General features: G+C 37.1%; 5 protein-coding genes and 1 non-coding gene across 14 annotated transcripts; 3 read left to right on the top strand and 3 right to left on the bottom strand.

The window, feature by feature from the left end:
* Positions 1 to 9,910: 9,910 nt before the first annotated feature.
* LOC131322535 (uncharacterized) lies at positions 9,911 to 13,180 on the top strand. Of its 4 annotated transcripts, XM_058353887.1 has the most exons (6): positions 9,911 to 10,039; positions 10,954 to 11,091; positions 11,180 to 11,225; positions 12,025 to 12,144; positions 12,230 to 12,379; positions 12,779 to 13,180. In XM_058353887.1, the coding sequence occupies exons 2-6, from the start codon at positions 10,958 to 10,960 to the stop codon at positions 12,842 to 12,844; spliced, it is 516 nt and encodes a 171-aa protein (XP_058209870.1). In that variant the 5' UTR covers positions 9,911 to 10,039; positions 10,954 to 10,957; the 3' UTR covers positions 12,845 to 13,180. The 4 variants fall into 4 exon arrangements, with proteins under 4 accessions (XP_058209870.1, XP_058209871.1, XP_058209872.1 ...); XM_058353888.1 differs by having other exon boundaries at positions 10,954 to 11,225; positions 11,317 to 12,144; XM_058353889.1 differs by lacking the exons at positions 9,911 to 10,039; positions 10,954 to 11,091 and adding an exon at positions 11,317 to 11,451 and having other exon boundaries at positions 11,175 to 11,225; positions 11,539 to 12,144.
* A 2,031-nt stretch (positions 13,181 to 15,211) lies between these two features.
* Positions 15,212 to 16,708, bottom strand: LOC131323710 (protein FAR1-RELATED SEQUENCE 5-like). The gene is made up of 2 exons (XM_058355556.1): positions 16,613 to 16,708; positions 15,212 to 16,349 (listed from the first exon to the last, which is right to left on the bottom strand). Exon 2 carries the CDS (start codon positions 16,337 to 16,339, stop codon positions 15,212 to 15,214), a length of 1,128 nt encoding a protein of 375 aa, XP_058211539.1. The 5' UTR covers positions 16,340 to 16,349; positions 16,613 to 16,708.
* A 2,238-nt stretch (positions 16,709 to 18,946) lies between these two features.
* Positions 18,947 to 25,596, top strand: LOC131322534 (uncharacterized). Of its 2 annotated transcripts, XR_009198872.1 has the most exons (6): positions 18,947 to 19,974; positions 22,190 to 22,274; positions 22,387 to 22,556; positions 23,844 to 24,118; positions 24,916 to 25,167; positions 25,329 to 25,596. XR_009198872.1 is itself a non-coding variant. In XM_058353885.1 (5 exons), the coding sequence occupies exons 1-5, from the start codon at positions 19,599 to 19,601 to the stop codon at positions 25,090 to 25,092; spliced, it is 1,083 nt and encodes a 360-aa protein (XP_058209868.1). In that variant the 5' UTR covers positions 18,947 to 19,598; the 3' UTR covers positions 25,093 to 25,596. The 2 variants fall into 2 exon arrangements, 1 of the variants encoding a protein (XP_058209868.1); XM_058353885.1 differs by having other exon boundaries at positions 24,916 to 25,596.
* A 1,830-nt stretch (positions 25,597 to 27,426) lies between these two features.
* LOC131324952 (small nucleolar RNA snoR100) lies at positions 27,427 to 27,530 on the bottom strand. Its single transcript, XR_009199533.1, has one exon. It is a non-coding gene; the product is annotated as a small nucleolar RNA snoR100 (small nucleolar RNA).
* Positions 27,531 to 28,330: 800 nt separating this feature from the next.
* On the top strand, positions 28,331 to 31,674 carry LOC131322533 (FT-interacting protein 1). 5 transcript variants are annotated; one of them, XM_058353884.1, is made up of 2 exons: positions 28,331 to 28,875; positions 29,109 to 31,674. In XM_058353884.1, exon 2 carries the CDS (start codon positions 29,166 to 29,168, stop codon positions 31,536 to 31,538), a length of 2,373 nt encoding a protein of 790 aa, XP_058209867.1. In that variant the 5' UTR covers positions 28,331 to 28,875; positions 29,109 to 29,165; the 3' UTR covers positions 31,539 to 31,674. The 5 variants fall into 5 exon arrangements, with proteins under 5 accessions (XP_058209867.1, XP_058209865.1, XP_058209864.1 ...); XM_058353882.1 differs by having other exon boundaries at positions 29,086 to 31,674; XM_058353881.1 differs by having other exon boundaries at positions 29,059 to 31,674.
* Positions 31,675 to 43,081: 11,407 nt separating this feature from the next.
* On the bottom strand, positions 43,082 to 46,669 carry LOC131322532 (FT-interacting protein 3). The gene is made up of 2 exons (XM_058353879.1): positions 46,325 to 46,669; positions 43,082 to 46,085 (listed from the first exon to the last, which is right to left on the bottom strand). The coding sequence occupies exon 2, from the start codon at positions 45,744 to 45,746 to the stop codon at positions 43,419 to 43,421; it is 2,328 nt and encodes a 775-aa protein (XP_058209862.1). The 5' UTR covers positions 45,747 to 46,085; positions 46,325 to 46,669; the 3' UTR covers positions 43,082 to 43,418.
* Between the last annotated feature and the right edge of the window lie 14,781 nt (positions 46,670 to 61,450).

Genomic DNA, 61,450 nt, shown 5'->3' with positions numbered 1-61,450 from the left:
ATGCATTTGAATTCTATTTGGTCATAGAAAATTAGATGTGGTATCATGCTTTATGATATCGACACAAGGTAGTATTCATAAAGCTTTCAAATTCATACATTGTCAGCAAGATGATGGTGAGGAATCCTTAGGATGGGCAGTGAAAGTCACGAGAACATTCAGAGAAACGGTGTTGTTATGCCTTCATCTGCATATATAAGTAGAAACCTCAGTTTAAACCAACCAAAGAGGCTAAGAAAAATATATCACACATCAAAAGTATCATATTATGACAGAAATTTGATAAGTACTGATGTCCATATTACTCTCAGGCCCAGCTATATATAAAATACCTTTTAAGATCACTTGCCTTTACTCCACTATATCTCCTATATATAGTACTTGGATAAATAAGCATATAGATACACATATAAATACCCAATACATATCTATAACCATATTCAAGTGCAAACCAATATTTTGACGACAAGATTAATGTGAAGCATTTTATTTTGTTCCAAATCTATATTCACACATCAAACTAATTGTGAGAAAAACAACTGCAAAAGATTAGAGAAGCATCTTCTGAAGCCGAAAGCATATAATTTGTGTTAGAAGATTTTCTTTCAAATATAAGCCAAGTTTGGAACATAAAGAAGAATATTTGTTTTGCGTCTGATAATGATTGCAACATATTATTTAGCGTATATCATATTTTTGTAGAGCTATTTTTATTTTCTATTTTCCCCTCAAGACATCTGAGACCTCAATTGAGAGGAGATTTTACTTACATAGGAAACAGATAATACATCAATTGAAGCACCAATATCGTTGTTCTAAAGAGGCACGTCCATATTGTAAGATTGCTCGAGAGACCTCGGCTGCATGATCCGATGTGCTAAACTATTGAACGGTCTCCTAAATTAAGTAATTAGCTCTTTATTCAAGGAGAAGAAGTGTAAAGAAGAAATCTCACCTTGATTAGGTCACAATCTTAACACACATTTTTCTATCTCTCGAAGCAATTTCACTATCTGCAAACCATAACATCATGACCGATTATCAATAACTAATACATTAGTAGTCCACAAAACTTGTAACATGCAAATGGATAAGTTAGTTATTATTCTACAAATGTATCTTAAAACCTTCTACAAATGCATACATAACTCCCAAGATTTGACAAATATGTTGTACATTCCTAGAACAAACAATCAAACATACATAGCAAGCAAGTATAAGCCCTCAAAATTACAAATCAAACTCTTCTTGCTAACCAAGCTGTAAAATCATCCAATCAAGATTATAATCTAGTGATAAAAAAAACTAGATTTCCCATGCAGAACTCCTATTTATAGAACTTTCTTTCCGTGATGTATAGCTGGCCCAATCAAGCATACAACTATGTTTCATAGAATTGGTTCCAACAACTTTTCCATTCTATTTCCTTAAAATCGCTACGTCGCTGGTATAGATATCCAGTTAGGAAAAATGACATGCATTCTCTCCGTTTGGAGTGATCAACCATGAAAATAATGGAAGGGAGGAGAATCTCCTTCGCGTTTGGTATTATGCTACAAACAATTTTTGTATCATGCATCTATGAATTTGTCAATTCAATGATTTTAGAATAAGTACCACTTACCTATGCTTAAGTATCTAGTTACTCTGCTTACAATAATGAACCAAGGCTATTGGTGAAAAATAAATGAGGACAAAGGAGATATATGAAAGAATAGAAGATTATGCACGGGATAAATGAGAAAGGGTTAAGTGTTAACAAATACAAAACCATAAAGAAAGATTCTTGCTACTTAATCCTTTGGAACGCCCTTTGTCAGATACAATATCTAACAACAATCATAAGAAGCTCATAATTGTTTTTACAAGGTTTTCTAGTCCGTTCATTTGACAAACATAATGTAGTGTATACAATTTTGAAGACTTAGTCACAAATTCATGTAGGTCTTGAGAATGACCAAAAACAAGAAACACCTTGCTGAAATTAGATGACTACCTTATAAGTTATATCAATAATCCAAAAAGCATCCTAGACAACAGAGAGCAAAAAATTGAGATTTTATAATATAAATGTGTAACCTAAAGCACCGCAAGGATTTGAATACAAGAACTGCAAGGATTATGTACTAATATAACATGTGGTGGTGACTCATGAGATCAGACCCAAGCATAAGTGTCTCAACTCTCTACTACCTAATCAGAGATTTTTTTTACTGCCTAGGGGCACTGTCATGGGCCCTTTGCTGTGTACACATTGGCTTGGGGTTTAGTACGTAGTCTTGGATCTCACATCAACATGTTGTGTTGACGTGGCATGGAGCAACACGTGGCGGTGCCCAAGGGCATTGAATAATTTTTCCATATCGGTTAGCGCTTGTTTTTTTCGATGAGCCTCTATTAGCCCTAATTAAACTTATAGAACAGCTATATCTTCACGTGAATTTTCTATTATTTTAATGAAAGGCACCAAACAAGTAACAAAATAGTTTCGCAGAATGCCACCCAAATACAACCAAAACCCATTTTGAAAAATCATAGAAAACCCTTTGATGTACCTTGTACATGTGACATTGGTTTGCCGCAAATCGCTCTATTCCACAAAGCACTAACAAAAATTCAAAAAACAAAGAACAAAATAGAAAAGTGCTTGATATATATATTCAAAAGGATCAAACTAAGACCTGTGTTCGAGAAAAGACGCCATAGTCTCCCGACTGTAATAACCATCTCTAAGTGTTAACCCTAAAAAATAACTAATCCTTTATCTTGGGATATTTATCATCCAACATGTTTCCTTGCTGGGGTAATAATTGTGTAAAAAGTATGCAATATGTAAATATATACTCTAACACTGTCAAATAACAAGTGCTCTATCTGAATGGTACGGAGTAAAATTGGCAGGGAAGTTCTCAACAAAACGAAACACCAAAGAGAGCCGACCAATGTCAGTGTAGGGTGCTAGTGATGCCAAGGGGCAATTCCGTTTAAAGTCTCCAAAGTTTGGCATCCTCAGTGAACATTGAGCGAGTGACAAACACCGACATAGTGGATCTGGTTTGCACCATTGAATCATGGTCAGTATGCAAACTATTTTGATGAACGGGCAGAGTCAATTTAAAAGTGTGATTAAGATATAACAATGGAAGACTTGTATAACCAAAACTGAATAATGCCAAATGATTTTCCCGAATAACTATTTTGAGAGCAAAACCTTAATTGTGCTCCAACTTCCAAAAACTACAAACATGAAATTGTATTTTTCCAACATTGATCATGAGTCAATGAGTTTCTAGTCATTAATCAATAAGCTTTGGAGCTGTTTGAAACTCACGTAAAGTGGGTGGAGTAATCTCATGTCTAACACGGATGGAGAGTTGAATCTTTAATTCCGAATTCCCATAGAAGCAATCCATCGAACAACTTAAGTGCAATAAATCTTTGTTGTGACAAAATCCATCATAATCTAACGAAGTATTGTATTGACATTTAGGGATTGCTTACCCTGTGAAAAGGTTGAAGCGAATTTCCGTTGCACCAAAAAAAGAGAAAAGGTTGAAGCATGAAGCGATTCTGAGCGATGGGCAATGGTGGACGAAGAAATTTTGATTGATCTCGCAAGGGGGGCATTAGAAGTGATTCTGAGGCGTTGGTGGGAGAGCCATATCCACTGCTTCGGTTTGGAGGAGAGGGAGAGGTGCGTTGCTTCGTTTTTGGAGATGGTGCACAAGCAGCCAAATGGAAAACGGGCGGAAGATGATGAGAAGGGAAGCGCTATTTTTAATTGGGGTGGCTCAGTTATTCCTAGTAGTTTGAAGGGGTATTTTTGGTTCGTTGTTTTGTATCGTTTCGTTGCAGCCGTTGTATTGCCAATTGTGTTGTATTGTGTCTGTTGGAAACAGGTGTAGGATAAGACATGTATTAATTATAAATGCTTGGGGCATTTGTGGAAAACAAAATGTAGGAAACGCCTTCGTACATTTAAAAGAAGTAGTATAGATAGATTATTACAAATTTCCCATTTTACTAAAACTGTAAGTCACTTTTCTTGCCATCCCTCAAAAAAAAAAGAAGTCACTTTTCTTGCGAAAAGGGTAAAAATCCTCAAAATAATCTGGGAAGAGAGACAGTAAATTGAAGGTCTCTCTTTAGATATAAATGGAGATTAAAAAAAAAGAGAGAAAAAAAGGTGAAGGTCTCTCCATGATACAGGAATCTCTCTTGTGAGAATCACTAACGATTGTTTTGATTGTGAGTCATATAATATTAAATTCCGTACCTAACGTTTCTTATAGACTTAACTTAAATCTGAAAATTATCCTTATTTGAATTTTTTTCGAATTTATTAGTTTTGTGTCTAAATTTTGACGGCTATTGATTTATCTCGACAAGAGGAATCGAAAAAATAAAATTTCTTTACTTTTACCTAAGTATTTTGAGAAATGACCACTTTTTAGAGCAAAAAGTGATTGAATTTTCTTCGCATTTGTTAGTTTTGCGCCAAACTTTTGTGGGTTATTGATTCGTCTTGACGACACGAATCAAAAAAGTAAAAAAAAAAATCACTTTTTACCCAAGTATTTTGAGTAATAATTACTTTTTAGCGTAAAAAGTCACTTTTTGCTCTAAAAAAGTGGTTATTTATCAAAATATTTGGGTAAAAGTAAAAAAAATTTACTTTTCGGATTCCTCTCATCGAGATGAATCAATAGCCATCAAAATTTTGGCGCAAAACTAACAAATGCGAAAAAAAATTCAAACAAAGACGATTTTCAGATTTAAGTTAAGTTTAAGTTAAGTCCATAAGAACGCAGACAATATATTTTAATTTAAGGAGACACTTGCATGATAATTTAAAGAATTTTTTTTTTCCCACCTTAGGTGGAAACCCCATGGTTCCCATCATGCATGATTTTTCCACCACGAATTACGAGCCCTGCTGTGTAATTTTTTTAGTAATCTGAACCGTTCATCTTATAAGGCCCGCATAGTAATACATTCACGCAAAAAATCATATTTATCAGATATCGATAGGTATATTAAAAATTAAATCTTAGTTTATAAAATAGACAGCTATGGATAGTTTAACTTTAAATTTATTTACCGTCAATTTTTTAAATCAAACTTCAATTTTTTATATACCTATCCATGTCCGATAAATCTGATTTTTCATGAAGATGTACTACTTTGCGAGCCCTACAAGATGAACGGTTCATATTACTATAATATAAGCACGGTGGGGCCCACAATTGGTGGTGGTGCGAAATCCAAGTTTTCCACCAAAGGTGGTTGGAATTTACATTCTAATTTAAAAACATATATTAGGGAAAATAAAATTAGGAGTGAGGTCACGTGCCCTTAATATGTCCGCCCTTGATGGTGGTGGAAGTTGGGAGAATAGACAACCGACAATGGTGGGTTTGGGGCTAATGGTGGTGGGGAGGGTAACAAAAGAAGTTAAAGAGAGGAAAAAAGAGGGATTGATAGCTGTTGTGGGTGATGGGTGCCAATGTGAATATGTTGTTGGTTTGATGTAGGTGGCGTAGGGAGAGGAGTGGGTTGGTAATAAGTAATAGTGGCCCTAATATGTTATATACTACTCTCTCTATTCCAAAATGAGTGACATTTTGGGGAAAATGTGTTATTTTCAATTGTTTATATCTTTTAATATGAATGTTAAAAAATATGTAATATAGATCTTGTTTAATAAATTTTAATTAGTTCTATTAATGAATATGTTGTTGGTTTGATGTAGGTGGCATAGGGAGAGGAGTGGGTTAATAATAAGTAATAGTGACCCTAATATTGTTATATACTACTCTCTTTATTCCAAAATAAGTGACATTTTTGAAATTTCGTGTCATTTTAAAATACTTATATTTTTCGATTTATGAAGTTTATGTGATTTTGAAAACTTTGTTTAATAGAACTAATTAAAATCTATCAAACAAGATCCATATTACATATTTTTATAACATTCATATTGAAAGATATAAGTAATTGAATGACACGTTTTCTCCAAAATGTCACTCATTTTGGAACGGAGAGAGTATCTATTAGTGTATTTGTAATATTTAAATTAGGGACCACATTGTATGACATACTTTAAGGATTGAAAGGTTAATTTAACAAGCCCCTATTTTTACGGCCAAAATAATCGACGTTTGGGCTAGAATTCTAGATCAAGGACTAAATTTGTGCAATTGAGAACGAAAATGACACTTATCAAATATGTGGGGACCTAAGGTGAATAAACTATTTCTGATAATTACACACTAGCGTATGAGAAAAGCACTTAAAGAAATGAACACTGTAGACACCCCAATCTGATTTTCCGATCGTTTTACTTTGTTTTTCGGTTTCTTGTTTCCCCGATGATGAATCAGGTCAAAAGCAGTTTTGAGAAAATGAAATGGCTTGAGTTTGGTATACGTGGAGCCCATCCTTAACCCTGAAACCCGTGAACCAAAAATTGGGCCTTGGGGTTGACCATCGCGCGACATACTGGGTCCCTCGGGCGATGATTCACTGGCCAGGTGGCGGTCAAAGTCAAAGTTTTGACTGTTGACCCTCGCGGGGTTTAGCTTGACACTCGCGCGATGGACTCACTGTCTCGCGCGATGGTCAACACCTGTCATTTTCACCCGGATTGTGTAGTGATCAGGGGGCTACAGGCCTATGTAACCCCGTTTCGTCGACTGAACAGCGTTCTGGGGGGCTCCCCTTGCACCACTTCTACCCCATTCTCCCATCACCTTTGGCACCCCACTTCTCCACCAAGTAATTGTGACCAGCCTTGCCTAGCCACCAACCATCATCTCCTTCTATAAGTACCACCCCCCCCCCCCCCCCCATGCTTCATCTTGAAGGGTCACCAAAAAATTCTCAAGGAAGAAGAGGCAAATACAAGCACAAGCATTCCATACTACACCCATTCCCACATAATCACAGTCCAAGCCACATCACCTCATTCAAGCCATTTTTGAGACACTTAAGCAAAGGTATGATACCTTTCTGCTTACTGTTCGAACCCCTGAGGGGGGCTGGCAGGGTCAAGGCTGGTAATCAATACCAGTTCTGGTCATAAAGCTAGCAAGGTTTCAAGAGCCGTTGCTAAGCACTCCCTCGCGCGATGGTCTCCCTAACTCGCGCGACAGTTCTGTCTGCACGAGATTGGACCATGTGGGGAAGGGACGCTGGTCTTTAAGTTTCTTGTCATGTTCATAGTCACTTTCAAGTCCTTTTAAGGTATTAGCTCACTGCTTTGCATGTTAAAAATCATAGTTTAGCTTAGTCTACAACTTCACTTGGTTCGGAATGCCCTTGGGAAGCTCTTGAACATGTCTCAGAGCCCTAAGCATGCAAAGCAATTCCTGGAAGTCCAGTCAGAACGATCGCGCGCGTGTCTCACTCCCTCGCGCGATGGTTCTCTGATTTTCAGGGACTGCCCTTGCATGGGCAGCTTGGCCTTGGCCTCGGTTTAGTCACCCCCACTGTTTCGGGGTCGTGTTTTCGTAATATTTTCATCTGTTGTAATATTATTTACTTTCAAAGCACATACATAAACTGCGTGGTTTGCACCTGGGTGAGCACTGGTCCTTCCAGAGCCCAGAAGGGGATAAAAGTCAAGCTGCTTGTGAAGTATCAACACTCGCGCGAGTGTATGAGACTATCGAGCGATGGTTCATTTGCATGCAGGTTAATCCACGCATGCAAGTTGGCCACCGCGTATGTTAATCTCATACAAAGCCCTGTTTTGGTATTTCGATCATAAGCGTTGGTTTTTATCCCGCTTTTTATTTGTTTATTTAAAACGTTCCATCCATCCATGATATATCCATCACATCCTGCAAACATGTTACAGTTTTAATCTCCGATTAACTATTCCCCCGTCCTAATTGGCTAAAAATTGATTAATGAAACAGAATCGCAAACAAATATTTTCGCAAATGCCTAAGTAGAGACCGATCTCCGAATTGGGCGAGAGGGGTGCCATAAAACCCTTCCCCTCTCGTAACCTGGCTCCCAAACCCAGATATGGTTATGACGGACTGGTTCCTTAACTTTTTCAAATCAAACAGCACGACAAGTGCTTCGAAATACGGTTCCTTGGGTGTTGGACCTTCAAACCCGAGTGGCGACTCTGTATTTTCGCGAGCGCTCGCTTCCCCGCTCGCGCTCCCTCGATCTGGGCCCTTGCATTTTGGAATCCGGAAATTTCAAGGGCACGCTGCCCACAAACACACACACACACACACACATACTATATATATATATATACTAGACGGTTCCGGGAACAACTAATTAGACACCTAAAAAAATACCTCATAGTTTTCGATCAAATTTTAATGATCTGAGTCGCTCAATATGATCAGAACGTGATTTTAAGGGTACTCGTGAAAAATCAGTAAAAAAAGACCAGAAAGGGCTTGATCTGAGCAGTTTTTAGTTTAGATTTGATGAACGGTTCAATTAAAAACTACTTAAAACAAGCACTTTCCGGTCATATTTTTTGCTAATTTCTCGCGAGCATCATTAAAATCACATTCTGCACATAATGAACGGTTCGGATCACAAAAATTTGATGTAGAACTATGAGATTGAAATTTATGATGTTATTTTAGGTGTTTAATTGATTGTCCACGGAACCGTCTCAATATATATGAAAGAAAAATGCGGATATCATTCCTCTTGAATCTAACTTCATAAAGAGTATTTATTTAGAGGGCATAGTGTTGGAAAATCGGTCAAATCAACGCATAAACTGTGAAGAACAATCAAGAAAGAAACAAAGAGCACGGGACACAAATTGTGTAGTTGATTATATCAACGGCTCACACCAATTTTTACTATGTATTGGAAGAATGGTGTCAAGTTACAACTGTTGCTTGAATCATGTATATTTAGAGCATCCACAGTGGAATAACTAAAAGTCAATAATCAAAAGTTGTCACATCATCTTTTGGTTATGTATTTAAGGGGTTGCTAAGGTTAGCAATGTAGAGGTCCACAATGATACAATCAAATTTGAATAACCAAAATTTGCCACATCATCTTTTCAATTTATAAAAATCAAAAAATTGTGAACATAGAAAATAATTTTTTTAAAATAGGTTTCAAACTAATAAAAACAGATTATTAGAAAAAGAGAAAATAGTTTTTTGAAAACTTTGATTTAAAAAAAAAACTTTTCGTGAAAAAGTTTTAAAAAAAAATAGTTTTCGAATAAAAGAATAGTTTTTGAATTTTTTTTTAAAAGAACAGTTTTTGAAAAAAAAATTCAATAAAAAAAGAACTGTTTTTGCCAAAAAAAAAAGTTTTGGGAAAAACAGTTTTAATAAAAAAACAGTTTTTGCAAAAAAATAGAAACTTCTTTTAAAAGTATTTTTTTTAGAAATATGTTGAAAATGGAAGAGAGATAAGGTTTTTGTGTTATGATGTTGTACTTGATTGAGGAAATGTAGGAACAACTAAATTTGATTATTGGCAAAAAGTTGTTAATTTTGATTATCCAATGGTCAAAATTTGATGAGTTGCTAAGAAGTTGCTAAATTTGATTATTCCACTGTGAGCTCTTTTTTGAGCAAATGTTGCTAAACTTAACAACATTTTAATTTTGATTATACCACTGTGGATGCTCTTATAACCTAAGGCTTACATCGTACAATTGCCCCAATATCCACATCTAGGCTTCTAGAGCTCTACCCCTGGTCCCCTGTAACTTGACTGGGCATATAAACACGCATCCGGCTCCCATGCCCCAATCCGGTTTTGGGGCATCATGCCCCCCTTTGTTTTTAAACCGTTGGATTTTCTTATCCAATCTCAGCCCTTGATCCATCCCCCCTCTCTTTCCTCTTAACCTTCTAAACCGGTTACTCCTCTCACACTCTTTCTATCTTCTGCGTCTTCTCTTCTTCTCACGCCCGAGCAGGACGCACGCCATGGCTATGTTCTCTTCCTCCTGTCCTCCGCCATAGCAGTCCCTCCACACCAACTCCTCCACAACATTTTCGGACGCTTCTCCACAGCATCACTTGAGGTACTTGCCCTCTCCCTCTTTCTCGCCAAAACACGCGCACACACAGTGTGGGTTGCGAAACCACCCCCCCCCCCCCCCCCCCCCCCCCCCCCCCCCCCCCCTCCTCTCTGTGGAGGGTTTCACATGGGTTGCTTGGAAAAATGGGGAAAGATTTAGGGTTTTGTGAAAATCAGGACAGATTTAAGGTTTTGTGAAAATAAAACTTTTGGGGCATTTAGCATCTTGGTTGGTCCCCATCTTTTCTTGCCTTGCTGTGTAAAAGAGTGAAGCAACTTCAGTGGACCATTTAAGAAGGTTCAACCGAGAATTGTATGCAACTATTCTTCCTTCCTGTATTCAAATGAGGAATTTCTCGAGCCACCAGGCCTCCTTTTGGAGCCCTTAGGCCTCTTCCTAATCCCCATCGGGGAACCGGGGAGAGGGCTCCTGCTTTCAAAAGACAAGTAGGACCCCATCCGCAGGGCCCGGATGATATTCAGTAAGCACTCCAAACCACCCAAACAGTCAGACCCTTCACTATGTTCTGTAGAAGGCTCTGTCACAATCACCTTCAACAAAAATCCCTTTTGATTTCCCTTTGCAACCCACTTGTCAGAATCCGTAACCATACAAATTTCGCAGCAATCTAATCCAATTACACAAACAAGACTACCGAAGTTTGACGCAGCAGACGATTTAATTTACCAAATCTATCTCCCCTCTGAGAATAATAGGGGCAATTGAGAGAACTTAAATTGACAGCAGAAATTTGGATATTCTACACCAAATGGAGATAACATCCAAAAGCAGCACAAAGTATATCAATTCCAACCACAAGAGACAAAAAAACAAAAAAACAGAGCACTAATTTATTATCCCATAACTCTCTTTTACAGTTTTATATTTTTTGTGCAATGTTTTGTATTGTTTTGTAGTGTTATGGCTCCACCAAAAAAGAAAACTAAGGGGAATGTGGTAGCAGTAGATAGCTGTAATGAAGAGTTGAAAGAAATTGATGAAGAATGCCGTAATGAAGTTCCGAAGCACCCTCGTAATCTATGGATATTTTTCTAGTATGTCTTTTTGCAACTTTGTGAATCTGTTAATGCAATGACATAGATTTGTGATATTGTAGTTTGATTTGTAATTTGTTGGTTGTAGCCAAGAACAATGCAAGTTGAAGGATGCTGATTCGTCAAAGCCAATGGTAACTATTTAATTTTTGCTATATGGGTGTTTACACTTACATGGATTTTGAACTTCTCAAGCTAGAATTTGTACTCTTTCAATAATTGTAGTCAATAGAGGAAATTTCTGAAAAGTGGAAAACTTTAGGAGACCATGCTAAGTGAAAGTACAAGAAAAAATCTATCAGGAGTTCTGAGAAATACAAAGAGCACAAAATTAAGCTTGATCTTCCAAAGGGTCCGAAGGTGGTAATAGTATCTATGTTCATTCATATGCTTTTCAGTTTTTATTGCTCTCGTGAAATTGATTAGAGTTGTTGATTTTGTGTTTAGAACACCTTTATTTCAAGGACTCAACTTAAGGAGGCTTATGATAGGATGCAAAAACTTGATCCGCTTCAAGTAGAGAGTGTAAAAGCGATGGGGTTTGGAGGTATCTTATAATTGAAATGTACGAAGTTAGATCGATCTCTTTGTGAGTGGTTGGTACGACATTTCGATCCTGTGTCTCTTTGCTTGCATGTGCATGGCAAGGACTGCATAAATACACCACTAGATGTGAACCACATTTTAGGATTGCCATGTGGTGGCCAGAGGGTGATCCTTGAAGGGGAATATACCAAAATTCATGAATTGTGTTTGAGGCATAAAGTAGGTGACCAAGGTTCTATATCTTTTGATCATTTACACAATTATTTGATGAACAACAAAAAGGACGACGATGACTTCAAGGTTTCATTTGTGTTGTACATAATGGGGACTATTCTATGTCCAACATCAGAATTTGGAGTCAATAAGCGTTTTCTCCATGCATTAAAGGACTTGTCCTCTGTAAGGGAGTTGGACTGGAGCCAATTTGTTCTTAAGTTTTTAGCCGAAGGCATTCAAAAGTATCAGAAAGGACGCAAAGTGATTCGGGGATGTCTATTGTTCCTAATGGTACATCTCTTAACTTTGTTTATTAAGTCAAAGTTTTTTTGAATATTGAATTGATTATGTATGTCAATCTTTGATTTTCCCACAGTTGTTTTACTTAGAACATTGCACGCCAGCTGAATATTTCACTTCCCAATGTGGTATGCGACCTTCACCCCGCCTCTCAGCTTGGGGAGATAAAGACATAAGGGAGAAAGCTTGCTGGTTCAATAAGACAAGAAAACGAAAAGGTGAAAAGGTAATGTGTAGCTGTTATTGACCAATGATGAATCCTTTTTGCAGCTACTATTGCTTCTTGGTGCTGCTATTTACTATTTGCTGCTGCTGACTGGTGTTGAAGTGGTAGCAGCTACCTACTGTTGGTGTTTTTTGGCTACTTATACTATTATATTGCTATTTTTCCATGAGGATCAGTTCTAGAAATGTGCATGTCATGTGGAATGGGACTGAATAATCTCATGTGGTTGCCATTTACCTGTCAAGATGTTATGTGCAGCACTTGAGCTTGAGTGCAGTCCAACAGTTCTGTTGTTACTGCTGAAGTTGTTTTGACTGTTGTGTTGCTACTGTTTGTTTTGATGCTGTTCGATTGTAGTTGATGCAATGAGAGATGGTTCTTTCCCATTTCTTATAATAGGTCAAAGTCATTATTGAAGATGGAGTTGGCAAGAGAGAGAATGATGAATCAAGGAAGGGAGGTTGACCATGATAAATCAATGGAGAATGACCAGGTTAAAAATCTAACTAGTATGGTAGAGAGAATGTCGAGCCTATTAGAAGAGACATTGGCCGCTATGCATGAGAAAGATCGTAAGCGTAAATATTCTATGACTAATGGAGGCATTAACAAGAAAGACACTCCATCTGCCTTGGAGGAACCCGATGTCAAAGGACATTTTAAAACTAAGAAGGCAAAATGCACTGAAAATGCATTATCGGATCAAATGACATCTCCTCTAAAGACAAACAAGGAAAAAGGTAAGGAGGAAGCTAAATTGAATGCTTCATCAAAGAAATTACGAAAGATGGCAGCTAATGTTCATGACTGGAGGTACTTACCATGAAAAAGAAAAAATATTACCACAGATTTACTTAACTAAAACTGGACATTCTTACCACAGATTTTGAAAGGAAAAAATATTATCACAGATTTTGGAAGGAAAAATAGTGACCGGAGGTACTTACCATGAAAAAGAACATACTTACCACGAATATAGGATGTACTTAACTAAAGCTGGACATTCTTACCACAGATTTTGAAAGGGAAAAATATTACCACAGATTTTGGAAGGAAAAAATAGTGTCTGGAGGTACTTACCATGAAAAAGAATATACTTACCACGAATACAGGATATACATAACTAAAATTGGATATTTTTACCACAGATTTTGGAAGGAAAAAAACTCTACTGAAGGTACTTATCATGACAAAGAACCTACTTACCACGAATGAAAGATGTTTATAACTAAAAACTGGACATTGTTTCCACGAATACTGGATGTTTTTACGATTACAAATGAAAGACGTTCCATGAAACAAAGGTTACGATTACATTTTCAAACTGCATACTACATTTTCAAACTGCATGCGATTACATTTACCCTTCAAAACCGTTGCCAGGAATTGTTGACCATCCTCCAGAGTTGCTGTCTAGGATTTGAGCCTGAACACTATTTGGATTTGTTGACCATCCAGCAGCCTGTATAGTTTAAAAGTTATAATAATTAGTGAATGGACAAATGGATATTAGTCTATTAAATGACTACATAATAAGAGACTTACCAAATTAGGTTCGACACTAGATTCACAACCATTGGCAGTGAATGATTGTGGGTAATATGCAGATGAGTCTCGCCCAGTAAATGATTGTGGATAATATGTAGATGAGTACCGCCCAGTAAATGATTGTTGGTGAACTATGCTCAAATCTGATTCATTCTCGTTGATGTTCTCCATATTGTTTGATACTAATTTCGGACATTTTGTTCGCGTATGACCAGGTAGTCTACAGTGGCCACATTTTCTTACCTTTAGGATAAAGTCCTTTGCCAAATTTTGGCTCCCTTTACGCTTGATAATGATGGGATCACCAATACCAAAATGCATAGATGTCCCCTCGACATTGTTCTCTTCTCCCGTCGCTTTTTGCTTGCTTTGAACATCTAATATATACAGCTCTCTCATTTTGAATGTCAACCTTGCGATTTCTTCTCTTGCCTCATCATTTGCATTGGTTGAGTGTGAAGCATAAAAAGCCATTTCGACACATGCAGTTGACAATGCACCATACCTTGTCGTTTGTGTTACCAATTCCGGCATCGGTGTGCGGCCATGAAGAGAGGAGGACTTGGCCATTTTTGTCCACCTTTGTGAGATCAGATAAGAGGAAATTTCTCTCAAGTGCTCCATTTTCATTACCGAAATCATATGACGACAAGGGAATCCAATTGACTCAAATTTCAAACAAAAGCATTTCATGATGCCTTCAGTTGGCTGATAGTATACTGACCACGTTGCATCCTCCTGTTGATATCGAGATAAGTAGTAAATCAGAAAATCTTCAATCTCAACTTTATCCACCCGAAACAATGATTGCTCTTTCTTAATTTCATCACGAAATTTCTTGAATATGGCTCGAGAAAATGTATCAGCTGCATGCTATTCAATGCGTTTCATGGCTGTAGAAAGAATGGGAGTACTATTCTCACTCTCTATTTGTGCCTTAGCCTCATTATGTCGAAGTTTAGCAAGAGCCCTATCATATGCTTGTACAAATTCAAAAAGCCGTAAACATAGTTTTAGGAATCAATTCATAAATGCGTTCATTCCCTCAACACGTTGTGTGCTTTTTGCTCCTGCAAAAAAAATACCTCGCAAGTACCCCTCAGCCCATAGGTGCCATTTTTTGTAAACCTCTATCGCCCAATTGTTTTCATGAAGATTATAGTTGTCCACAAGATTTGTCCATGCAATTTCAAACTCTTCTTCCGTTGGCATTGACATGCCTTTTTCAAAGTCACACAGGAATCCGGGAACATGGACATTACTCACAACATTCTTTTTCAAATGCTATTTGCATAAACGATGACGAGCATTAGGCAACACAGTTTTTATTGCTCTCCTCATGGCCTTATCTCCATCTGTCATTACTGACACTAGCATTTTTTCATTGCCCATGAAATCAAGAAACTTTTCCAATACCCATGTATAAGTCTCAGCAGTCTCAGCAGTCAACAATGCACACCCAAATATTGCAGTTTGGAAGTGACTATTGACTCCAGCTAGTATCACAAAAGGCTTCCCATAAGCATTCGTTCGATAAGTAGCATCAAATAGTAGCACGTCTCCAAAGCACAGGTAGTCTGTTAGAGATGTTGAATCTCTCCAAAACATATTATTTAACCGGTTTTGCTCATCCATGTCATACTTGTAATAGAACAAGGGGTCATATTCTGCTTTCGCACATAAATAGGCTAATGCACCTTCCGCGTCCCCATCCGCAACCTCTATTTTGCGTTGAGCTGTAAAATGATTATAAAGATCTTTTTGTGTGTATCCAACCTTGTCATATCCACCAGATTGTTGTGCGGCAAAATCCATAATATGACTTATTTTAATGCCAACTTTATGCATCGTATTGGCCGAGGCTTTATCAGGACTACGAACCTTCCTGTGGGAGCGGAGGAAAGGCACGCCCATAGGCCCTATCAAGTTATGGTTGTGGAGGCTTACAAAGTTAGCAACCACGTATTTGTTTGATTTTCGATCTAATTTGAGATGAAATATAGCAGGACATCCAACTCTAGTTAGTGCCATCGGCTCTTTATTTCGATCTTCTCTTTCCATATACTTAGCTTCTCGATATCCTTCTTTTGAGCAAACCCAATTCCTTGAAGTAACAATACCCTTATTGTCTTTGTGAATATTATCCTTTCGGACACTAAAGCCTTTCACTTTGGCATATGCATTATAGAATCTTTCTCCATCCTCATCCGAATCAAATGTCATTTCATAAACATTTTCTTCCGTTAATTCATCCAACCAATAATCGTCAAGTCCGTCATCAACACCATATCCGTCGTCATCGCTATGTCCATCATCATCACCATATCCATCATCATCGCTATGTCCGTCATCATCACTAGCGCCATCACTAATGTCTATCACTACATTCTTCCCTTTCAAACTGTCATCCATCTCTCTGAATCTGGTAAAATACGACCACAATCGGTGGTAAGTGTTTTCATATATAGTGGTAAAAATACAACACATTATAGAGATAATTCTAAATCTGCTCAAATACGATCATAGTTTGTGGTAAGTATTTTCATATATCGTGGTAATCAACTGATATACATTATGGTCATTTTTATCTTGACAAATCAACAACAAATTGCTAAAAATAATAAATTATGTTCAATATCTAAGAATAACAACTAAATAAAGACTACAGAATGAGGATAAACTTACTTGGTCAAATTCTTCAATTTATTGTTCTTGAAAGTTAGAGAGGTTCTTCAATATTCATTTCCTGAGACACGAAGGAATATGTGTGGAAAAGTGAAAATCAGATGGATAAGTTTAAGGAGTTTAAGGTAGGTAAGGAGGAATTTCGTATCTTTAATGATATAATTAATGTGGGGTAGGTAAGCATTTATTTCACAAGTTTGACAATAAGTGAATCATTTTCAAAAGTAAGTAAAGCCTTTACATAACGTAAGTACCAGCAAGAATTGTGGTATGTACACATATACCGTGAACAACCGAATATTGTGATGGTAACTAAACCCAGACGGCGTGATATAAATAGCCTGATTTGTGGTAAGTATGACATTAATGATAGGTTGGTACGAATTTATGTAACATAACTAATGCACCATAATGAAGGTAGTTAATACGGTAACTACCACAATAAATGTGATGTTAGTTAGTTCTACTTAATTTGTATTACCTTGTAATTAAAACATAATACCTTAATGATTAATAAAACTAAATGACGGATTGAATGGGTCATTAGAGATCAATAGTTAGTGGTTACTCTTACATTAGTCAATTGTATCAATCACTTATTGATTGCAACTAAGACTACTGGTAACTACTACTTCTACTAATAACATTGATCACTATTAACTTACATTAACCAATTCATTTTAGCCAAGTATATTAATACTCAATCATCACAATATCATTACTTATTAAATATGATCAATCAATTAAGCTTTCAGTCAAATGATTTTGACTAGTATAGTAGATTATAGAGATTAATCGCTACCCTATCACTAATTGAATAGTCTAATGTCAATTATAACTACTAATTGTTATAATATCACGTTAAACGATTGCTTACATCATTTCAAAGAAATTATTTAAATTTAATTAGGATATTATTACAATTATATGGTTTATATTTATTATTTTTTAAAATTTGTTGTAAGAAACATATAAACACAAAGTAAAATTTTAATAGAATATATTAACAACATTAATTGTAAGTTATTCAAAACAATAGATGAATAAATATTTTCTCAATAATATTTGTAAAGTACTTTTTAATTAAAAATAATTTAATGAAATATATTAACAACATGAATCTAAATTCAAGGCAATTTTTTGGCTTAAATATCTAGTTTTGAAAATTTCTTATAAAAAATTTGTTTACAAATTAAGTATTATTAAATTCATATTTTCACCAAATATTTGATAATCTATTACACAAATGATTAGAAAAATGACAAAAGATAGGGTAAATAGGACAAAAGTGGTGTGAACTTATAAATTTTCAATAATTAAAAAAATTCTTGCAAAAAGGTACATTTTTCCGCCAAAAAAATTTATTTTCCCGCAAAAAACCGGCTACCTAGAGAACAAGTTAGAGAGAGAAAGGGCAAAAACGTTAAAGTGTAGTCTTTTGTTGTGGTAAGTATACAATATTTTGTGGTAAGTGTCAACATAAACTGTGGTAAGTAGAACCAGTGTTCATGGTAAGTATAATGATGTTTTTTCTGAAAAAATGGGCAAAACCACCCTACTTTTTGGGAGTGGTTTTCATCCAACGACTGAGATTCATCCAAAACGTGATCTAAAGGCCCAGATTAAATGGGGGCATGATGCCCCAATACCACATTGGGGCATCATAGAAAATTTGTATAAACACCGAATCAAGTTTCCCAAACCCAACACATAGGACATGACCCAGTGCCGGTGTTAATGATAAAAAAATCACGTAAACACAATCATAAGGTACCTAATCGTGGTTTCAGTAACTTAATTATTGCTTATTTTACTTTTGAATCTTTTTTTTTCAAGAATAATATAAATAAATAAGTAAAGTAAATAACCAAGACTACCAAACATATCTTATTTTGTTTGGACAACAATGTGGCTCGTCAAGCACTAAGTCACATAATTTATATGTATGTGCAAATTTTAAAACATCTGCAAAGTATACTAAAATTTGCGACAGCAATGATTCAAAGCGCAAGGATATAGCAAGGTCTAGATACAGGGTTGGCTAAGGTAGGGAGCACCCAAGAATATGCTGATTGTTCGTAAATAGGGGCTGCTCTGCTGTCAAGCATTCTCTGCAAAGCGGGTATAGAGAGGTGATTTGGCCGTTTATCTTGATAATCGATGACTCATATGTTAGCCCAACAATGAACAATTTAGAATTATATACGCTTAAAATCAATTTGAGCTATCCGTATTGAGATGAACAGTTGGATCCACCCTGTCAATCATTGAATTTTGGAACCCGGATGGCAAAAGTGGGCCTCCCCTTACTCCAATCCATCGTGTCAAAAGCAGTTATCTTTATCCGCCCATAGTTTCGTTTGAGATCGCAACGTTTGTTCTCCACATCTGTCTCTCTCTCTTCTCTCTCTCTCTCATTGATCGACTTCCCTCGATTCTCTCTCGTAATCTTCTCTAACCTCTCTCTCGCGAATTTACTTGTCGTAATCTATCTTTCCATGCCAGCTTGGCCCATCAGACCCAAGTCGTTTTAACATTCCTTGCATACTAATCTAATGTGGTTTTTTTTCTTTTCAATTCCAACTATGTTGACTTGTTTTTTTTCCCTGATTTGCATTCTGGGTCGTCCAATTATTCCTTCCAATTCCCAAATTCTGAGCTTCTGATGTTATTGCTGTAAATCCAATCTTTTATTGACCATCCACACATACAATAGAAATCCTGACAAAACCAAATCTTTCTTCCCCCACTTTTTTTTTGTTTTGTTTTGTTTTGCTAATTGAATTCCTTGGTTTGTTGTAATGCGCACATTCCAATCTAGGGTTACCGATTATTTTTGTTCTATTGAGTTTTGGGTTCCTGGGTTTGTTTCAATTCATACATTCCAATCTGGGTTTGTGCTCGATTCGACAATAAGCGATTGATAACGAAATCTCTATTTTTTTCACACTTTTGGGTGTTCTAATTGCTGGGTTTGTCTCAAAATATGGTCACTGTCAATATTGGGATGCTCCATTATGTATTGGACCATGTGTACGGTGCATTTGTTCACAGAACAAAGATAAGCCCACCATTTTTCTCCAGGGGATGGGGTGGAACAAAGCTTGATCTTTTGGAGAGATTGATCAAGCAGCTGTTCCCTGAGGTTGAAGGACAGAACTGGCCTCCTGCTTTGGTTCAACCCATTTGGAGCACAGTTTGGGAAACTAAGACTGCTTGTCTAAGGGAAGGGGTCTTTAGGACTCCTTGTGATGAGCAAATTCTAAGTGCATTGCCCCCTGAATGTCATAATGCTAGGGTTGCTTTCCTTTTGCCGAAATTGGTGCCACCCGAAAAGATGGCTTGTGTGGTTCATCTGGCAGGTAAATTTGTAGCTTTTGCTTTGATTAATCTTGAAACTTAGGGTTGGTTATAGTTCAATTCATGGGTATTCAAAATTTGAGGCCCTATCTATTTGTCCAAGGCTTTAAGAGAAAATGTCTAAAGTTGTTTGTTTTGCTGTAGGTTTTTTGGATTAGCAAATTATAGGTTAGATTAGGATTGGGAACTTCTGTAATGTAAGACCCTGCATGGCACACACGGGCCATCGATCTTGACAATGAATGGTTGAGATATGATTTTTAATTATGGCCGGTTTACCAGTCACAATTGATTTTTGATTTGGACCGTTGATTGATGAAATTAACGGTTGTGTGCTGCCCTACAAGCGCACTACACGGCGGTGCACTAGGACTAATTCATGTGTGCATTGTGATAGGAGGAACAATGAGTTTTTCGTTTTTGTTTTTTTGCCTGCTTATTTGCTAGATGTTTTTACACATACCTCTATATACCATAAATCAGTGGCTAATATTTTGGTTTAACCGTTTAAGAAATTTTCTGGTTGCGTAAATGGTTATTAATTTGAACTTACGCTTGATGTATGCAAGCTTGAAATGGTAACCTCAAGCTGCTACCGAGAATTCAGGTGAATTGTTATAATACTTATATTCCTATTGAGAGTTGGGTTTAGATTGACAAACACGATTCAGTTGCCACTTGCTGCTTGGTCGCATTTGAAATAAGGTTGAGTTTTTCTCTGCTGTGGAAATTTCAGTCTTCTATCCTGCTAAATAAGGTGTTTGTCTGTTTTCCCCAAAGAAGTCTAATTTTGACACGTTTCATCATGTACTTGTAAGCTTGTCTGCAGTATTTTTGTTTGCCTCGTCAAAATCTAGTAAGCAGTTTGTTTTGGTACCAATGGAATCTAGCTTGCATATTGTCATGATGAATTTCCTATGTCTTCTGATTTCCTTTTTGAGTTGAGGAGGAAAATGAGGTAAAGAATAAATCTGACATTGGCAAAGAATAAATCTTTAAGTCTGCACAGTCTTAGATGTAGATATGTTGATCTAATTATGCTTTGGTGTGAATTTGGGGGTACTTATTGAGAAAAAGAAGAGAGTCATTTTGGGGGTAATCTGAGTGCTCACTGCTTTGACAACATTTCTTTTCATGGTCACTGCTTTATGTTAACTTAGTTCTGGTTGAACTCTTGTATGTTATCACTTTCCCCCTTCCAAGTTCAGCATCGTATTTCTCACTTGGTACCAAGCCTTAGCAAAGGTAGATGGTGAGTGCATTGAGATGTAGTGCCAGTAAGGATTATCCTTGAAAATAATTGCCATACAAACTCTTGGATTTTGTAACTATCTATTATAGTTGGGATTTAAGGCTCTTGTCAGTTGAGCTATATAGCCTAGCATTCAAAATGTTTGTTGTACAAACATCATTCTCTTTGAAGTACGAGGTTCATTCCTTGCATAGCATGTGAGGCAGGGAAGTGTATTGAAACAGGAATACCCAGACAAACACACATCATTTAGATAAAGCTCTCTGTTTTTCTTTATATCAAAACTCAACCAAATTGTCCTTAGGCTTTCAACTCAATTGATAAAAGAAGAAACCCTAAGTACTAGGAAATAAAGAAAAAGGAAACTATATAATTTTTAGAACCATTAATTCTTGTTGACCCAGCAAATATGAAAAAGGAAAATCAAGTCAACCAAAATCAAAGAACTAAATGGTCTAGACTACCTATTTCATAATTGCATGATTCCAAACAGAATAATTATTATCAAAATATCAAAAACTAAATATACGATTGTTATGTGTAACCGCTATCCTTCTAAAATCCCCATTTGTATCGGTATGTTACAGCTTGATAAACATCTGATTGGAAGTAAATTTGAACTTAGCCTTATTAGAGGCACAAGGAATATCATTCTTTTCCAAATACCAAGTGAAGAATTCGTTTTCCTTTCTGATTATGTTGCTTTCTTCCTTTGAAATTGATTATTGATGAATTTAGTGACATGTTAATGGTTAGTTTCGCATCTCTAAACTATTGTGGACCATTAAAACAAGATATTCCTTGCTAATTGCTCTAGTTGTTAAGTTTCACATGTTGATTGGTGATAAGACATGGTATATCTGTATCTGGGAGATCCTATGTCAATTATCCAGAGAAAGCAGTTTTAAATGGTTAAAAGTTGAAGTCGTTTTAATCTGAACAAAATTGTATGCCTTTTAATGCAGGTACTGGGGACCACACTTTTGAGCGGAGATTGCGTCTTGGAGGACCTTTATTGAAGGAAAACATAGCAACAATGGTTCTCGAGAGGTGAGAGCGAATTCCCAAAGTTGGCAGCTGCATGAAAGCGGAAGCAGAACTTTGGTGCATACTTTGCAAATCTTGTTAGTTTCTGATTCAAAGTGATTTCTACCTTTTGCAGTCCTTTTTACGGAAAAAGGCGTCCCATGCTTCAGCATGGTGCAAAACTCTTGTGCGTAAGTGACTTGCTTTTACTAGGAAGAGCTACCATTGAAGAGGCCCGCAGCCTTCTGTATTGGTTAGACACTGAGGAAGGGTATGGCAAGATGGGTGTTTGTGGACTTAGCATGGGTAAAACTTAAACCTTATCTTTGGTTGTGGTCTTGTTGATTGCCGTTTTAAGTACTACGTTCCTAAATGAGAGAATACTACTTGTTTCATTGGTTGCGCTTAGTTCAGTCCAAACTGAGATTAGTTCATCGAACGAAAATTATTTTTTAGCTTGACCATTCATGAGCCAAGAGAGAAAAGAGGATAGGAAAAGTTCACATCAAATGAATATCTTCAGTTTTCTGGTTTGAAGTATATGAAAGCAGAGGCCCTTTAGAAACAAGGATCTTATATACAAGAAGTAAAATGTAGCAATAAGTGGATTTGCTTTACCAAAAAAGAAAAAGTGGATTTGAAGGTACACTTTCGCCTTTAGGGTACACTTTTACCTTTTTACTAGGCGTCAATCCTCTTGCAATCTCTAACATGAGTTTACGAAACTCCAAAGAAGACTAGTTGTGTTCACGTAATGGAATATTGTGTTTTCCAAACTTTTGTTGGCCTATGTGGGATTTTGGGTGCTGTGTTCAGTAAACTTGACTTTTTATTGTCACTCTAGTGGAGGCTCTCTCTATCTCGCATAAGGACTTCGAGTTGCATTTCACATGGGCTTCCCAGAATAATATATTTAGCGTTGATTATTTCTTACCTATTTTAGACTTTTCTCATCTCTCTATGGATAGCTGTGCAATTATGTTCATCCTCAGTTTTTGTTAGGGTAACCGTACCCACATCTAGTGAGATATGTTCCAAATTTTGTGTCAATGATCAAAATCAATCATTTTGCAAGAAATGATGTGTTTGGAGATACTCAACTTAATCGAATATCGGTAATTACTTGGTCGAAAAATCCAATTATTGGGTCAAGAACGGAATGGAGCAGAATTGGAGTGTTTGGATCAACTACTTAATTTCCAATATTAAATTGAGTTGCATTTTTACAGGCAATTATTTTTTACAAAATTAACGTAGTTTTGAATCTTCTGATCATCGAAACAAGACCCACGATATACCTCACCAAATGCAGGTAAGGTTAACTCTCACCAAAGGTGAGAGTGAACAAAATTGTTCTCTCCTTTATGCGGATACCCTGGATTTCCTCCTTATATATGTGTACTGTTTCTTTGAATACAATATTTGTTTTCAATTTTTCATGTGGGAAAAGAGAAATAGAAAAGAGCTTGACAGAGAAATAGGAAATCTGTGACACTATCATGTCAGCATATGTGCGAGTGAAACCTTGTTTTCTTTCTTCTCTCTTTTTTTGGTATTTTTTATTTTCTTAGCTTCTTGCTTCTATGGGATTAGGGGGAGTACATGCTGCTATGGTTGGTTCATTACACCCTACGCCGGTTGCTACTCTCCCATTTCTTTCTCCGCACTCTGCTGTTGTGGCATTTTGTGAAGGGATATTAAAGCATGCCACTGCATGGGAGGCATTAAGAGAAGATCTCGCAGTGCAGAAGGCTGCAATGACACTCGAGGAAGTGAGAGAGAGATTGCGACATGTATTATCTCTCACAGATGTCACTCGATTTCCAATCCCAAAAAATCCCAATGCTTGCATATTCGTTGCTGCCACTGTGAGTTCACTGTTAACTACACTGGTATTTCCTTAAGAAGAACAAGACTTTGGGAGGGTCATTTTCTGCTTTTTAATTTGACGTCATGATGGGCAAGATCTTTTTCATGACCTTTATACTATTCTTTTTGCTCTTTTTTTACTAAGTAAAGCTAGGCTTTTCTTGTTTTCCAGCAGATTAGATTTGAATTTTGTTAGTCATCATCTAACACATCCAAAGCAAAAAAAACTTTTCTGAAGATCTAGACGATGATAAAAAAAAAACAAGAGATTGGACTTAAGATTGTGTACACTAAGTCCTTTTCCTCTTTTGACATTGAATGTAGTGCTATAAACTTGTATCTTCTGACATGGTCTACTCACTCAGCTATGTAGTCTTTGGCTCTCTGGTTAAGCCATGTTGATGGTGGATATCAAATTTATATTCTTGTATTGTGAATGGATTTTACGCCGTCTATTTGGTATATGCTGGAGTCAATTGAGACCTACTTATATGCATATATAACAAACCAAACCAAACAGAGCCTTAAGTCCCAATGAATTGGGGTTGGCTTCATATATCCCTTCATAAGTATGCTCAAATCTGTCAGCTTCCTTTTTTCCAGCACAAGTTTTCGTTTAAGTATGGCTCTCCCGACCTTACGTAGTGATTATTGATTGCGCAAACGGTTTAACTAAATTCCATAGATGAGATGAGGACTTGTGCTTCCAGCCATTTATCATCAATTCTCTACTAGATTTGGCATTTCTTTATATTTCTAACCAATTGAACTCTGATGTTTCTTCTTTTCATTCCAGGATGACGGGTACATCCCAAAACACTCGGTGTTGGAGCTTCAAAGAGCTTGGCCTGGCTCAGAAGTGAGATGGGTTAACGGTGGGCATGTCTCGTCCTTCCTTCTTCGCAACGGTGAGTTCAGAAAAGCAATTGTTGATGGTCTCAACAGATTACAGTGGAAGGAGTCTTCTTTGTGATGGGCACAACACTTGAATGGGAGACGCTCCTTTTCTGCAAAGGACTCCATGCTAAACACCCCGAGGGATTGTACTGTAAGAAGCATGAGTGATCGTACTATCATTATTGAACCTGGCATCTGCAAAGGAATTGGCCTTACTCGATTAGAGATTGATTCCATGTAATGCTAGCAACAACTTTCTTGCTTATAGTGTAATCTTCCAGGATGTCACGCATGGATTCGTTGGATTTGCAGATAAGGAGGCAGACCCTGGAGCTGGGGATAATCGCCCGCCTCTGTCGTAAATTGTTGGTATTTTTCTTCATTTCAAATCCTCATTAGACCTGTGCGGTGGGACTAATACTGATGTACGTGAAACACCACACGAAGGTTAGAAACAAAAGGGGAGCTTATATCCTTGTTTACCTCATTTATGTGTTACTGATTCAAACTTTTCTCAACTTTTGGGGAAGAATGTACACTAATTTGTTTAACCCATAAATTGCTGAAGTTTTTAACACCACATCTTTTGTTCTGTGTTATTTTATTTTTAGCTTATCTATGGACTACGGTTTTGGAGAAAATATTGGTGTGTCTACCTGCGTCGAAATTATTAACCATTGGTCTGCCAGTTGAGATGAAAACCCATTAATCTTGGCCAAATGGGACACAACCCAATTGGTTAACAATTAGGTTTAGAATTAAGTCATGGCTCAAGCCCATCTTGATATGGGCCAGATTCTCATGTGCAGCCCCCGTGCTCAAGGCCGGCTCTGAGATTTTGGAGGCCGAAGACGATCTTTGAAAATGAGGCCTTTAATATCATATCACTTAAACGTGTAATTCCTTTTTCGTCAGTTCGTTGGGTTTGTTTGCAATGGGAATTATCGTTTAAGGGGAAAAGATGCATCCATGTTAATGATGCACTCATTACATCGAATAATTTTCCCAGAGATTAGCGATCCCGACAAAAGATGCATCCATGTTAATGATGCACTCACCACACCGAATAATTTTCCTAGAGATTAGAGATCCCGATGTCCCGTGATCCAACTGTATTTTCGTTTTTTTTTTTTTCCTCCATTCTATTTTTACTAGGCCTTATGTAAAATATATTCATAGGTTTAAAAATGGGCCCTATAGCAACACATATATACTGGGTACTAAAAACAAGTGTAAACCCTAGTTTTTGGAGATTTGTAGGAGGCTTAAGGCTTGCGCCTCATGGGCCTTAGCCTAGAGCCGGCCATGTCCGTGCTGCCTCTTGTCCGGCTCCCCAACGGAGAAGGACATTTTGGTTACGGCTAAAGAGGATTGTCACATGCTGGTTGCCTCCTCCAGCCTTCTTGGGCTTAGCAGAAGATAAGTTGATAGCTCTTGTACGGATTACCAAATTTACTGATGTGGGTTTTTTTACCAGTCAGGTTGTAGTTGGTTTTTGTTAGCAGGGCCCTTTGCTCACACTTCAATCACTGTACTATAAGAAAATTAACTATAGCATAATGTAGCAACAAAAAGAATGGAAACCAAAACAAAATGGAGAGAGAGAGAGAGAGAGAGAGAGAGAGAGAGAGAGAGAGAGAGAGAGAGAGAGAGAGTTTTCATAACGTCTATAATGCTCTGTCCAATTCAATTTGCTGGTAACTCTGAACGACCATGGTTTATGAGTTCACTTTTAGACTGCTTCAGATCAGAGGGAGACTTGAGTCTTTGGGTAAAATCACGTGGGGCTATAGTGTAGTTTCCCGTTTCAATTCGGTCCAGTTTGATAACCCTCTTCATCCATGGGATAGGATTAGCAAGCTCATGGGTGTAGAGGGTCGGACTATGACTCCATTAGACTGGGCATAATCCTGAACAAAACAAACGATGGTTTGAAACTTTGAATGAAGACTATGGACTTGTTACCCCCTATCGTTATCAATCCTATCCTAATTCCACCGTCTTATTAATCCCACCGTTTCTAGGCAGGTTATTAAATGGGACCTTACCGAACAAAGGCTGGTGCACCCGGCAAACACAATATTGGATTTCAAACTTAACACTGGATTTCTTGTAAGGTCATATGAGCACTTATAGACGGCTTCAGATCGGAGGGAGACTCGAGTCTTTGGGTAAAACCACATGGGCACTAGCGCAGTTTCCCATTTCAATTGGCCGCCATTTGATGAACCTCTCCACCTGTGAAGAGGGTCGGACTACAGAGCCAGTTGGACAGGGCATAGTCCTACAACAACAACAATAACAGAATTTATGTAGTTCCCAATCATCGGGGGTATAGGCGGGAGAGGATTGGAGACAGACCTAACCTTTGGCAATATGTACAAAGTGGCTGCTTTCAGAATACCACTGAAACAATGGTGCTGCAGCCCCCAAATCAAAGCCAAATGGCATCAGAGAGGGCAGGCCTAGAGACCCAATTCAATTTATGTGCACATTACCATTCTTCCTTCATTGATAGTCTAGAGCATCGGTATGCACAATTGGACGGGGCATAGTCCTAAACGCTGGTTTGGATGAAATCTATGGATTTGTAATCCCTGGGACCATTTCTAGACAGGTTATCAAACGAAACCTTACCGAACAAGGCGGGTGCACCCGGCAAACATAATACTCGGATTTCAAACAAAATTCACATTCCAATCCCTAGTTTTCTGAGTTACGTCTGGAGAAAGTATCAAGAGATGAGCAATGTGATGGAAATTTTGAACACAACTCTTATCCATGAGAATCTAACAGCTGCTAATGTGCCTTGGACTCTGAAGTTAGCTAATTTCCAAGGATCCGGATTCTCTACAATGTAACTGCATAGAGGCCTTGTAGTCCCATTTCGATCGTTCATCTTAGCAATTAATGGGCCGGATTTTAAAAGACATCTTGGAAGGAACAATCTAATCATTAAAAACACTTTTGGACGGCTAAGATTACACAGACCGCTGAGAAGCCTAATTCAATCTCCAAAGCCCATGTCAATAAAGTTCATTTTTGGAAGCAGAAAGCAGAAATGGTAGATGGAAAATAAAAAATTAAAAAGAGAATAAAGAAGGAGAATAAAGGACAAAAGCATCTTTACAGGCATCATGTATTGTCATATGCTCTACCAAGCTTTTCTCTGTATTAGCTTTTGCTTTTCTTTGAGCTCCACTGTAGTGCTTTTGCTCTTCAAAGTTCTGTCTTTCAACATCACCTTCTTCCCTTCACATAACCTCTGCTTGTTAAAGGTAACTAAATGGTCACAACTGGGCAAAAACAAGTGCTGAAGTTCAAATATAATGACAAGATAACCCTTTTGCCAAAATAAAATATAACCCAGAAAGAGGGAAGAATCTGGGAAAGCCGAAACGCAGAGAAATTTCGATGGTCGAAAAGACTACTTTTGTCCTACAGAGTGGGGCATCGGGCATCTTGTACTGAAAACTGGTATTTTTTTGGGAACTAAGCCACTTGTTTGTTCTTCTATGCTTAACGCGTATAAACAAAGCAAATCACTTTTCCTTCTAGACGCTTTCCGGTAGTTATCGCAATTCCATCTTGCCACTTAAAATCTTCAGCATCCACTTGTTTTGATGATTAAATATTATTGCAGCAACAGAAAATGGAACGGTACCTGAAGCCTGTGAACGAATATGTGTCGGCATCCTTGTGCCAAGCACTGGGGAGATAATTTCATCCGAGCTTTCTTGACGAATCCATTTTTAACAGTCCACAAAAACCAGAAGCCCGTCTTAACCAGCCTCGAAATTGCAAGAGCATCGAAGAAAGTGGGCACCGGAGTGAGACTTCATAATCACAAAAGATAAAGGTAAAGAGTTCATGGCCCTTACATAGTCAACCAAAAAAGAGTGATTATGAAAAAGAAAGGTTTTACTTGTAAAGTACTAAGTTTCTTTGATTCTTTCCTTCCATATGTTGTCATGAGTGAATGGTCTTGACAGTCTATTACCTCACCCCACCACATTTTGTGAAATTAATTTGTTAGGTGCAGATAATCTAGCTTCTCATGTTCCTGCAGTAGCTCAAACTGCATTTCCACAGATAGCAGAGTTCTTAGAAAGGAGGCCAAAAACAAGTGCATATACCACCCACCCAACCATGCATCCACAAGCAACACCAAACCACCAAGATGACTTCAAACTGAAGGACACCCACCCCAAGCTCGGGGAGCGGTGGCCACATGGAGGTATCCGGGGCGGAGGCGGGTGGATTAGTAGCGACAGGGCGACAAGCACCTATGATCTCGTCGAACAGATGTACTATCTTTATGTCAGAGTTGTTAAAGGCAAAGATCTTCCGGTAAACCCAGTAACCGGAAGCTGCGACCCCTACGTAGAAGTGAAGCTGGGGAACTACAGAGGGAAAACTAAACACTTTGAGAAGAGAACGAATCCTGAATGGAACCAGGTTTTCGCCTTCTCAAAAGACAAGATTCAGTCTTCGGTTCTGGAAGTTTACCTCAGAGACAGGGAGATGGTGGGGAGAGATGATTACGTCGGGAAGGTGGTGTTCGACATGAACGAGGTGCCTACTAGGGTCCCGCCGGATAGCCCCCTGGCACCTCAATGGTATAGACTAGAGGACCGACAAGGGCAAAGCAAGGTGAGAGGAGACATCATGCTTGCAGTTTGGATGGGTACACAAGCAGATGAAGCCTTCCCGGAGGCATGGCATTCGGACGCCGCTTCAGTCCAAGGAGAAGGCGTTTTCAGCGTCAGATCGAAGGTTTACGTTTCGCCTAAACTTTGGTACCTCAGAGTCAACGTAATCGAAGCACAAGACGTGGAAACACCGGACAAAACCCAGCTCCCGCAGGTCTTCGTCAAGGCTCAAGTCGGAAACCAGATACTGAAAACCAAGTTGTGTCCAACCAGAACAACCAGTCCTTTCTGGAACGAGGATCTAATCTTTGTTGCAGCAGAGCCTTTCGAAGAGCAGCTGGTGCTCACGGTTGAAAACAAAGCGAGCCTGTCCAAAGATGAGCTGGTGGGGAGGGTGAGCTTGCCACTGACCACGTTCGAGAAGCGATTGGACCACCGACCGGTTCATTCTCGGTGGTTCAACCTCGAAAGATTTGGATTCGGCGCGTTGGAGGGAGACAGGAGGCATGAGCTCAAGTTTGCAACCAGGATTCATCTCAGAGCCTGTCTCGAGGGCGCTTACCATGTACTAGACGAATCCACTATGTACGTAAGTGACACCCGGCCCACTGCTCGGCAGCTGTGGAAGCAGCCCATAGGAATCCTTGAAGTAGGCATCTTGAGCGCGCAGGGACTTCTGCCGATGAAGACAAAGGACAGAACTACGGACGCTTACTGTGTGGCGAAATATGGGTTGAAGTGGGTGAGAACCAGAACTATTCTCGACAGCTTCAATCCAAAGTGGAACGAGCAGTACACATGGGAGGTTTATGATCCTTGCACAGTGATCACTTTGGGAGTTTTCGATAACCGTCACTTGGGAGGAGCTGAGAGATCTGCAGCTGCAAAGGACTCGAGAATCGGAAAGGTAAGAATCCGGCTTTCAACCTTGGAAACGGATCGGATATACACTCACTCTTACCCACTTATTGTCCTACAAACGTCCGGACTGAAGAAGATGGGCGAACTCCAATTAGCCTTCCGGTTCACTTGCTTGTCTCTGGCAAACATAATATATCTCTATGGGCACCCCTTGCTCCCCAAAATGCACTATCTCCATCCTTTCACTGTGAGCCAGTTAGACACTTTGAGGTATCAGGCGATGATCATTGTGGGGGCGAGGCTTGGCCGAGCAGAGCCTCCTCTGACGAAAGAAGTTGTGGAATACATGTTGGATGTGGATTCTCACATGTGGAGCATGAGAAGAAGCAAGGCCAACTTTTTCCGGATCGTTTCGCTGTTTTCGGGAATAATGTCTATGAGCAGATGGCTAGGTGAAGTGTCCCATTGGAAGAATCCGGTCACTTCAGTTCTAGTCCATGTCCTACTTTTCATTTTGATCTGCTACCCAGAATTGATACTCCCGACGGTCTTCCTTTACATGTTTATAATAGGACTGTGGAATTTTCGGTTCAGGCCAAGACATCCTCCACATATGGATACTAAACTCTCATGGGCAGAAGCAGTTCACCCGGACGAACTGGATGAAGAGTTTGACACGTTCCCCACGTCAAAACAACAAGATATAGTGCGGATGAGGTATGATAGGATTCGAAGCGTTGCTGGAAGGATTCAGACGGTGGTGGGAGACATGGCAACACAGGGGGAGAGATTTCAGTCTCTCCTTAGCTGGAGAGACCCTAGAGCAACCAGTCTGTTCGTAATTTTGTGCCTTATCGTGGCAGTGGCGCTCTACGTGACACCGTTTAAGATCGTGGTTTTGGTCGCGGGTTTGTTTTTTCTACGGCACCCCAGGTTTCGAAGCAAATTGCCATCAGTCCCCAGCAACTTCTTCAGGAGATTGCCGGCTCGAGCTGATAGCATGCTTTGAGAGGGTATATAACATAAAAAGCGGTTTCCTTCTTGTTCTGAATACCGTTTATAATTCTGTATCTTCGAACATCTAGTCCTTATTGTATTCATCTGGCTTTACTGGTATTAATTTCCAGAGTTTGTTTGCACTGTATTAATATTTCAAGCACCAGACTCCCATGGCTAAATGCTTCCAAAATTCCAATAGTAACAGCTCGATCGTTCCACATTGCATCTCCTTATGGAAACTTTTCGCGGGCACTTATGTAACCTGAACAGCAGCTACACAATGGTAAGAGACTCACAGGACAATCGATACTTTGGATTTTGAGTAGCTATGTAGACTAGGATGGTAAACCTCGCCTAATTCGACATCTGCTTGAACTCCCGGTCTACTTGTAAAATAACAAAAAACCAACATAGGGAGAGTTCCCTCACCCTAGAATAGTTGAAATCCCTAACAATTGAGAGACAATTGTATGAGACAGAAAGACAGTACATGCAACTGTTTTTGGTGTTTTTTTACCTTTGATAGAAGCACAGTTGATCTATTTTCCTTCGTCGGGTGCCTAATAAACTGAGAATTCCAAGTATAAACTTGCAGGTCTTGCAGGTTTGCACAAAAGACTGGAGAGAGAAGAGAGGATAACGAGCGGGAGGATATCGCCACAAGCTAAAGTCTCTATGGTCACGCCTAGGGGCAGATCGCCACGCCTGGTCGCCCCCTCCATTCCCTTTTCCTTAGCAAAAAAACAAAGTCTATACAACAGTACAAAGCTCAATAGTCTGCACTCTGCATGCAGAAACTAAACACTTTACATGAGCAAGCTAATTAAATTCAAACCATGGTAAGACAATAAAAATGACATTCCCATTGCATACGGGTATCATGGCCAAAAGGATATGAACAAATAAGGTCTTCCACAGACCATACCTGCTGTTCAGGAAGAAAAAAACTGCATTCTGAGGCCTATAGTCCTATACCTACTTGTAGCAATTTAGCTTCGCAAACAACATATCTAATCCATGTTGCTTGTATTGTGAAGCTATCCAGCATGCTCAACTTCGGTATAGTTTGAATCACGTAATGGAACAATTTCCTAGGAATTCCAAAACAAATATGAGTATGACAGATAATAGAAATCATGAAATCCATAAATATTCAACAATATATATTGAGAAAGGGAAGGGGAGAAAAAGAGTGAATGCGTCGTTGAAGTGAACAAGAAATTCAATTCATTCATTCTAGAAAATAAGACAGATTATCGAAGAGACAGTCTTTAACAAAGGCTTATAAACAGATCTATAAAGGACGCAAACTTACCAAAATGTATTAGCGTTTTGCGGAGCGGAAAACATCTAGTTGTGGAATCAAGGTGACAAACATTGCTCTATTTTGGGCAACACCAAAATGCTTAAGCTGAAATCATCAGCAACCAGCAATATTAGCATGGAGAAGAAAGCGAATCAATGTAATCATAGTTTCCAAAAGCCAAAGAGACACATGAGATCTCATGTGCCTACTAGTAATCCCGACACAATCATTTCATAGTCTCTTCGTAGAATTTCTTTCAACTATTCATGGCGACAAAAAATAGATACTCTTCTATAACGGCAAAAAGGGTCGATGCTAAATTTATGTGCATTAAAATCAGAAACTCAGACTAATGCCACTGAGCCCAGTTCGGCATTAAGAACCAATCTTTTCCCTTAACAAGACAAGACTAGCTTTCATGCCAGGCTTGAGGGAAATATTGCATTCAAGTGGATTTTAACAAGAGTGACCGTCTTTCTTCTCCATGGGAAGAGTCTTTTCCTGCAATTTGCAAGTGAAAACTACAGAGATCACATATAACATCTGCAAGGATACTTATATACCAAAAAAAAAAAAAAACATCTGTAAGGATAACAAAAATCTTCTGATGGAAATGATGTCTGTGACAAAAGAGGGAAAAGCTAACCTCTTTTGCTGCCTCAAGAGTCAAGAATACTCCTCCCTCGTTCTCTTCTCCTTTTTCTGTCTCTAATGCAATGCAACTGCCATGAAAACATTTCAAAATTCACCCATGTAATTTTCTCTTAGGTGGATGTTGCAATGACACGATGCTGGTTCGCACGTCTCAGTAAACGTGCCTGTCATGGCGCGGAGATCAAGCATTTAGAAAAGGAAAAAAAAAAAACAGAAGATAACAATTGACATGAAACCAAGGGGCATACCCCATGAATAACAAGACTAAGCTCGGATTGCGCACCATTATTGAACAATCCTCAACGGTCGATGCCAAAGCGAAAATTTGGGTGCTACATCGGCAAAATGCTATGTATAATTTGGCAATCTAGCCCCAGTGGTGCAAATGCGGCAATGCCATTCTTGTACTGCTACAAAAATTGCAAAAGTATAAGTGATGCTTGTGGGTCCTTTCTTCCGCCATATCAATAGAGAGCGAGTTTAGTCAATATCGAAACATTGCCCAACTTTGTGCTAAATTGGGATCGCAGTGTGTTTTTTTCAAATTGGGATGCATATTCGTGTTATCGGAATACGTCCTAAGATACGTTAACAAAAGCTAATATACAATTGATCTTTATACCTATTAATTACCCAAAGATCTGTTGTATGCATGAAAAATAAGTGTTTTCTTATAAAGAAGATATATAAGTTTTTAGGTTAAGAAATTCCAAGTCTTCCCAGTGGGGGTCTATCACATTGAGGCTTTTGAGTGCCTTAGTCAAGGGAAGAGAAGAAGAGCCCTTATCTGATATATGCAAAACATTTCAGCGTACATACTTTCTTGTATTCGAGCTCTAATGGACTGAGTTTTGGGTGTTTTTTTTTAATAAATGGTTTCATTATCGACACAATTAGATCAAAGGATTTAGAATGCATTTGGAGTTCTGCTTCTTAAAATAAAATATAACTCCTGTTCAATAAAGTAATCATAACATACATTCCGAATCAGGATACACGTGTATCGTAGCATATATCATCGTATCGTTATCGTCGGATTTTATACGAAAAGAATACGGGGTAGGATGGCACAAAATTTGGCAATGCTTTACCTTCGCATGAGGGCCACCATTAAGGACTAAATTAAGTATTTAAACATACTAGGATGAAATTAAAACTTGTGTGTAATAATAAGGACTAAGTTAAGATATTTAAATATATAAACATCAAATTGAAATCAAGAATTTTGATAAGTCTATATTTTATTACTTGACAATGACAAACACACAAGCATATGTATGTTGAAACTGGGGTTGTTGAGCTTAGCTGGCATTTTTTATTTATTTTTTAAATGCGGCACCGTTTTCGTTTGGGGATTATTTTAGAAGTTGAAGTAAATTGTTTGATTAACTTCAAGGTCTCGAAATTAGTCGAGGTGTGCGTAAGCTGATCTAAACATCCAGTTATAAAAAAACAAAAAACAAAAAAAAAAAACAGTAATTTGTTTGACGGGCTAAACCCAAAGGTCACTCTATTAAAGAGATTATTCCACCTAGAGCAACACTGAATAATTTACATCCCCATTAACCAACCAGAATATATAAGAAGCAAATTAAATAGTGTGGAATAAAATATACGGAAACATATCAAAGGTTTTAAATAGTAAGATATTATGTTGTCATTATTGAATTTACAGCCAAGAAAGATATGAAAACATCATGTGTCATGGAAACTTGTTTTTTTCATCAGTAATTATTGACCAGATAATTAATCATACACAGCAAATTAAGTAGCCTAGCATTTTCGAATAAAAAGAAGCAATGTATCAACACACACACACACACACACAAAAGAAATTAGTTCCATTTATATACATTGCTTAATCTTCTTCTTTTTTTTTTATAGACAAAATTAATTTCATTCATCCCGAAATATACAAAATGAAATCAGCATAATAGAGTAGGAAAAGAAATGCATTGAGCAACTTCTTCTCGCAAGAACTTAACCTATTATCCAAAAAAAAAAAAAAAGAAGCAATGTAAATTCACTCACGCAAAAGCATCCGAACGGCTGGGCTAATAAAATTCAACACAAATCTTATCCAAATTAATCTACTAAACTCCAGATTAAAAATTGTTAGCATATATTTTAGTTTCTCTTTTCTGGATATAAACAATATATGAAGCATGAAAAAGGAAAGAGTTAAAATAAAGGGGATTGTATCGGTATTCCTTTTCTTCTTCTCCTTCTGTGGGAAGCTTGTGCTTTTTTCTTTGTTTTTTCGATCATCTGAACCTATAAAAAGACAAAGACAATTAAAAGAATTTATGACTTGGGAAGCAATTCCTGACGTGAAAATGGCTAATTTTTTTTCCGTCTGGCAAATGTTTTTTTGTTTTTTTGAACGGCAACCAAGTAAAATAATATCCTTACCTTGCAGCCAATGGAACAAAACTTATTCCCCGATTCTAAAGGCCACCGGCACATCACGCATTTTTTGCACACTGCATTGCTCGGCGGCCGCGCGGGGGATTCTTGGCGGTGTCCTCGGGATCTTGAATTGAGATACACAATGGGGTGGTTGTTGACAACAAAAGGATGAATATTAGAAACATCCAGTAGTTTTCGTATGTCTGCGATACGAAGTGCAGTAGAACGAGAAGCTGCATATATCTGATGATACAAGAAAATAGGACTAGTTACAATTACAAAAAATCTCTCTAGAAGAAATTATTATTAGTAATTAAACATATGGAATAAAAGAAGAAAACAACTCTTTAAAAAAAAGGATTACTTTGTTCACGTATATATATATAATATGAAAGGAGTACTTACGCGAAGAGTGCGGTGATCTTCATGTAGTTTGATCATGTTGCATTGTTCACAAAAAGGAATTCCCGTGCAGTCAATACAGAAGTGACAACATCCTTTTGTGTGCAACTCACAAGTACTGGCATTCATAAAGTCCGCTTTCAACAAGGGCTCCAACCACGATTGATCAAATCCTATGTTGAATTCCATGGCTAAGAAAAACAAATATAAAAAACAAATAAATTAAAAGGATGTTTAGTATCTTCCGGCCAGATTATATATATAAAATTGCTCATCTTTCTTTGAAATTTGGCTTTCTTTGTTTGGTTGGAAGTTTAGTTTAATTTAGTTTTGGTAGTGAGTGGAGAGAGAAATATGGTAATAATTGAATAGAGGGATAATAATTCCATACTTCGATCGTATTCATCAATCAAATTGTGACCGTGACGATACAACTATTTAAAATTAAAACCATATATGCTTATCTCTCAACGTAAAAGAACAGCACATAAAGAACATTAAAAAAATCCACTATCGACTTCAATTTCTACCGTATTCTAATTCAGTAGATCTTGGTGAAAACAGAAAAAAAAACTCCAAAACAAAAAGAAGAAAGATATCACAAATTCACCAAAGAACGTACCTCGACGATCAAACGACATGTGAGGATAGTGGGATGGTTTAGTTTTTTAGTCGTCTCAAATCGTTCTCAATTACAATGCTATAATGACTATTATTTTAATTAATAGCAAGAGAAGATGAGCAATTTATCGTTGTTCAACTAGGAACCGGCTTGCTTAATTAATATATACTATATAATTTCCTTTCAGTAAAAGGAAACATGGGCTAATACCAAGTTAAACAGGGATTAGGAAATATCCAAGTATATGCTGACTCATGTGCGTATTCTTGTTAACAAAAGTTTGACCGAGTCATGACTTTTTGCAATGTCGTCTTTTTCAAAGTCTTGTTTTTTCTATAGTATCAGTATTATGTTAAGGAAATATAGTCTCGCATTGCTTGTAAATGGAACAGTAAAATTCAAGACTCTTTCTCACACCGTACTTTTTCATCACCCAAACCCAACAACTGGGATGCTCGCCTTCTCCCAAGTCGTTAGCGATATTGATAAAAGAAAATGATATCCGATAGCATACTTCCCGTCTCCGGTTACTTCTTCATCTCACCAAACACCTCATCCTTAAATCTGAACGTCACAATGCAGGAATGTTTGGCGTGGCTGCTTGATGTTCTAGGATCGGTTGCAACCCAATGTGCAACCCCATTTAAATAGGCCTGCGGTAATTTAAAGGGGATAGGAGATCGAAGGGCCTCATGACTAAACTCTCGCCACACGTACGCCAGAGTTGAAAGAGTAAATCTCAACCAGGGGCTGAAATCCTTGGATGCCTAGCTAGCTAGCGCGTTAATCACAACCAACTTGTGATCAATCGTTTCTCAACTCACCAAATCCAAATCCAAAAGTCTGAAACCAGACACAGCCACTGTCTCCTGGTCTTGGAACAGCCACGCTCTTCCCGACCAATGGGTTCCATAAAAGTAATAGAGGCAAAGATATATTTTTCCACTAGCTATACAACCATAGAGACAGAGCAACCCGTTACAGCTACCAAGGATATGGAACCGAGAACTCGGGCTCTTGGATGGGGACTCGTGTTCTGCATACGTAGTCATCAAAGCCATGGTTGTTATCTAATCGGAACAAGTAATGCTCTATCAGCGGACAATTAATAATCCAGGAGAACCGGATTCTGGTGGGTTATATACCTAACGAGTGTGCGAGGGGTAGCTAGTGATCTGTGGACTAAATTAAAGTATTTATTTAAACATTTATAAGGATCAAATTATAACTTGTGTGTAATAATAAGGACTAAGTTAAGATATTTAAATATATATAAACATCAAATTGAAATCAAGAATCTAGATAAAGTCTATATTTTATTTTGACAATGACAAAACACACAAGCATATGTATGTTGAAACTGGGGTTGGTGAAGGTGAACTTTTAGCATTTTTGTAAAAACGCGGCACCGTTGATCTATTTTCCTTCATCAGGTGCCTAATAAACGGTGAATTCCTAGTATAAACTTGCAGGTTTGCACAAAAGACTGGAGAGATAAGAGAGGATAACGAGCAGGAGGATATCGCCACGAGCTGAAGGCTCTATGGTCACGCCCAGGGGCAGGTTGCCACACCTTGTCGCCATCTCCATTCCCTTTTCCTTAGCAAAAAAAAAGAAGTCTATACAACAGTACAAAGCTCAATAGTCTGCAGGGAACTAAAAACTTTACACGAGCAAGCTAATTAAATTAAAACCATGGTAAGGTCTTCCACAGACCATGCCTGCTGGTCAGGAAGGAAAAAAACTGCATTCTGAGAACAATATGATATTGGGTTTAGGGGCCTATAGCCCTATACCAAGTCTAGTAGCAATTTAGCTTCACAAACAACGTATCTAATCCATGCTGCTTGTATTGTGAAGCTATCCAGCATGCTCAACTCCCGTATAGTTTGAATCGCGTAATGGAACGATTTCCTAGGAATTCCAAAACAAATAAGAGTGTGACGGATAATAGAAATCATGAAATCCATAAATATTCAGAGAAAGGGAAGGGGAGAAACAGAGCGAATGCGTCGTTGAAGTGAACAAGGAATTCAATTCATTCATTCTTGAAAATAAGACAGATGAAAGACGGTCTTTAACAAATGCTTATAAACAGATCTAGGACGCAAACTTATCAGAATATATTAGCCTTTTGAAGAGTGGAAAATATCTAGATGTGGAATCAAGTTGACAAACATTGCTCTATTATACGAAGTTTACAGGCATAATATATGATTATACAAATATATATGTAGGACAACTTTGAAGTTAGAAAAAAAAAAAGTTTGAAACTAACCAGACACGTTAAGGATGAAATTGAGTATTTAAACCTAAAAGGATCAAATTAAAACATGTGTAATTATAAGGACTAAGTTAAGATATTTAGAAATATCAACATCAAATGGAAATCTAGAATCTAGACAAGTCAATATATACTTGACAATGACAAACACACAAGCATATTTATGTAGAAAAAACTTGAGGTTGGTGAGCTTGGCTGCCATTTTTGAGGTCAGGGTGTTTGGGAGGAGAAATTTTTCGGTATATCCCACGTTGTATCCGCTCGGCACATCTGGCCCCGTCCAATACACTTTTGGACAATTCGGATTGAAACTCTCTCTCTCTCCTCACCCCAAAACACTCTCTCTCTCTCTCTCTCTCTCTCTCTCTCTCTCTTCAAATTCGAGCCATCCAAAAACGCAATGGACAACTTAGATACGCCGAGCGGGCACCACATGGTACCCACCCGGCACTGAAATTTTTTCCGTTCTAGGCTTTTGCTTATTGATTTTTTGGCTTTTCGTACTATGGTCAAAATGTGTTTTGAGTTTGGTGGAGTGTTTGAGACATTTGTGCAAAATGTATTTTAGAACAAGAGTAGTATTTGAGAAATATGTGCAGAATACATTTTATATGTCTTTATGTTAACCAAAAGCAAATTGATTTTTCCCCCTCCCACCTTTTTGCCAAAATGTCCGAAGTACCCCCAACCCCACCCTTTTAGCTAAATTTTATTTTTATTTAATTTCTTAATTTTTTATCTTATTTATTTAATTATTTATTGATCGCTTTTTCTTTATCTTTTTTTTCTCTTTTATTTATTTAATATTCTTTTCTTCAATTAAGCATCCATTTTAGAATCTAAGGTTGCATCTATATCAACTTCAAATGTACCGGTAGCTCAACCGATTCCAACATCGCGAGTGAGAGGGAGAGAGAGACGTGGGAGGGAGTCGGGGGATCGCAACACTCAACCGACCCATACTCAATCTCCAGTTCCACCCATCCTTATTCCTACATTCAAGAATATTCAATAAATAATATAAAAGAATTAGGAAACTAATAAAAAAAGAATTTAGTTAAATAAATAAGGGTGGGTTTGAATTGAAAAGTTAAGTAACTTATTTTTGTCAGTGGGGAAAAGCATCTCTCTAACCAAAAGTCAAAAAGCTCCTCTTATACTCTTTCTCACTTCTCTTCTTTAAACATACTACTGGATAAAGTTATTTTGAGTCATTTTTTAGGATAACATTGCTAACTTTGTAAACATGTTGCTTTTGATTATGCCATTGTGGATGCTCTTAGTATTTACTGCACACCGATTCAATCTACACTTGTTTTTTATGCATAGAGGATAAGTGAAGTAGATAGTACTTTTTTTAAAATTTTGAGAGAGAATGTGACTGGTTGAACTAAAAAAAAAGGGTTTTTTTGACTAGCTTGAAAAATCAGTTGTGTAAATCTCATCGAAATGCGTAATTGAATATCAATAACATGTGATTGGAACACAAAAACAAGTCAGCACTGAATTTTGATGGTTCCAATCCAGTGTGTGCATAACCCAATTTTTATTTGTTTGTAATCTGACCACATATTAATTTGTATGAAATTAACATAATTTTATTTTTCTTGAGATTTTGGACAATATCTACGATATGAACAAACCCGATTTTGCTGGCAAGTCTCGTCCAATCGAATAATATCTCGTTAGAGTTTTGAAAATACATTTTTAACTAGTTAAATTACCTAGCATTGGCCGATCAAAAAAATAAAAATAGCTAGCATTGTTGTACATGGGTCCCCATAACACAGTAAAGTCAAGCCATTGCTATATTTGATGGTTGCAATTTCTCTGTGTTGATCCAACTCATGTGTACTTTTCCTTCCCATGGATTTAGGTTTGCACAATTTCCACCAAAAGGGAAAATAGCTACTCTGCACCACCTTGGTTTGGTGACAACACAATCATCAAATATTCCTTGTAGCTTTAATTTTCTTTGGTAATGGATCTGATTTTAACCAACTTTACTTCAAGAAGAGGATGAGAAAGGAATTGCTTCAATAACACACTGCGGCAAGGGATTCAAAGTTTGAAAAATATCACCAAATCCAACAAAACTCTACAATTTGATGAGCTGCAGCTGAATCACGATCGGCTTTGTTCACTTGGGGTTTCGAGAACTGACCAAATTCTATCAGCACTTTCCCAATAAGTTTTCTCTTAATTTATTGTCCTAACAACCTCCATCTAAACCCGGAGTTATTGGGTAAAGGTTTAGAATGAGGTTTTTTGGATAATAAATGGAGAAAGATTGGTAGAGATGAAAATAATAAGTGGATAGAAAATTTATTAAAAACCATACTGAGAGAGAGGGGTCGGTTCTGGGAACCCCCAAGTGAACAAAGCCAATCCACATATAAAGATTAGATGTTCCATTGGATTGAAGTCAGCATCTCCAACCCTTGACATTAAATTGGGGATGTCAATTTTTTTTTGAAGGCTGATGTGACATTTTGACATTTTCAATTTGACATCAAAATCTTCTCTCCAACCCTAGAATTTGACATCAAATTATCCCTCTCAAACCCTTAAATCAAATACAAATGGTCATTTTTTGAAATTTGGCATGGAGAAAGGTGGCTATCAAAGTTAACATGAGAAGGATTGCCTTCAAATCCACGTCGTATTTGGCATCAAAGAAGGTTGTTAAGTTGGACTGAATCTTGGTGTCAATTTTTGCCGTTAAGATGTCCACGTAGGAATTAACATCTCCAATGGGAGATGCTACTGCAAGTATGAAAATAAGGACTCCTCTGTGAAGTACCGAAATCTGAAACTCAATTCTTGGACCTGGGATTTACCTCCTCTCAATACTCTATTCATCCATATCCCTCGATAATTTTTTGTCCGATAAAATGGATGACAAACATAATATATACTTCCGATTTAAAAAAGATACTCCTTTTTTGCAAGCACATCCTTCTTTCCGGATGAACGAGTTCGTGTTTGCAAATCCGGGATAGCTCATAAACAGTCCTGCTAAGATTTCGTTGTGGAGCCCACCACGGGTTTCACACAAATCATCCGAGCCGTTCATTAAATATAAGATATTTTTTCAAGGGTTCCCGTAAAAAATAAGCTCAATCCAATAAGGTGCTTCATCCAGCCATCTAACTTTTCATTTAGATTTTCGGATGATGAAAAGTTATATGATTGGATCAAGTACCTATAGGTATCGGATTGAGATTATCTTTTACGGGGACCCTTGAAAAAATGTTTTACACGGCTCGGATGATTTGTGTGGAACCCGTGGTGAGCCCCACAATGAAATCTGTGCACAGATTATATGTGTGGGTAGACTTTCTGGCTCATATAATCCTAGGGGTATGAGAGGGATGGGGTGTGAAGGAGAGTTTTGCTCCCATAAGAGTGGGATATACCCAAAACATTCACTTTTTAAAAAAAAAAATCGGCAAAAGTCATTATCATTGTTAGATTTACGCCTTTGAAGAGGAATTGAACTCCTAACATCCTTACCCTTTAACACATACGTGCACTCCTAATGCCGTTGGGGCAAAAGACTACTCAGCACCTAAAATATTCACATTATGCAAATAATACATAACAAACTGGAAGAAATACATTAAAACATACTCCAAACTAAACATACATGCACCCAATAGGGACCGGTAACTTCCAGTTTGCTTTCCCAACCAGTCCAGTCCAGTTTGGACCATTTGTGGGCCTTCCCGGGTCCACAACAATGATCGGAACCCTCCATGTAACATACCAGATATACAATAGACAACAAATTGGAATTTGGCAGCTTCAGTGTTATGGTGTGTGATTGTGTGTTATTTGGGTAAAGATCAAGACTTGACTTTGCAATTCAACCCATCAAAGCAACCAAACCAAGAATAACATAAGCATTTAAAATTGTCCACCACAAACAAATGTAAATCACAACCTACAAAATTACGAAACAACATTCATGGGATAACCCCAGTCAACATCAAAACAGAAACCCTACAGATGACATAGAAATGCGAATAAAAATCACAGGAACTACTAGCGAAATGGACGACCATACTACAAATCATACCAGGACCCAGCATTCACCGGTAGGTGAAAGGAAGCAAGCAATCTCCATTGGTCTCTGCGTCGTCTTCTCCAATTGGAAAGAGGAGGAGAAACCCATATGTGAGACCATTCGGAAGCAAAAACTTGCTTTTGCTCACAACATGCAATCAGTTCTTGCAGGCAGCCTCCTGAAGAAATTGAGCGGCACAGAAGGAAGCTTATGACGGAACCTGGGGTGTCTCAGCACATAAAAACCTGCTAGAAGCGCCACAACTTGGAACGGCGTAACATACAGAACTATCGCTGCAACCAAGCAGAAAATAACAAACAGAGCAGTAGCCCTTGGGTCCCGCCAGCTCAGCAACGACTGCAGCCTCTCCCCTTGTGTCGCGAGATCGCCCACCACAGTCTGAATCCTCCCAGCAATGCTCCTCAGACGATCATACCTCATACGCACTGTATCGTTCGGGCGGGAAGTTGGAAACGTATCGAATTCTTCGTCCAGCTCATCAGGATGAACATTGTCAGCACAAGAGAGACGAGTGTCCATGTGCGGGGGATGGCGTGGCCTCCATCTGTAATACCACACTCCAATCAAGAAGAGGTAGAGGAAAATGGTGGGTAGGATCAGCTCTGGATACAAAACCAGGATCAAGAACAGGATGTGGATCAGAACTGTGGTGATGGGGTTTTTCCAGTTGCATATCTGATCAAACCATTTTCCCACGGCAATCAAACCACTGAGAACTCCCATGATTCGGAAAAAATTGGCCTTGCTTCTCCTCATGCTCCACATGTGGGACCCAACATCCAGCATGTACTCCACCACCTCTTTTCTCAACGGTGGCTCCGCACGACTCAGCCTCATGGACACAATCTGAGTGGCCTGGTGCCTCAAGCTATCAAGCTGAGTCACAGTAAGTGGATGAATGTAGTGCATTTTTGGTAAAAGTGGTTGAGAGTACATATGCATCATATTGAGCAGAGAAGAGCAAGTAAACCTCACAGCCAAATGGATTTCGCCCATCTTCTTCACTCCATTTGGACCCAAGACCAAAAGAGGATACGAGTGAGTGTAAACCCGATCAGTTTCAAGCGTAGAAAGACGGATTCTGACCTTCCCAATCCTTGAATCCTTCGCTCCTCCGTTCTTATCACCACCACCATGCAAGTGACAGTTGTCATATACCCCAATCGTGATGACAGTGCATGGATCGAAAACCTCCCAAGTGTATTGTTCATTCCATTTGGGAGTAAAGCTATCAATAATTGTCCTTGTCCGGACCCACTTCTGCCCGTATTTGGCCACACAATAAGCATCAGTTGTCGCCCGTCCGTCTTTAGTTTTCATAGGTGACAGCCCCTGAGCACTGAGAATCCCCAGTTCCAAAACCCCAATGCTGGATTTCCACAACTGTTTGGCTGTAGGTCTGAGATCACTGCTGTAGTGAGTTGACTCATCAAGGACATGATACCCACCTTCCAAACAGACCCTCATATGAAGCCTGCTGGCAAACTTAATTTCTTTCTTCTTTTCCCCATCAACAATAATATGCTTCTCAAGATTATACCACCTAGAGTTAATAGGTTTGTGATCTAACCTCCTGTCCACATACTGTAAAGGAATCCCACACCTCCCCAGAACTTCTTCCTTGTTGGGCGCAACTCTATCTTCCACACTCAAAATCAAGGGCTCTTCAAACGGTTCTGCAGCAACAAACATCAAATCCTCATTCCACATCGGATTAATACTCTTGCTCATAGAAATTCTAGTTCTCAAAACCTGATTCCCCAAAATAGCCTTTACAAAGACTTCCGGGAACCTGGTTTTATCCCCGGGCATCAAGTCCTGAGCTTCAATCACATTAACCCTTAAGTACCATAACTTAGGCGATAGATACACCTTTGACCGAATATTTGCAAGACCATCAGCACCACTAACTGCTGCAGCATCCGAATGCCAAGCTTCAGGGAAGGCTTCATCGGCTTGAGTACCCATCCAAACGGCCAACATGAGCTCTCCTTTAACCTTATTCCCATGTCTATCTTCCAACCTATACCACTGCGGTGCCAGGGGACTATCCGGCGGGACACGTTTCGGGACCTCATTGAGATCGAACCAAACCCGACCTATGAAATCATCCTTCACAACATCCTTATCCTTGACAGTAACCTCAAGCATCGAAGCTTGAAGCCGATCCTTTGAAAAAGCAAACACCTGGTTCCATTCGGGATTTGTTTTCTTCTCGAAATGACGAGTTGTACCCTTATAGTTCCCAAGTTTAACCTCAGCATAAGGGTCACAACTACCCGTAACGTCTTTTGCAGGTAAATCCTTTGCTTTCACAACACGAACATAGAGGTATTGCATCTGCTCCACTAGGTCATAGGTGCTCGTGAGCTTATCGCCGGTGACCTTCCCACCACCAAGGTGGGGTTTGGTCTCCTTTAGGGTAAAATCTTCCATTGGAGGTCTCTGCATTTTGTGGGTTTCAAACAGGACCGACCCAATTCACAGGAACCAAGTAGCAGTTTAACCAACTAGCAAAAATTACCCAAAAACCCTGAGGGACCGGAGTTAGATTTTTACCCAGCCGTAAATAACTCAAAAATCAAACAAAACCCTCCAAAATCTTCGGAAATTTAGCAGAACAGAGCAGATAGATAGATGAAAACTCAAGATGTGGATAGATAGCAAGCGAAAAGGCAGTAAAAAAAACCCAGATCTTCAGTAAATAAGAGAACCCAGAAGGTCAAAAGTGAAAAATGACCTCATGGACCGTCACCATACTTCACAGCTTCAGATCTGAATGCCCAAGGCCTGAAAAACAAAACCCACGTAACAAAAATCTCCAAGTTAAAAAACAAAGGGAAAAAGACCCGGAACAATGTACGCGTGATTTCTTCACAACCGTTTGATGAACCTTCCACAAAAATCTAAGGAAAAAAAAAACAAAACAAAACCGAAATGTAGCTCTACACGAACTTAGTTAGTGACGTATATGCTGTGATACAAACTTGAGCAGACACGTGTGTACAGGGTGTTGTGGAGAGATATACCTGATGGAGTAATGGAGATTCATCGGGATAGATACATCGAGACGGCAGATGGGTTTTTCTTTTTCTTTTTGTTGTTGAAGATAAGGTTGAAGAGATTGGTGCAATGGAGGTTGCTTTTTCTGTGGGTAACAACAGACAAAGGGGTATCAGATGATGAGAGCGGCGTTATAGAGAGAGAGAGAGAGAGAGAGAGAGAGAGAAGGGAAGGGTTTATGTTTTGGAGAGAGGAAAAGCGGTGGTGGAGGGGTTCGATTGTGGGAATCTGATGAATCTGTGTGAGAATACACCGAACGTCGCTCTTTTTCTCTCTCCCCCACTCTCTCTAGCTTTATTTTTTTGGTTTTTTTGACGCTTTGTTCTGGGTTGGCTGTTTGCCTTGACCGCGGTTCACGCGTGTGAGAACTACGGTCGGAATCCAGCACGTGCAGAGACCGTAATTCCAGGTTCGTGTTGGAGTAAAACTCCGCGCCCTGAAGTTTCTCGTAATATCGCTTCTGAAGTTTCTCGTAATATCGCTTAGGGCCGGGCCGAGTATAGCCCGATGTTGGTTTGATTCTCTAGTAAACCAAGAACAAAATTTATACCTATGGATTATGAAATTACACAACTCATTCAAATTCTAAAATTCTTGTAAATTCATAGAATCAAACTATTAAATACGGTTTTGATTTCGATTTTGAACAGTGATTCGTTTAAAATTGATAAATGATCAATGAGTTAGTATTTTAATTACAAAAAATTGAAGAGATCAAATTATTTAACTTGGATTAAATTTCTTAGAACAAGGACCAGACCATGCCATTAAAAAACCGAACCAAACTATTTGCTTTGGATTGGTTTGGACTAAATTCGCCGTTGATCAGTTTTTTTCTCTCACCTCTAATATTGCTACAACCATTGTCAATTTTTTTTTCTAATTTTTTTGCAAGATCTTTTTTTGTTGATTTTTTTTTTGTTTTTTTAATTTTTATTACATTTGGGTATGATCTTTACGTTACATCATTCATTCTAGACAAAGGGAATCAAAAAAATATAGATCGAAATTGAAAATGTTCATATAAGACCCCAAAAACAACGCCCAAAAGACTGTTTATTGTTTGGGAATAGTTACTTTGCATTTTTTTTCTTTTTTCTTTTCTAGTGTAGAAACTTTCGAAAACCACAACATTGAAGTATTTATATCTCATCGCTGAGCCAAAAAAAAATCATTATCTCATCTGTAGACATCTATTTAACCAGTCCCGTAACCAGTAAAAACTAAAGGTTGGTTTGGCAAAAAAAAAAGCCTCATGGCTTATTAGTTTGTCTTTATTCAATTTTTTGCATTTTTTAATTTTGCAGCAAAATTTTGTGAATTAGTGATTTGTCCTGTCAAGAGAAATCAAAAAATAAAAATAAAAATTATGATACAAATTCATCATTTTTTGAATGGAGACAAATTTATCTTTTCGGTTTATTTTTGTCTTAATTAAAAAAAAAATTGGCGTTGGATCATATTTTTTAACTTATTTGATTCCTCACATCAAGACGAAACAATAATTCACAAAATTTTGACGCAACTAACATATTCAACAACGAAAAATTAGCCAGCCACTATACGTAACTGTGTTCAACGATTCGCAACGAATAAAAAATAAGTCAACAACTAAAATCGCTTTATTAATTTGGGAAACAACTATGAGTAACTTCGTTCAACGATTTGCATCGGTAATCCATAATTATTTTTTATTTAAGAAATAATATACAGATTTTTTTTGTAAAAAATTAGGTGGGTGCTGGACCTACCAGTTACTTTACGCACACCTTAGCAAATTCTAGAATTTCGCAATTACAAAAGACGCAAATCTCTTGTGGTTCCAAGTGATTTTTGTTGCATTCATATTGCCATGCTCACATATCCAAGCTAGTTTTTTTTCCTATCAACTGCTCGCATAACCAAATTTGAATACAAAAACCACACCGGATATTATACACACTAGTTATGGCATATATTTGCTACTTTATAGGCCACGTGATATTAACTCAGATACAAATAAAATGAACAAATGTAAGATAATAGGGTATTTGGTAATGCTAAAACTGTTTTTTAACAAAAACTATAATTTTAGCATTATCATTTCTCAAGATAATAATCCTAAATAATAAATATTTAGATACTTATCCTCATATGGCATTTATAACTTTGATTTCAAATAAAGTAAATCACATTATCGATTTGTAGCCCCAAAAAAAAAAAAAAAATCCAACCATATAATATTAGTACTAATTGATTCTACAAATCTTGTTTTTCAATACCTTTTTAATGTAACTTTCCAATAGTGCTACGTGACTTTTTCATTGGTGAAAATGTAACTGCATAATAAAAACTTAAACCATAAACCGAGTTCTAGGGAATTTACTCCCTATCGAATCCTCATACAAAGCTTGCCCTAAAACAGTTGGGCATAGAATTAAAAATAACTAGCTTGCTAACATATCCGCACAAATATCAGCTTCCCGGAAAACATGATTCACAAAAAGTGCAACGTGACTTAACCAAACAAAAAAGAGTCTTACGTCTCAATCATTTGAGGTCGGCTATATGAATCTGTTTTCTCCATTGAGCTTTGTCAAGGGCTCTCGTAATCATATTTGGATTCATGTCATAAAAATCTGACGGGTTTTTTTTACGTGCTGGCTATCAGCTACTTAACGCACAACCTCCTTCTTTATCCGGACTTGGAACCGGCTAGAAAATAAAGATAAGACTCCAAGCACAAAAAGTGCAACGTAAATTACGCTGCAAATAACTTTTTTGTTTTCTTGATGATGCCATTTTTCCGTACCACCCTTATTGCATGAGTGTAATATTTTTCTTTAGTAGTATCTTTTAAACCATTTTACATTCGATAAACTATTGCCAAGAGAATTATTTTTCAACGAAACTTAGTGCTAGCTTATCATTACTCGATCTTGTTCGTTTTGAATTTTGGAGGAGGTTTTTGAGAGTAACAAGTGGAAAGAGACAGAGAGAAAAATTAATAAAAACTGTGCGCAGGGGTTTTGGATACCCAAAAGGAACAAGTCATTACTCAATTCTGAATAATCATAATGAAGATTCAAATCTAAGTTAACCCATCCCCAATTCCTTTGAATAGATTAGATTAGATTAGATTTATCGCCTTGTACACACACCCAAAAATGTCAACAATTTTAAATTTGAACGCTTCGATAAACACTGTAATAGTGGATACCGGGTAAGATCTCCTTTCAAGTCTAGCTCAAAATAGCTTTTTAGTTTTCGCTCTTTAAAGTATTTTTGCACTACTCCACTATACATTTTCTTCTTTTTTTGGTACACCCGCTATATATTTTCTTCATTAAAAATTGTTGAAATTTGAAAGAAAAAAAGTTAAGATAAAAATGACGAATTGAGACTTTTTCATTGTTGAAAATGTCTTCAACTCTCGTCTATATTTTTATACTTTTACGATTGTTCTCATCGAGATGAACGATGTGGCATAAAATTTGACACAAATCTAATAAAAAATTAGGTAAAAAAAAAAACTTATGAAAAATTCACTAACCTACCACTCATTACTCAAGTACACGGTCTCTAATAAATTTTCTCTATTTGTTTTTCTTCACTTATTTGCTCTCAAAAATCTCCCTCAGAACTCAAACCGAACATGGCCTAAGAAACTAATTAAGGGGGTGTTTCTGGTAGAGAAAAATTTGTAGATTTTTATTCGCGGTTGAAAAATTATTAGGTGTTTTCGGTAGTGAATAAGTTGTTATGGGTTTGTAAGTAGAATTACTATAGCAAAAATAATTTTTATCGATAAATTTTTTGATAGCAAAAACGAAATGATAAAATACTTAAATTTTTTTATTAATAAAAATGATATGACAAAATGCGTTAGATTTTTAATTTTTTTGTCAGTGAAAACGGGCCTAAGCCCCTCAATATCATAATGTTACTGTCAAAATCCGGGGGACCTTTCTGTTATAAACTTGTTTGTCACGGGCCCTACGTAACGTGCTTTCTGATGCGCTCGAGCTTCCAATCCGACACATGCGAATTTTACTGTGTAAATCGGAAGAAGCGTGCTATGCCAACCGATGGATTACACATGTCCTCGAACGCCATTTTCGACGATTGCTTCTGTGACCGTGGGCGTAACTCTAGCCTTCCTTTCCCGAAGACGACAAAAGGGTTTTCGTCACGTTGCTTTACAGGTGTCAGCGTTGTTAAAATTCTCGTGGGGCCCCACCTCCGTGCAGCCTCTCCAGCTTCTTCGCAGATAAGGAAAGAATCCAAAGCCCAATGGGCCCGACTTACGACGGTGTCGTTTGCTTTGCCGAAACGTAGACCTGGGTAACAGGTCGGGTCGGGTCGTGTTAGTCGGGGTCGTGTCTCAAATCACCCAACCCGAACCCAACCCATTTAGAATTCGTGTTTCTCGAGTCGTGTCATTTTCGTGTCAGAAATGCTCAACCCTAACCCGTTAACTTCGTGTCCGATTCGTGTCGTGTTATCGTGTCTGTTGCCCAACTCTATATAGAATTACAGATATATCATATATTATGTATATACGTTCGTGTTAATGGGTGACACAGATTAATAACCGTGTTAATCGTGTCAATTTCGTGTCTCGCGTGTTCAATCCGAACCCAACCCATTTAGAATTCGTGTTCTCGAGTCGTGTCATTTTCGTGTTTCGTGTCAAAAATGTTCAACCCTAACCCGCTAATTTCGTGTCCGATTCGTATCGTGTTATCGTGTCTCGTGTCCGTTGCCCAGCTCTACCGAAACCTTGTCCAAAGCTACCCGAAATTGGACTCAATAAAACTTGGTACTCTCGCACGCTGTTTTTCATAAGTAAATCTCTTCTCCCACCCCCCTGACACACGCACCTCCCGACCCCACCTCCCCTCTTCCGAAAATACTCCCACGCATCCCAGAAATATCGAATCCATTTTCTCTTTTTTTATTTATTTACATACAATGTTTATACTATGTAATCTGTATCTTTTTTCTCTTTTATTTATTTAATATTATTTTAGTATTCCAATTTTCAATCCGGTTGAGTCGGTAGAATTTTTTTATCATTTTATCTTCGATAGTTATAATGAATTTTTGGCATTAAGAAAGTTGTAGAATTAAATATCTCTTAGGACTAATCAACGAGAGTCTTAGAAATAAAATTTAACTATGGCCATTTAGGATAAAATGATCAAAAAACTAAAATCTTTCCACCGATTCAAACGGATTGAAATTTGGAACACTTAATTTTTTAGCCTCTTTAGACTGTTTATTAAAAAATATGGTTAAAAAATTAAGTGTTCCAAATTTTAATCCGTTTGAACCGGTGAAAAGATTTTAGTTTTCAGATCATTTTATCCTAAATGGTCATAATTAAATTTTGACTCTAAAACTCTCGTTGATTAGCCCTAAGAGATATTTGATTATACAATTTTCTTAGAGCTAATTAACGAGAGTCCTAGAGGCAAAATTCAATTATGACCATTTAGGATAAAATGATCAGAAAACTAAAATCTTTTCACCGGTTCAAACGGATTGAAATTTGAAACACTTAATTTTTAACTATATTTTTTAATATATAAACGGTATAAAGATGTTAAAAAAATTAAGTTTTCCAAATTTCAATCCGTTTGAATGGGTGAAAAGATTTTAATTTTTTGATCATTTTATCCTAAATGGTCATAATTGAATTTTGACTTTAGGACTCTCGTTGATTAGCCCTTAGAGTATTTGATTCTAAAACTTTCTTAGGGCTAATTAACGAAAGTTAGAGTCAAAATTTAATTATGACCATTTAGAATAAAATGATCAGAAAACTAAAATCTTTCCATCGGTTCAAACGGATTGAAATTTGAAACACTTAATTTTTTAACCATATTTTTTTAATATATAAACAGTATAAAGAAGTTAAAAAAATTAAGTTTTTCAAATTTCAATCCGTCTAAACCAATAGAAAGATTTTAGTTTTCTGATCATTTTATCCTAAAAGGTCATAATTAAATTTTGACTCTAAGACTCTCGTTGATTAACCCTAAAAAAGTTATAGAATTAAATATCTCTTAGGGCTAATCAACGATAGCACTAGAGTTAAAATTTAATTATGACCATTTAGGATAAAATGATCAGAAAACTAAAATCTTTCCACTGATTCAAACGGATTAAAATTTTAAAAAGTAATTAAAGTAAAAATAAAAAATAAAACAGTAATTAAAGTCTTAGTAAAAAAAATAGTGAAAGTAAAAAAAATAATATTTAAAGTCTTCTAAAAGTAAAACTAAAAAAAAACTTAAAACGGGGGGCAAGCCGGGAAAAGGGGAGGGGGGTGAAGATGGTGGGGCCCAGAGGAGGGGGTTGTCGGGGGGTGCGAAAAGAGCCTCTCTTTTGATAATTGCACCCTCTTTTTTGTCATCTTGTCATTTGCATGTACAATATTACCCTTCCAAGTGCAGTCAAATCTACTCGTGAGAAGCTAATCATGTACTACTTCCGTCCCACAATATTTGTCTGATCAGTAAAACGAGGACTAAAAAATAATACATTTCTTTCAAAAAAAAATTCAAACTTTTTTTATAAATTATATAAGAACTCATCAATATTTAGTGAATTGTTGAAAATATTTAAAAAAAAATTTTCAAAAATTGTATTATTTTTATGTTCTCATTTTGAGGACAAGACAAACATTATGGAACAGAGGGAGTACTAAATATTGATATAAGAAGACGGAAAAAGAAGAGTGGCTTTCAAAAATGGTACTGTGAAAATCACTATATCTAAAACCATGAGTAGACCATTTGGTGGACACCAAATACACAACGCGTTATTTGAGACCCACTTCAGGGTTCTATACAAATGATTGGAGCTGTTCAACGAGTTTAAACATTTTTCAAGGTTCTTTGTAAGAAAAAATCAGCTCAGTCAGATATCGATAAGGTTTGATCAATTCTTCACTCAATTTTGTTTAATAGGAAATTGAGCAATAACGAATCAAGCTCTTATCGATATCCGACTGAGAAGATTTTTACAGAAATCCTTAAAAAATATCTTAAATAAACTTAGCAACTCTGATTATTTGTGTTTTTAAATAAACTAAGCAACTCTAATTATTTGTGTGGATCCCTGAGATTTCACACAACCCGATGTATATTTGGCGTACACCAAATGGTGTATCCGTAGTCGGACTCGATTGAACTTTATTCTCAAGTTGTTCGTGACTCGGCTCAATAAATGCTCATTTGAATTTAATTCGTTTGTATACATTCAAATTTGAGCCTCCATTTTAAACTCTTTCAATAATTGAGGTAAATTATGACAATATTCGACTCGATTAAGTTCGTAAACACGGGTAAATAAATAAATAAAAAAAAATCTTTTCATACTCATTATGTTTTGGGGTTTACTTACATAATTTATTTTAATTTTTTCACAAGAGTATATATATATATATATATTCAAAACACAAGATCGAGATAGAACTCCGTTCAAAATTCCGCTTCACATCAAGTCATCAAGACTCCTCCCTCTTTTCCTCGAGACTGCTCTCAAAATTTCCGTCCATGCCGACGCCTTATTTCAATGAAAGAAAAATCATACTTGCAGTCTATGTTGGAAATTGGATGGATTGGGATATCCTTTAGAGCATCTTCAGTCTTAACCCAAAATTTCACCTAAACTTGGGTAAATACTCATTTTGGGACAAGCCCACTCCAATGGCAAAATAAACTTTTACCCAAATTTACTGTTGTTTTATGTTTCAACAGTATATCTTCTTCTTCTTGTCCCCCACGCCATATCTCTCTCTGCAGTAAACACTGTAATCGACCAATTTTTTTTTTTGCTGACAGTAAAAATCAAAGTTCAAAAAAGAAACTTGTTCGGTATCATGCTCCCATCCATCATGGACATGCAAAGAAATTCGAAAGGAGAAAAAGAAGGACAATTTTGGCTTCTTACCCGAATCCACTTTTCTTTATTCACTCACAGGTCAAAATTCAGACATCAAAAATCTACCTCCAACCACCACCCTATCCCTTCTCATCGTTGTTATCACGTTCTCTTCCACTCCCTTTTGCTCCGTTCAGTTGTCGGAATTGTTGCATGAGGAATAGGTTTCTAGAAAATGTAAAGTAATGCGAAGTAACGTGAAAGTTCTCTTGACAAGTTGTAGGAAAACTAAAATTCCTCCCTTCTCCCTCTTGGCAGGCAGGATCTATTTTGCAGAAACGTGTTTTTCAGAAGAGAAGCTGATCAAGTTGTGAGTCTAATAACTTTCTTGGTAACTGAATACATGTAAATTTACGGAAAAGTAAATTGTCCCATTCTTTCCGTGCAACTTAATGGGCATAAATCGTTGAATTAAAAGCCCTAATTAACCACACTGGTCAATTGGACCATGTTTTCGTTGTTTTGGTTTAAAAATGATGTACCAACCAACCTGATATACTAAAATGCAAGAAAATGCTTCCGAGAAGACAATTCCGAAAATAGTCTTATCTTCTTCGATCTTTTGGTAACTTATGCTGTTAGAAGCACTCTCATAAAAATATTCGCGAAGGCAAACTCAACAAATCCACATATGTACCATCACACATAGAAAGGTTTGTCCCCAAGAGATACTCTCACAGAAAGGTTTGTCGAGAAAAGAAAGATAAAAACTAGTCATTAGTTATAAGCCCAATAGGGTTTGCTCGTGCCTGAAAGCACGGCTCAACGTGACATCTAATTAGTGGCAATTGTGCAATTAATATTGTTTGAGAGAGAGAGAGAGCCGTAGGATTTATGAAGCAAATCAATGGTTAGGATTTATAGAGAGATAAGATTCAAAAACCGTTTTCCCTTATTATGTAGATACTAACGCGTAATACATTTGATACAAATAAAGAGAATTGATTTTCACACTCTTCTTTATTGTATCCACACTCCATTTTTTGTCTTTTAGCAAAAACAAATACACACACTTTCTGTAACAACCCAAATTTTAACGTCAATTTTTTTTTGAATAAAATTAAACATTTTATTATAATTCTTTTACTAAAAATTATTTTATCATTTATTAAAGTGATTGTATTATTATAATTTAACTTTACGAGTTAGCCATTAAAAACCCTTTGATATCATAGGATTTTTTCATATCTTGAACCTTAACCCCGTTTGATAACAGTGATAGATGAATGAGATTCGTAAGGAGATGGAATTAGGATTGTGATTGGTAATGAGAAGGGATTGTTAATGAGAAGGAATTGATAATGAGTATGTTTGTTTGGGATGAGATTAGATGATGGAATTATTAATATCATGTTTGTTTGAGATGTGATTAGAGGATGGGATTGGATTGATAGAAGAAATTAGTAATGAGAAGGGATTGGTAATGAGAAGAGGTTGGGATTGGACAACGAATACCAAGTCCCAAGGGGTATTGCTAATACCCCCTATGGGCCGGATTGTTCATCCCATGGAACTACCAATTCGGACCAATTTTGGAAACCAAACAAAGAATTACTAATACCATCACCTTAGTAATCTAATCCCAACCTCCAATCCGTTTATTAAACGGGGCCTAATATCCTTGTACTCAACTATTATAGAACCCTAGCCTTAGGTTCATGATCCTAAAAATCCAGGAAGGATATGGGTGAATCTAGGAGAGATCTTGATATATATATATATACACAGTCTGGATCCAATGAGGGATTCCTCACGGCCTTATGGTGCGGGACTCCCCTTTCCCAATCAAATTGCGACGATCCGAGCCGCTCAAAGTGTGCAGAACGTGATTTTAAGGGTACCCGCGAGAAATCAGCAAAAAAAATGATCTGAAAGGGCTTGATCCGAGCAGTTTTTTATTGAACCGTTCAATTAAAAACTGTTCGTATCAAGCCCTTCCCGATCATTTTTTTTGCTGATTTCTAGCGGGTACCTTTAAAATCACGTTTTGATCACTTTGAGTGGCTTGGATCATCACAATTAGATTGGGACAGGGGAGTCCCGCACGGTAGCACCGTGAGGGATCCCTCATTGGATCCGGACTGTATATATATATATATATATATAGAGAGAGAGAGAGAGAGAGAGAGAGGAAAAGATTTGAGAAATCTAGGAGAGATTTGGGAGAGATATGTCAAGTACGTACATGTAAATAAGGAGAGAAATCTAGAAATTGATCTTGTAGTTAATACTAAGATTTGTAGTACAAATTCTTTTCCTCCAAGAAAACCTAAACCTAGATTAAAATCCTAGATCTTATTGTACTATTTGATTCTTGCATTAAAACCTAAGACTAGAAAGAATAAATCTAGAACCCTAGTGTGTGAGTGCCGAAATATGAGAGGGTGAGGTTGGAGCAGATTTTGCTCTTGATACTATTGTACAAAACCCTTAAAACCCCCAAGGATTTGACTATGAACCCATACTTGTGTGATAACCCAATTTTCACCTTAAAATTTAAAAATATGATTATTGAAAAAATTCCTCCCTTCTCCCTCTTGGCAGAATCTAATTTGCAGGAAAGTGTTTTTCAGTAGAGAAGCTGATCAAGTAGTGAGTCTAATAACTTTCTTGGTAACTGAATACACGTAAATTTACGGAAAAGTAAATTGTCTTATTCTTTCCGTGCAATTTAACGGGCATAAGTCGTTGAATTAAAAGCCCTAATTAACCACACTGGTCACGTGGACCATGTTTTCGTTGTTTTGGTTTAAAAATGATGTACCAACCAACCTGATACTACTAGAATGCAAGAAAATGCTTCCCAGAAGACAATTCCGAAAATAGTCTGATCTTCTTCGATCTTTTGGTAACTTATGCTGTTAGAAGCACTCTCATAAAAATATTCGCGAAGACAAATTCAACAAATCCACATATGTACCATCCACACACAGAAAGGTTTATCCTGAAGAGATATTCTGATGTAGAACACGTGGAGGCCCAATTCCATGATCAGCTGGACCGAGCCAAGCTCCGAAAGTCCAAACGGTGTTTAATTTCAGATTACCCAAATTGGTTAAATTCAGACGAGCTCGGAATAGGCCCAAACTTGGTGGGCTGACTTATTTTCACGCTCCGATCAATACTCATAACCCTAAGTTGATGATCGATGGTGCTTTTCGGCCTAATTCATTCGTTTAGGCATTCAATTGCGTTATTTTGCTGTTTTAGGAAAGATTTGTTTCGTTAATAACTCTTAGACTGTAATTCCTTTTAAGTTGATTCTTTTTAGGAAAGTCTTGTTTTTCTTTCCCGTTTTCAATTTTAGGAAAAGCCCCAAATTCTGGGACTTTTTATTTTCCAAGTTTATTTTTAGGGTTTCTAGGGTTTCAGCCTATATAAGGGTTTGTAACCTAGAGTTTATGCAGCTTATTATCAATAATATTCAGATTTTGTCTTTTTCTCTTGAAGATTCAAGAACTGCTCGTGGCTACGAGTACCTATCATTCGTTTGATTAGTACGCAACTACTCTCTTTGTTAATTCCGCTGCGTCATATTCTCACAGAAAGGTTCGTCGAGAAAAGAAAGATAAAAACAAGTCATTATTAGAGCATCCACAATGTAATAATTAAAATTAGATAACCAAAAGTTGTCATATCACCATTTGGTTATCCATTTATCAAAATTAGATAATTAAAACTTACCATATCACCTTTTCAAACGACAAAATTCTAAAAAAAAAAAACTGTGATAATAATTTGAATAGTTTTTTTTGAAAAATAATAATTTAAAAAAAAACAGTTTAGTGAAAAACATTTTTTTTAAGTTTCTAAAAAAAATAGTTTTTAAAAATTATTTTTTGAAAACATTTTTGGGAGAGAGAAGAGAAGAGAGAGAAGGTTTTGTTTAATGATGGGTGTACTTGATTAAGAAAATGTGGGGACTAATAGATTTGATTATTGATAAAAGATAGTTAGTTTTGATTATTCAAAATTTGATGAGTTGTTAAGATTTTGCTAAGTTTGGTTATGACAATGTAAGGCCATCCACAGTGGTATAATCAAAAATGGATAATCAAAAGTTGACATATCAGCTTTTGATTATTCACTTAAGAGGTTGCTAAGCTTAACAATGTTGAGGTTCACAATGGTCACTTCTAATCCATAACCAAAATATATAAGAGGTCTACTACAATTTCACACAATCTCTCTCTTCTCCTCTGTTTTCCGTTATCACTTCCTTCCATTAAATTTTTTTTTTTTGGGAAAAAATATATCAAACATGTGGTGTTCTTCCTAGTGTTATCTATCAAAACAACACCAAAACTTTTTTTTTTCTTCCTATTCATGTAGCCTATATCACAAATCCACCACTCTCTTAATCTTTTAAAAAAATCAGATGTGTTCTTGAATTTGGAAAAGAAGGCAAGATTCTTCCTTTTGTTTTTGCAAAGTTCTTCATTTACTCAACCATAGGTGAAGGAACAAAAAAAGAATAACTACTTTTTAGTCGAAAAAATCATTTTTTTTTGTTGCTAAAAAGTGATTATTTCTCAAAATAATTGGGTAAAAGTAAAAAAAAAAAATTACTTTTCCGATTTCTTTTGTCAAGACGAATTAATAACCCATAAAAATTTGATGCAAAACTAACAAATGCTAAAAAAATTCAAATAAAGACAATTTTCATATTTAAGTTAAGTTTAAGTTAAGTTCATAAGAATGCAGCCTAAAATAGAAACGAAAAAGAAGAGTGAAATACATTAATCCAACAACGATGGGTTAAATTGTAGATGATCGAGAAATATGAGTTTCACTTTTGGAGGAAAAAAAAAGAGAAACGTTTGTGGTTGAAGTGAAGAAAATATAAAACAGGTGAAGAAGAGAAGAAGAAGAAAATACTAATTGAAATACGCGTGTATATAATTTTGGAACCAGTTAACTTATGTGGTGTGGGGTTCACAAATTTTGATTATTGAAAAAAGTTGCTAGTTTTGGTTATCCAAAGCCCAAAATTTGATTATTTCTAAGGATGTTGTTAAGTTTGATTATACCATTGTGAGCCATTTTTTGTACCAATATTGTTAACTTTAACAATAATTGACTTTTGATTATACCACTGTGGATGGCCTAAGCACTTTTTTGAACAAACATTGTTAACTTTAACAATCTTTTGATTTTGATTATTACATTGCGGATACTCTTAGTTATTAGGCCATCCACAGTGGTATAATCAAAAGCCAATTGTTTTTAAAGTTAACAATGTTTGTGCAAAATATGGCTCACAATAGTATAAACAAATTTAGCAACATTTTTAGAAATAATTAAATTTTAGGCTTTGGATAACCAAAACTAGCAACATTTTTCAATAATCAAAATTTGTCGACCCCACATCACATAAGTTAACTAGTTCCAAAATTTGTATACATGCATGTTTCAATTGATATTTTCTTATAGTCTTCTTCGTTAACTCTATATCTTCTCCACTTTACCCACAAACTATTTCTCTTTCTTTCCTCTCCAAAAGTGAAGTTCATATCTTTCGATCATCTTCCATTCAATCTATCGTCGCCGGATTAAGGTATTTCATTCGCTGGATTAAGGTATTTCATTATTCTTCCCGTTTCTAATCTCCCTCCCCCCAAAAAAAAAAATCATACTAGGAGGGAAGGAAGTCACCGATTTTAATTTCCCCAAAATTAAGGGAGGGAATCGATATATTTTTGCCCCAAAAAAAACGTAAATGAAGAGAAGTGAATGGCAGGAAACAGAGGGGGAGAGAGAGAGAGTGAAATTGTTGTGGACCCCTTATTTTGGTTATAGACTAAAAGTGACCATTGTGAACTTCAATATTGGTAAGTTTAGCAACCTCTTAAATGAATAATCAAAAGCTGATGTGTCAACTTTTGGTTATCCATTTTTAATTTGATTATATCACTGTGGACCCATACAAGCGCGTAATACATTTGAAACAAATAAAGGGAACTGATTTTCACACTCCCCTTTATTGTATTCACACTCCATTTTTTTTTTTTAGCAAAAACAAATACACACACTTTCAACACTAAAAAATAAAAAATAAAAGAGCGTGGATATCAAAAAACATGAGTGGGAAAATCAACTCCCCAAATAAAATATGGCCAAAATTGCAAACACGAAAATAAAATGGAGTTTTTTTCGCACGTCACACAACTACGTACGATGCGTCAAAAAGATTTTTGTGTTCGGTTCTTGGGTTAGTTTTGTTTTCCAATCATTACCTTACTTCTTTCTCCAATCATTACCCTATTTCTCCAATTATTACTTTTTTATCTCTCTCTATCTCTCTCCAATCATTACATCTCTCTTCAATCATTACCCTATTTCTCTCTCCACCCACTACTAAAACTAAACTAAACTAAACTAAACTAAACTCTCAACCAAACAAAGCTCTTGCATGTAGTAAATTTTTCGATTTCACATGAGCACATTAGCAAGAGTTTCAAAATTTCGTCTGCAATCACTTGCGCGCTCGTGCATTCGCAAAAGAGTAACACATGCATTCTCGACTCTAACAAAATTTGGTTAATTTAAAGTGTAATAGCAGCATATATATGATTTGTTATGCTATTCTGCATTGCTTATTCGTTAGTTAATGTGTTATCTATGCAGTAAAAATGGCGTATATTTTCGTGGGTTGAAGGAAACGTTATGCTATATATAATGAATTTGGATTAGAGATTTGACCCTTCTTATGTATTTTCAGATGCAAAATAAGTTTAAAACTAGGACCAAGCTACTATATATATCTATGAAAAAAAAGAATTTAGAAAATTTCCCTTAATTTTCACGCAAATTTCTGAACACATATAATATCTTTCATACATGCATATGTCTTTGTATTTTTTTTCCCTGATCTCCAACATGCATGCATATGCTCACTTGAATAAAGGATACAGTACTACTGTAACACGAAATTTCAAACCAAGCACTCATGATGTGGTTGAAGAAGCCATATCATGCGTTCTCCCTTTTTAAGTACAGATTTCAGTCAATAAGCCAATTATTCCAGCTTATGGAATGCATGTTGAAGCCATATTATGAGCGCGCGCTCTCTCTCTCTCTCTCTCTCTCTCGCTTATGGAATGTTGAAGCCATATTATGAGATCTCTCTCTCTCTCTCTCTCTCTCTGTCTCTCTCTCTC

Source organism: Rhododendron vialii, chromosome 4a, assembly GCF_030253575.1.
Source record: "Rhododendron vialii isolate Sample 1 chromosome 4a, ASM3025357v1".
In the NCBI taxonomy this organism is placed as follows: domain Eukaryota; kingdom Viridiplantae; phylum Streptophyta; class Magnoliopsida; order Ericales; family Ericaceae; genus Rhododendron; species Rhododendron vialii.
Note: the sequence above shows the minus strand (reverse complement) of the source record. Positions and strands in the feature narration are given on the sequence as shown.

Excerpts from the sequence above, each read along its gene's own strand:
- LOC131322535 (XM_058353887.1), top strand. The coding sequence starts at position 10,958 with ATGGCTCCACCAAAAAAGAAAACTAAGGGGAATGTGGTAGCAGTAGAT. Across the intron at positions 12,145-12,229 it reads GATGTCTATTGTTCCTAATG|TTGTTTTACTTAGAACATTG; the intron begins GTACATCTCTTA and ends ATTTTCCCACAG. Across the intron at positions 12,380-12,778 it reads GAAAACGAAAAGGTGAAAAG|GTCAAAGTCATTATTGAAGA; the intron begins GTAATGTGTAGC and ends TTCTTATAATAG.
- LOC131323710 (XM_058355556.1), bottom strand. The coding sequence starts at position 16,339 with ATGGATGACAGTTTGAAAGGGAAGAATGTAGTGATAGACATTAGTGAT.
- LOC131322534 (XM_058353885.1), top strand. The coding sequence starts at position 19,599 with ATGGTCACTGTCAATATTGGGATGCTCCATTATGTATTGGACCATGTG. Across the intron at positions 19,975-22,189 it reads TTGTGTGGTTCATCTGGCAG|GTACTGGGGACCACACTTTT; the intron begins GTAAATTTGTAG and ends CTTTTAATGCAG. Across the intron at positions 22,275-22,386 it reads GCAACAATGGTTCTCGAGAG|TCCTTTTTACGGAAAAAGGC; the intron begins GTGAGAGCGAAT and ends TACCTTTTGCAG.
- LOC131322533 (XM_058353884.1), top strand. The coding sequence starts at position 29,166 with ATGCATCCACAAGCAACACCAAACCACCAAGATGACTTCAAACTGAAG.
- LOC131322532 (XM_058353879.1), bottom strand. The coding sequence starts at position 45,746 with ATGCAGAGACCTCCAATGGAAGATTTTACCCTAAAGGAGACCAAACCC.